The sequence below is a fragment of the Acomys minous genome, assembly GCF_964271855.1.
Source record: "Acomys minous genome assembly, chromosome: 2".
In the NCBI taxonomy this organism is placed as follows: Eukaryota; Metazoa; Chordata; class Mammalia; order Rodentia; family Muridae; genus Acomys; species Acomys minous.
Genome location: NC_140484.1, coordinates 137618959 through 137691047, shown reverse-complemented (window position 1 = coordinate 137691047; position 72089 = coordinate 137618959). Strand labels below are relative to the sequence as shown.

At 41.9% G+C, this 72089-nt stretch overlaps 2 protein-coding genes and 1 pseudogene across 5 annotated transcripts in view; all 3 read right to left on the bottom strand.

The window, feature by feature from the left end:
* Nucleotides 1–1785: 1785 nt before the first annotated feature.
* On the bottom strand, nt 1786–3343 carry RBMXL2 (RBMX like 2). The gene has a single exon (XM_084773661.1). It carries the CDS (start codon nt 3215–3217, stop codon nt 2039–2041), a length of 1179 nt encoding a protein of 392 aa, XP_084629787.1. The 5' UTR covers nt 3218–3343; the 3' UTR covers nt 1786–2038.
* A 10125-nt stretch (nt 3344–13468) lies between these two features.
* On the bottom strand, nt 13469–47199 carry NLRP14 (NLR family pyrin domain containing 14). Of its 3 annotated transcripts, none has more exons than XM_084773635.1 (11): nt 46899–47199; nt 34998–35072; nt 32985–34572; nt 29894–30067; nt 26480–26644; nt 23490–23660; nt 22425–22595; nt 20979–21149; nt 18723–18893; nt 14287–14457; nt 13469–13792 (listed from the first exon to the last, which is right to left on the bottom strand). In XM_084773635.1, the coding sequence occupies exons 2-11, from the start codon at nt 35056–35058 to the stop codon at nt 13660–13662; spliced, it is 2976 nt and encodes a 991-aa protein (XP_084629761.1). In that variant the 5' UTR covers nt 35059–35072; nt 46899–47199; the 3' UTR covers nt 13469–13659. The 3 variants fall into 3 exon arrangements, with proteins under 3 accessions (XP_084629761.1, XP_084629762.1, XP_084629760.1); XM_084773636.1 differs by having other exon boundaries at nt 47013–47199; XM_084773634.1 differs by lacking the exon at nt 46899–47199 and adding an exon at nt 36321–36495.
* A 24096-nt stretch (nt 47200–71295) lies between these two features.
* The window catches only part of LOC311592857 (olfactory receptor 2D3-like), an 872-nt pseudogene continuing 78 nt past the window's right edge, over nt 71296–72089 (bottom strand). The window contains exon 1 of the transcript in view: nt 71296–72089. This exon is cut by the window's right edge and continues 78 nt beyond it. The product of the transcript in view is annotated as an olfactory receptor 2D3-like (transcript).

The following is a 72089-nucleotide window of genomic DNA, read 5'->3' as shown; positions in this document are numbered from 1 at the left end:
GTGAGTTAGAGAATACAAATTTATCATTTGTAAATCAACAGTCATTTTAAAAATTTCTGTTCTTTCACCATTGACTTTGAAAGCTACTTCTATCATAGAACAATGCTTGTATCTGTAAATGAGCCTGTTCCTAGGCTCATGATTGTAGTCTATTGGTCTATCCGTGTCTGGTGGTAATATATACAGCTTACATTGCTAGAACTTTGTAATAAATCTTGTTATCAGTAACGATACTTGATATCTCCTAATACTTTCTCAGTAATGTTTTGGCTCTTCTTGTTTCTTTATTCCATCATGTAAATTTTAGCATTAGTTATATCTTCCATTATCTTAAAAAATTCCTTCATGATTTACTGTTTTGTTTTGGGTTTGGCTTACCAAATGTTAAACTGATTCACTGATCACAATAAGTGGTGCTATTAAGAAGGGAAGGGAGCTATGAGAAAAGATATGTTGTGACTTCACTTGAAGTTGTACTGCTTTTTTCAAATTAATTTGGCGAGATTGAGAAGGTATGGTAAGTTGTCTCAATCATGAGCAAACATAAGCTTCCATTTGTTTGGTTCTTCTTTTGTCCTTTAATAAATAGCTTTTCCCCCATAAGGATCTTAGGCCATTTTGCTAGAATGATTGCTGGATTTTAAAACTCTACTTGCTGTATTTCATCTTCTGGGCCACTATATGGCATATCCTTTAATTCATCTACTATACTGTCAGGAAAAAAACATGTCCTAGGATTGTGTGTGTTGCATTCAGAACTCAAGCCTTTTTTTTTTTTTCTCCTGTTCAGGTGTCCATCTGTTTCCTCCAGCAACATTACACTGAAAATAAGTTCTATACATTTTTCTCTCACATAAGCAGGGGAATTCCACAGGTATTTCTTGACCTAAGTTTGGGGTAGAAAGAGGAGACATGTCTCTCCTGAAGTGTCTTGACAGAAGCCTCTCTGATCTTTCTCTGCCCAAACCCCCCTTTTCAGTGGGGAACACTCACAAACCCTTTGCTTTTTTCCGGACAGCTGACCCTGCCCTTCACAGTAGTTTGAGATTCTCAGATGTTGAAATGCAATCTTTCAGAGATTCTCTGACCTTTGTTCCTGATAAGCTTCACCCCGAGGGGAGAAGCCCAGTTCTCTCCACCTGAACCAGGATCTATCTCAGAGCTAGGAGTGGAAGTCATTATGACCCCCAAATCCACCACTGGCACACTTCTTAATAACTTGTTAGTTAAAAAAAAATAATAATAAATGCTATCAATAGATAATTTTGGGTTGTTTTTCAGCTTTGTGGTTGGTTGGCCACATCTTAAATTTAGAATTCCATCGATGTTCCAATCATGTACATGCAATCTGGGGGAGAGGAGACAGGAGATTTTGCAGATCTCCAAAGAAAACACAAAATAGGCAAAGCAGTCAAAAAAAAGTTACCATAAAGGCCAGCATCCGTTTGTTTGACTCACTGAGGGAATGGCACCTTCAGGACACAGCGTCTTGTCTAAGTGGGTTTTTGTTGCTGTTTGATTGGCCTTTAGTACTGGAAACGGATGTATTTTGAAAGACACTTTGAAATGGAGTAGCAAACACCAACTCCCCCCAACTCCTTCTCCCCAAAGCCCAGTTTGGTCTGAAGGGGCAGCTCGATCCTTTCTCCACTTTAGGTGGGCAAGAAGATTTCTGTGAAATGACCTTAGAACCGTTTGCCTCGTTTATCAGGCAAAATTAGAAGGGAAGCCTCTACAAGAACTACTTTGACCGACAAGGAAGACTACCAACGCAGGTTCAAGTCATACTTTTAACAGGAGCTTGTTGAAACGTTTAACAATTCCAAAATGAAATTAAACGAGTTTTAACTTTTGTGGGTGTTTTTTGCATCTCAAAGGCATAAAAATGCAGAGGAAGTTTTTAACAGAGGGGTGAAAAAAGTCTTAAAACGGTAAAAATCAGGAAAAACAACTCTTCTTAGGACTAGTCCTCTGGGTGCATTTACCAGGAAACTGATTCTTTTCGCGACTTCAGACGCAAGTCCCTAGCCCAGCGGGCTCAGTACCTGCTCCGGCCTCCGCCTCGCTCCAGGCGGCTTCCTACTCGGCCTCCGCCCCGGGGGGGCGCCCGGCGGCCCGAGCGGCTGTAGGACTCGCGCGGGGTCGGGCAGCTTCGTTCCACGGACGGCGGTAGCCCGCGCTCCGGCCTGCCCACGCGCTCGCGGCCACTCGAGTAGCGCTCGCTGCGGTAGCTGTCGCGGCCGCCGTAGCCGTCGGGCGAGCAGCCGCGGTACTCATCGTAGCGCCCTCCGCCGTAAGATGGCGGCGGGCCTCGGGCTGGCCCGGCGCCCCGAGGGTCCCCGTAGCTGTCGAAGGGGTCTCGGTAGGAGCCGCCACCGCTGGGGTGCTCGGCGTAGTCGCGCTCGCGGCCCCCGTAGCCGTCGCGCTCGCAGTAGCCCCGGGAAGGGCACTCGTCGCGCGCGCTCGAGTGGCCGTAGTCGCGGTAGCTGTAGTCGCGGGGCGAGGGCGCGAAGTCGCGCGGGTCCCGGGCGCTCGGGTAGTCGCGGCTGGAGTAGCTCTCCCGGGGCGAGTAGCCCTCGTCGCGCGGGCCCAGGTACGGGTCGCGGCGCGGCGGCGGCGGCGGCAGCTCCCGACGCGGGGGGCCCCCGTAGCCGTCTCGCCCCCTCGAGCTCGGGGCCCGCCCGCGAATCCCCGCGCCGCTGCGCGCCGGGCCCGACGACGGCGCCGCTCTCTTGGGCGGAGGCCCCGCCCGGCGGGGCGGCGGCGGCGGCCCGCGCTTCAGCGGCATCGGGGCCCTCGATGGCCGCAGGTCGAAATCCCCCGCGTAGCCGCCTTCGTCGGCCGACCCGCCCCGGGAGGGAGGGCGCCTCGGGCCGCCGCCGCGGGTCCCGCGCAGGCCCCTCGGGCGGCCGCGGCTGCGGGGAGGAGGGGGCCCGCGCCGGCCGCTGTCGAACACCGGCTTGGTGGCCTGGGCCACCTTGATGGCCTTACCATCCAGGGACTTGCCGTTCATGTCTCGGGCGGCGGCCTTGGCGTCCGCGGGGTTCTCGAAGGTGACGAAGGCGAAGCCTCTGGACTTGGAGGTTTCCCGGTCCTTCATCAGGAGCACCTCGATGATGGGGCCATACTTGCCGAAGGCGGCCTCGAGGGCTTTCTCGTCGGTTTCGAGGTTGAGGCCTCCGATGAAGAGCTTCCCTGGACGGTCAGCTTCAACCATGGCGGCGTGTGGCGTGTGGCGGAGCGGCTCGAGGCGGCGGCGCGGCACCGGACTCCCCTGCTGGTCCAGGCCGCCTCCTACCGGTCGGGCGGCGCTGTGCGCAGGCGGGAGGGCGGAAGGCTCCGGCCTGTGATTGGTCGGCGGGGCTGCACCTCAAGCGCCTGTCTCGGGGGGGGGGGGGGGGGGATGCGATGCGGAAGCGGGTTTGTTGTGGCCTCGGTGTCCTCCTCAGTCTGGGTCAGCTGGCCCTGGCCGCTGTATGCCGCTCTGTCCCAGAAGCCGGCGGCTGACTTAAAAAGCCATTAGGGGAAGGGAAAAAAAAAAATAAAGTCCCATTGTTCTTAGTGAGAAGAATTCTAAGGCATTTTAAGCCTGGTTGCCAAAACGATTTTCAAACAAACAAACAAACACAAACAAACAAACAAACAAAAATACTCCGGAAAAGGCAATTAGTAGTCGTTCAAAATATTTGGAAAGAAGTTTGTAAAGTTTAATGATAAGGTTCGGCTTCTTCTTTTCTGTTTGTTTGGTTTTGGTTTTGCCTTGTGGGGAAAGAGAAGGTGTTGATAGGTGAAACGACAGTGAGAAGGAGTTATTATTCTATGGATTCACTCCTTTTCTTTTTGACACAGTCTGCTCTTTTGTTTACCTCAGTCTGTTTGGTCTCATATGTATACACTAAAATGGTGTTCACATTTCTTCCTGCCCGTTTGTAAGGTACTTTGTGGTAACCATGGTTATCTTGTCAAATTTTCCCTTCGTTTTTCTTGCTTCTTTTCTAGAATGACTTGTCTTTCTTATTTTTCCTCGGCTGTGGAGAAGTTGTGTTTTCTATTCTTGTTCTGTTTTCTCTTAATGCTCTCTAAGTTTATAAATTTCCTTACCAAGTATTGTTTGTTGCTTAATCGTGTGTGTGTGTGTGTGTGTGTGTGTGTGTGTGTGTGTGTGTGTGTAACTGTAACCATATAGCCGTGACCCACACACCAAAACCACTTACATTTTCCTCACTGGAGCTTGCACTGTTAACACGTTCACAGAAGCTGTCACATCTCTGGCAACAGACACACAGCAATCTTTGTTTAGGCTTCTTGGAACAGGACTCCTAGAACCCTTAGCATGTCTGGGAAAGAATGCCTTGTCTTATTTCTAAGGGATACGTGAGACCCATAGCTAATGTTTGAATGAGAATGGCTCTATAGTATCATACAGTTGAATGCTTACAGAAGAGTGGAACTGTTTGAGAAGGATTAGGAGGTGTGGCCTTTTGGAGGAGGAGTGGTCTTGTTGGAGCAGTGGCGTCACTGGGTGTGGGCTTTAAGGCTTCAAAAGCCCATGCCAACCAGACTCTGTCTATCTCTGTCTCTCCATTTCCTTCTGTCTGTCTGTCTCTCCTTTCTGGAAGATTAGAATGTAGCCATCACCTACTTCTCCAGTGTCATGCCTGCCTGCCACCACACTCCTCACCATGATAAATTACTAACCCTTAGAAGCTGTAATCAAGCCCCAGATAAATTATTTTTTCCAATAAGTTGTCGTGGTCATGGTATCTCTTCACGCAAAAGAACATTAACTAAGGCAGCTGAGGTTATGATAATTATATAAATGCTGGTTGGGCCCTAGATAACAGTGTAAGAGCTGATCACTTAACCAGCCAAGTGATAAGAATGTGCCAACTATTGTGTTCCTGAAGAGCAGGAAGGAACCAGGGATTGAGCTACCTTGAAATATAACTCATGCCAGAGACAGTAAGAGAACCCTGTGTGCCTGGAACCTTTGTTCTCCTTTGTTCTAAGGTTCCTCTTAGGTAGACTAGTTTGGGTGTCTCAGTAGTCCCAAAGAGGTCATTGCAACTTAGTAGGGTTTTTGTTTGTTTGTTTGTTTTGGTTTTGGTTTTCTTTGTTTTGTTTGTTTGTTGTTGTTGTTGTTTTTGGTTTTTCAAGACAAGGTTTCTCTGTGTAGCATTGGCTGTCCTGGACTCCCTTTGTAGATCAGGCTGGCCTAGAACTCACAGCAATCCACCTGCCTCTGCCTCCTGAGTGCTGGGATTACAGCTGTGATTACTAGAAGTATATCCTAGTGAAAAAGAAAGCCAGCAGATTCTATTAGGGGCACAGTGTCTAAGGCTGTAGCCTAGAAGGTTATGAAGGAAAGAGGTAGCTCTTCTTCACTAATGGCATCTTGCCACATAATCTTCTGGTGCAGACCGACTTTATTCCCCCTCAAGAGTGCACTCAGAATTGTTAAATCAAAACCTGCTCCTCTACTCTGAGAACACTGGTTCAGGAGTTGGAGCCAAATGACCAAGCAGCCTAGAGACAGAAGACTTATTGACTGGATCTGAGTCCCAGCACCATAAAGCTTTCAAGAAACATCAAAGAGCCAGGCATGGTGGCTCATGCCTGTAATCCCAGCACTAGGGAGGCAGAGGCTGGTGGACCTCTGTGAGTTCAAAGCTAGCCTGATCTACAAAGAGGCCAGGACAGCCAGGACTACAAGAGTAACCTTGTCTCAAAACACCAAAAAAGGAAACAAACAAACAAACAAAAACAAAACTAAAATATCAAGCTCTAATGCTTATTAAAGAGGGGAGCAAGGTTTAAGTTTAAACTATATAAATTGAACCCAACTCCAAGGAAACAGTGGTTGTATATTTTTAAAAGTAGAACAGAATTGTTAGGAACATAAATGAAACCATTTTGAGTAATTTTAAAAACCATTTTTGTGTGATTTAGAATATGCTTGCTGCCCCACAGCTCAGATAGGAGAGGAGCTCTCCCCTTCACCCCAGCCTTGCCCCAGGCAAGCTCTGATGTGTTAGTGGACCTACTACAAGGCTCCAAATAAGCCAAGCTCTAAATAGGCCTTAACATGCTAATGAACTAACTCCAAGGTGATGTTGATACACCTATTGGAATATAGCCAATTGAAATGATAGAAAAATTGGAACAGTAGCATGTTTCCTAGACATGGCTTTGAGAATGGCCTTTCTATGTGGCTCTGGCTTGGGTGACCCTTGAACTTCCAGCACCGTTGCTGAGCTCACACATGCTGACTTGTCAGTATCAACTATTGGCAGATACTCTAATGACCGCCTGGATCTTCACCAGCACAGTCAAGCCTGCCATAGCTGAAGGGCTTCACAGTGGACATGGCTTGAGCCTGCCAAGCTTCTGAAGCTTCCTCACAGGAGAAGATTCCCAGTGGATCCCTGCAGTAACATTCTCTGCTCTACTACACATTTCTTGCTTGGTGAGATGTTTGTTTCATGTTTTTATTAGCGTTGTATTATAAGGAGTGTTTGTGTGAATAAACCAAACATATTCAAAAGACAAGTCTTGTGTGGACTTCCTAATTGCCAAGCACCTCATACCCAAGTAGCCATGTTCTCTGCCAGAGTAGACAGAGGAGCTATGGGGAAAGGGAAAATACAGAAGGAAAATAAGTGGAACAGAAGATAGTTTTGGAAAACAATTGAAAACAGTTTGGTAATGGGTTGAAACATATTTTGTAGTTTGGGTAACACTGCTTTTTTTTTTTTTTTGAGCTGGAGGGCCTTGAGTCACCTATAAGGATAGGACTAGTGGAGATACAAGTCAAAGTTTTGTCAGGTCGTCTTAGCGCAGTATCCTGGCAAGTTCTTCATAGAAATATAAGATGGATAGACTGAGGCATATAGCAAACAATATCCACGAACCCCCAGCTGTGACTACTGGGATGACTGAGATACCAGAAGAACTAAAATTGGATTTCAGGGTAACTGGGGCAAAAGTTAAGTAAGAAATAGGCCTACAGGAGATAATCTGGCCAGCTGCAAAGAGCAGCCCCACTAGAGATGGTGATGCCTCGTGACTGAAAAGGTTCCCACTGGAGATAGGGTTGATATGAGACCCAGTTTTATGGCCACATTCCTTCTTGCCCACCAGAGATAGCGTTACCTAGTAACCAACCCATCCCATTGGGGAAAACAAAAGAAGTTAAGCCATAGGTGGTCTTAGCACCCTTTTCTGCTTAAAGGACAATGAAAGGATAAGAGGACCAGAGATCATGGCCACAGGCTGCTCCTGAGACCTAGCATTTGGGGGATTGGGTGCAACCCAGCTTGGAGCTGAATTAAAGATTCCCCTTGCATTTTACAGCGGGTTTTGTGTGTTTTCTGTTTTTTTTTTTTTTTTGGGGGGGGGGAGGGATCTGAGTGCAACAATGATGAATATATATTATACATATATATAATACATGTATTCATATATATAAAGGTCATATATAAAGGTATAATATATAATTATACACACACACATAGTTATTATGTTGCCGTAGGGATATGGAACAGAAAGAATATATACTTGCTTAGTAGGCTTACCAAGAAGTAGACTTTCCCTTAGAACTAATTTTGGAATAGTGTGAAATAATGCTAGTTTTGTGTTGTATGGCTAGTGTCTAATACACAGAACTCAATTGTCCAGTAAAGAGTTGTATAGTTATGTTTAGGACTTCCAAGGCTAGTGGTCAACATCTTGATTGGAAAGCCACCATATGTTTAAAGAAAGAAAAAAAGAGCTCTAGGTGGGTGTGTGGTGGTTTGAATGAAAATGGCCAGATTGGGAGGTGTGGCCTTGTTAGAGGAAGTGTGTTACTGGGGGTGAGCGTTGAGGTTTTGAAATTCCAACCGAACCCAGTGGCTTCCACTCTCTCTTCCTGCTGCCTGTCTGCCCAGATGTAAATTAACTCTTGGCTCCCTTTCCAGCATGTCTGCCTTCTGCCTGCCTGCCACCATGCCTCCCACCATGCTGACAATGGACTAAACTGTTAGCCAGCTCCAGTTAAATGCTTTCCTTTATAAGGGCTGCTGTGGTCACAGTGTTTCATTGCACCAATATAACTCTAAGATAGGGAGTCTTAATAAAATGCTGTTTTCCTAGTAGTCATGGAAGAATTTTAGCAATGGCAAAAGCTATTCGATGTGGGGGTGGGAGGGTAGGGGTGGGCGTTACTGATACCATGATGCTAGTTTGTTGGAATGAGTGATAGCTTTCAAATGCTGATTTCTGAGCCAGCAGAGAAGCTTTGGTATTGTCATTATTATGAAGCCTCTCTTTACTCAATAATTTGTAAACATTGTTTTCCATTACATTCTTTGGTCAATAGCTGGGCTATTGAGAGTTTAAGCAGGACTTCTGGTCCCAGAGAAGAAGAGTCCCAGGTGAGGACCAGAGAGATGTGCAGAAGTCGCCAGTCAGACACAGATGATGGAGCAGGTGCCAAAATGAGATTAGGAAGGACAGGTAACAGGCCACATGCCTGGGACATAGACTAGGCCAGTATTGCTGGGTTAAAATAACTCAGAATATGCCCAACTTAATATAGTGTCATAAGCTAATAATAAATTAAGCCTCCAAGTTATTATTCATGAGCTGGGCAGGGCATAGAATGTCCTTACTGATAACACTAGCCATATATAGTTAAGTAGAGGGACAATGAAAAGCCAGCCTTTAAGGGGACACTTTTATGAACATCACCATGGGAATTTTGGAGATATCTTAAAATAGAACATGTTGATGTTCTTAGTAGAAACTAACTTGGAAATGAAGTACAGCAGTTACAGACCTGTAGACTCCACTTGGGAGATGGGGGCTGGAAAATTGCTTGAACCTGGGAAGCTGAAATCACTCTAGGAAACCTTACCTCAAAGCGGGGAAAGGCAAAACTGCTTGTGGCATCAGAAGGTGGCTGGAATTATTTACCAGTGGATATAACTATATACTTGTTTGAAGTGACCATCTGATCTTTGAACTGACCCAAATGAAATGAGTTGGGGGATTATGTTACTATGTTACTAGGAGCCCACTAGAGATAACCACACAGACGGAGTTTATATCCAATTGAAAGTCTTTGTTCCAGTCAGCCAGGACTACATTCAGGTTATTTGGGACCCGAGGGTAGTCTTAAGCATTTAGAGCAAAGGGTTTTCAAAGGCAAAAACTACATCCTGGTATCTCACTCTGCTGTTGTAGGGGAGATTTGCACAAGCAAGCAGTTTAACAGAAGCTAAAGTAAGGTTTCTAGAATGTAGTTAGGTACTCTTCCCATGGGATTCTCCATCAAGGAGATAAAATCCTTGTTAATCCTGAAATGGCCTCAGCAAGAATACAAAGTGAAGGAACCTCTGCACTGTCTTGTCCTGTTGCAGTTACAGTCATGCAGAAATTAGAGAAATATCTTTTCATCTTGTGTTACTGCTAAAAACTATTCTTTCAGTGGAAGAGACAGAGATTGTCCATGGCTATATGCCGTGTTCCCTGAGAGGAATTGCAGAATATAGTTGGTAGGTAGCGAGGGCTGATTTGGGTCAGAAGTCTGTATGTCTGTCTCTCTTCTTTCTTTTCTTTCTTTCTTATTTTTATTTATTTTCCTGGTGTTTGAGATGGAATCCAGAGCCTCACACAGGCTCAGCAAGCTCTCTACCACTGAACTATACTTGTAGCCTCTGCCAACTCATCTTGGCAAAAAGAGTGAACAGGGCTTTACTTACCCCATAACAGACACAAATGCTGAGGGTGCCACTGAAGAACTAAAACAGAAGGCATTACAGCAATGAGAACCTCAACTTGCATTGCTCCAATCAAGGAACATGCTTGCATCCCACAGTTTAAACAAAAGACAGAGAGGTGGTTTGTCTGTTGATTTGTTTGTTTGTTTAGGAGTAATAGTTTAATAGAGATTAGAAACAGGCATTTCAAATATCAACCTAAAGCCTGACTCACAACTATATCCTCCTGCCTCTACCAAGCCCAAGGGAGGCCGATGGGGAGGCCGCACAGAGATCCCTCTGTTTTGTGGGTAGATATTTTGGAGAATGGACACAGATACTATGCTATTACCCCAGCTGTGTCTTCAACTTCATTTTTCCTAATTGAATGCCACAGGGATGCAAAATCACGTTTTGGAGGAAGGATGGTTACTACACAAGTTATTGTAAATGTATTTAATTTTTATGTCAGACTACCTTAAGGCCCAGTGCTCAAGTTGTATCTTCACCTTCTTGATAAAACTGGGACTAATAACAAATATAGCTGTATATCTTTTTTTTTTTTTTTTTTTTTTTTTTTTGGTTTTTCGAGACAGGGTTTCTCTGTGTAGCCTTGGCCATCCTGGACTCACTTTGTAGACCAGGCTGGCCTCGAACTCACAATGATCCACCAGCCTCTGCCTCCCGAGTGCTGGGATTAAAGGCATGCGCCACCACGCCCGGCTTAGCTGTATATCTTAAAGGAATTTAAAAACTAAATTTTATTACTGCTATGTGTGTGTGTGTTATGTGCATGGGGGTACAGTACTTACACAGGCCAAAGGAGTTGGCTGCCCCTGGAGCTAGCTGGAGTTATAGGTGGTGGCGAGCCACAGAAATGGGTGTTGCAAGCTAAACTTGGTTCCTCTAGAGAAGCAGTTTGTTCTCTTAACCACTGAGCCATCTCTCTAGCCCACAGCGATATTATTTGATGGGTAAAAATGGCCTGCCACTGCTTGCTGTGTGTACCCTTACTTTAACAGGGGTGGATTGAGGCAGGGTGTTTGTTAGTCTGATATTTCTCACTTAAATCTTGTTGGGCACAATGGGTGAAAAGGGTGTGAATAGTAAATGAGGGTAAAGGAAGAAATGAATGGGTTCTATTACACTTTTTATTGAGGGCTCAAGAGAGACTAAGAGGGATGACTGGACACTAAGAACTTTATTAGAAGTTATTTTAATTAATTTATCTGTTTATTGATTTTTTTTTTTTGAGACAGGGTTTCTCTGTGCAGCCTTGGATTCACAGAGACCTGCTTGCCTCTGCCTCTGCCTCTGCCTCTGAGTGCTGGGATTACATGCATGCACCACTGCACCTGGATTTATTAAAATTTATTAAAGCCATGGACATACAGCTAGAGCTGGGTGCTCTGATGAGAGTTCAGGCCCAGTGCCAGAAATGAACACCATGGCAGGGTCTCTGAATAGAATCAGACCACTGTGGCAGAGGAGGAAGCCTCTTCTTATTTATTTATACCTTTTAAGGATGGGGTAAGGTTGCTGGGAATTGAACTCATGATTGTTAGCCTTTCCCCTGTTTCCTCCCATTCTTCCCTCTCTCCCACTTCCCCCCTTCTCCCCTCCCCTATGTCTGTGATTGAGGGAGACCTCCTCCCCCTATATATGCTCTTAGAATATCTCACATTTTACTAAGCACTTTAAACTCCTTAAAGAAAGAAACCGAAGAAAAAAGGGGAGAAGGGGGGAAGTGGGAGGGAGGGAAGAATGGGAGGAAACAGGGGAAAGGCTAACAATCGAGATGTAATACGAATAAATTAATAAAAAAAAAGGAAGAAAAGGGCTGGAGAGATGGCTCAGAGGTTAAGAGCACTGACTGCTCTTCCAAAGGTCATGAGTTCAATTCCCAGCAACCACATGGTGGCTCACAACCATCTATAATGAGATCTGGTGCCCTATTCTGGTGTAAATGCAGGCAAAACACTGTATACTTAATAAATAAATAAATCTTTAAAAAAAAAAAAAAAAAGGAAGAAAGAAAGAAAAACCGCAAGCGCTGTCCATGGTCCTGCTCTCTCTGGTAAAGGAAACCCAGCTGAGGCCGCCTTTCCAAGCACTCCACTGTGAGTCTAAAGACTCAAGGCTGGGGCTGGAGAGATGGCTCGCAGCAGATAAGGGCACTGACTGCTCTTCCAGAGTTCAATTCCCAGCAACTACATGGTGGCTCACAACCATCTATAATGTAATCTGACGCCCTCTTCAGGTGTCAGAATTTATAAAAAAACAAAACCTCAAGGCTGCAGCCAAACCAGCAGCAACAGAAGCTGGCCATGCCCCTCCCTCGGAAGTCGAGTTCTGCTTTCCTCAAGCTGGTGCTGCTGTTGCCTCAGGCTCCGCCCCCAACATCTCGAGCTAGCCTCCTCCACAGGCCCCACCCCTCAGGTTGCAGCCTCTCTCGCCCCGCCTTAAGCCAACCCACTCCCCACTCCTGCCAGTAAGCTCCCAGGCCAGAGCTTAAATTGCTCCAACAGACAACAGCCTTGCAGGACTCTCATATCCGGTTTCCAGCCATCCTTCCAAGTGGCCTCTACAGCTTTCTCACTCAATACCACCAAGAAGCCACACGTGATACCATAGAGAGAAAGGCGTTTGCTGAGCCCTTCCTGAATTCTCATCTGCCATGTAGTGAGTTATTTATTAAGACAGGGCCTCATCATGCAACTCTTACTGACCTGGAACTCACTAGACCAGGCTCACCCTAAACCCAGGGAGCCACCTGTCTCTGCTTCCAAGTGCTGAGGGTTAAAGATGTGCACCACCACACCTGGCTCAAAATCACCACCTTTTCCCCTACCACAGTTCTGGGATGTTTTTTTCTACAGCTTTATTAAATAACAATCTTTCAGATAACGATTGTGCCATTTTATGAAGTGGGTCTTTTGTTTTAACCTCAACAGCTTTGTGTCCTCTTAAAGTATCCCTTTCTGTAACAGGAATCTACTCATTGTAGAATTGCATTCCTACATCTGAAACTAGTGATTCTCAACTGAGAAGTTACTAAAAATGCTTACTTCCGTGGAAACTCACCTGGACAGTCTTGTTCATTGAACCTAGTATAGAGTTTAGAAGTCTACTTTTAAAGTCACGAGCGGCTTCGACATTGGCAGCACTCAGGACACATGTGGATATCATTCCAATAGGACAACCTAGAGCACAGGCCTGAACTAAGCCTGTGGGAATGTGAAGGGAAACTGAGGCTCCTGAATCTTTAGTCCTAAACTAGATAGTTTTATGGCAAGTCCCCACCGTACACCCACATCTGAGAGTAGGAAATGTCAATTGAGAAAATGCTTCCAAAAGATCAGGCTGTAGGCAAGCATGTGGGCATTTTCTTAACTAGTGATAGAGGGGAGAAATCCCATCCCATTGTGAGTGGTACCATCCCTGGCTTGGTGGTCCTGGGTTCTATTAAAAAGCAAGCCGGTACAGAGTACTGCTCCACAGTTCCTACATCAGCTCCTGCCTCAGGTTCTTACCCTGTGTGAGTTCCTGCCCTTACTGCTTTTGATGATGAACTCTTTTATATGGAAATGAGAAAAATAAACCCCTTCCTCCACTTTTGGTTGTGGTGGTGTTTCATCGCAGAACAGTAACCCTATCTAAGACAAGTCCCATCAAGTCCCCAGGTTTTTAAGCTCTATAGCCAATAAAAACATTTGACACTTAAAGCATTTTGTGCATTTTTTCTTTATTTTCTCAGCCACTGTGTGAAATATACCAAATATTTTATAGAGATGTGTGTAACTAATCCCTACTGGAAATACAATTCAATGTTTCTGGATATAACTCATCATTTCTTACAAGTTAAAGGCCTTGCCACATGGAAGTTATGTTTTTAACTTTTAAAGGGCCATGAGGTTCTTCAGAAATACTGCCACCAGGACTCATTTTCTGTATTAGGATAGTGTGACCTAATGACCAATTTCGGATTGTTAATTCTGACATCGTCCAGAAACTTCCTGATTTTCTTCCTGAAAATTTCCTTTTTGTCCAACCTGAGAAAACAAACAAACATCTTTTCTACCTCCTTGAACTTCAGGAGAGGAAACAAACAACAAAACCTTCTTCACTAGAGAATTAACATTGATGGGGAGTAGATATGCTGAAGGGGAAGCAGAAAATAGAAGTGGAATACAGAAGAGGAAGATTGTAATAAACAAGGGTCCCCGGGAGCCTTCTCTGGGGAGGAAAACAGCCAACACATTCCTATTTATTATACTGGGCACTGTGTCAGCCCCAAGTCTAATAGATCCTTGTAACAGCCTTGTGGACATTAAAAAAAAAACAATTTATCCACTATACAGATGAGAATACAGAGATATTAGTGCATTCCCCAAGTTAAACAGGGTTGAGCCAAAATTCAGCTGAGGTTGTTCCAGATCAAACTACCAAAATGCAGCAGGTTGATTCTGAGAACCATCAATTAAAGAATGAATGCCTGTCCCTTATAGGAGGACATCTTCCCTCGGAGAAACAATTGAAGACTTACGCTAGAAATTCCATTTTGCATGCTGGAGACCTCAAGATTGTACATAAAGTCCTAATTGCTTCATGATCAAGGCTATTCTTCATTAAGTTCATGTGTACCAAACTTTGGTTCTTACAAAAAAGAGCTAAGAGTTCCGGGCAGCAGTCAGGGGTTAAACCACAGTTTTCCAATCTATACGAAAGAGAGATAAAAAGACAAATGACTTTATTCCATGGCATAGGACAAGCGGTTAAGAGATCTGTGACCTTTGGAAGCTAATCATAGAAACTGTATATAAAGACACATGGACATAGCTAGAGTAAATTCAGGGACTACAGGAACTCCCCTTCTGACATGAGTTACAATTCATAATTGCAAGTTCATGGAATTATGCAAGCATAATACTATAAAACAACTCTGTGTGTGTGTGTGTGTGTGTGTGTGTGTGTGTGTGTGTGTGTGCGCGTGTGCATGTGCGTGTAAGCACAAGTGCCATTCTCTTGCTCTGATGTCTTTTGAGGGGTTACAGGGATCAACCTTCTGGTTGCACAGTGAGGTAAGGCCCTTTACTTACTGAGCCATCTCACCACCCCAAGTAGTTCAAATCTTCATCTGAGGGTAAACTAAAACGTATCAACAGAAGTAGACTTTACAAACTTTGTACTGAGTGCTTAAATAACAAGAAATAACAAGACTTCAAACACAGTGTCATTTATGCAAATACATACCCAGGGGCTAGGGGAGACGGTTCAGAAAGTGTTTTAATTGGAGTCCCTATTGTTGTGATAGAACACCATGACCAAAAGCAATTTGGGAAGGAGCAGGATTTTTTTTTTTCATCTTAAGCTTCCACATCACATGGAAGGAAATCAGGGCAGGAACTCAAAGCAGGAAGCTGGGAACAGGAACTGAATAAGGCAGGAGCCATGGAAGAATGCTGCTTACCACTTTGCTCTTCATGGATGACTTGTTTTTCTGTACAAGCCAGGCATCACTCACAATAGGCTAGGCCCTCCCATACCAATCATTAATCAAGAGAGTAAGATTCAGTGGTTAAGAGCACTGCCTGCTTTTCTAGAGGAGCCAGGTTTCAATTCCCAGCACTCACACGGCAGCTCACAACTGTCTCTAACTCCAGTTCCAGGGGATCTGGCATCCTTGCACAGACATACGTGCACACAAAACATCAATGCACCAATGTCTATCTGATGGAGGCTGTTTTATCAATTGAGGTTCTTCTTTTCAGATAACTCTAGCTTGTGCCAAGTTGACAAAACATACAAATGGACACATCACCAACCAGGACAGTGGGTAATAATTCTCGATATGCCAGCATTAGGATTGCACTTTCAATCCCCAGAAGTTACACAAAAAGCCAGGCATGACTGTGCACATGTGTAACTCCAAGACTGCCCGAGACCAGAGACAGGAGGCTTTCTGGGTTGTTTGTGAGCTGCAGGCCTAGCTCCAGCTTCAGAGAAAGAGAGAAAAAAACTAGGAAAAAAGGTAGAATGATAAAGTATGACACCTGATGTCATCCTTTCGCCTCTAAGCACATATCACTCACACACACACACACACACACACGCACGCACGCACACACACGCACACACGCACACGCGCACACACACACATGCACACACACACACGCGCGCGCACACACACAGGACACACATGCACATAGGTTACACACACGTGCGCACGCGTGCGCATGCACACACACAGAGAGACAGAGAGAGAGAGACAGAGAGAGAGAGATCACATCTTTTGTAAGGATAGTCATAATTCTTTATCATACAGTTGAAACTTATTCACTTGCCTACAGGTAAGAATAAAGACATAATTAACCAACTGTCTGATCAAGAATCCTTGCTCAAGCCAATAATAATATTGAGCCAACAAAATAAGTTAAGCAATTTCTGCACATAGTTTCCTCCCAATCCACTAATTTCAATTTGATTTTCATGTCCTGTTGACCCTGTCATAGAATAATTTCATGTTCATAACTGTTTCAAAGTTGCTGCCCACATGAAAATCACACTAGCGTGATTACACTAAAAGCAAAATGCCACATGGAAAAGAAATAGTAACACTGATTATGACACAAGATACACAAAGAATCACAGCAACCACACCTCAAGACAGAAAGCATTATGAGGTAAAGAGCTACCAATAATTTACTGAGTAGCATCTCTTGAAGACCAGGCTTGGTGAAACCCTCCTGTAATCACAACACTAAGGAGGGGATGGCAAGTGGGTCACAATGACTGCAAGGCCAGCCAGGAGAACATAGTGAGATCCTGTTTCGACACAAGCAAAAACCCCACTGTGTACAACAATTGTGCAGGACAAAGCTAATGCAGTAGTTTCAGGGAAACCTGTAGCCTTACGTATCTGTAATAGGAATGAAAAGCAAACTGTATGATCAGCATCCATTGAAGGATTTTGAAATGGGAAAATACAAAATTGCCAGTATTAGGATTAAGAATAAAGATCAATATAGATATAGAATTTAAGCAGATAAAGTATTACAATTTTGCATAACTTAGATAAATAAATTAAATAGATAAAAAACTCACTATTGAATACCCAAATATAAGCTGGGCAGTGGTGGCACACGCCTTTAATCCCAGCACTCGGAGGCAGAGGCAGGCGGATCGCTGTGAGTTCAAGGCCAGCCTGGTCTACAAAGTTAGTCCAGGATAGCCAAGGCTACACAGAGAAACCTTGTCTCAAAAAACCAAAAAAAAAAAAAAAAAAAAAAAAAAAAAAAAAAAGAAAAGAAAACCCAAATATAAAGTTACTTTTACATTTAGATCTCATGTCAAAATAATCTAAAAATAAAATTAGTTTCACTAGAATATTTTATTAAATTCAAGGAATATTATAGTCTTATAATTTTTTCTCAAAAAACAAGAGGGATATTTTTTTAACTCATTTTATAAAATAATCTAAACATCAAATTTAATGAGGACTGCATAGGAAATTAGAACCTAATCTTTTATAAGCAGAGATGCATAAATATGTACTTTAACAAGATAAACTGTAGAAGGTATGTAAAAGAAATCTCAGCAGCCAGGCATGGTGGCACATGCCTATAATCCCAGAGCTCTGAGGGGCAGCGGCAGGTAGACCTTGTTTACCATCCCAGTTTACAAAGTGAGTCCAGGACAGCCAAGGCTACACAGAGAAACCCTGTCAAAACAGAAAGAGAGAGGGGGAGAGGGAGGAGGAAAGAGAGGGGGAGAGGGAGGGAGTAAGGAAAGGAGGGAGGGAGGGAGGGAGGGAGGGAGGGAGGGAGGAACGGTGGAAAAAATCTCAGACAAATTGGTTTTAGCCCCCAAAATATAAGCGGTTGGTTCTAATGTACCAAGAGAGTAGAAGAACCAAAAGTATTTTGAAGAGAAAGACGGGAAGACCAGGTACCAGAGTTCACTGTAAAGTTTGATTACCACAGTGCACTATCGAGGCAGAAGGCTACACTCAGGCTAATGGAGGAGAATAGAAAACCCAGCCATGGATCCATACACCCGAGAAAGCATTACTGATGGGCAAGATGTCCCTGACAAACAGGGATGAGAGAAACAAAACATTAACTCCTTCTTGAAGAAAGGATCTGCATTAAAAAAAAAAAATACTAGGTTGGATCCTACTGCCAACCATATTTTAAGCATATATTTGTTATGTATGCGTGCATGTGTGTCAGTGTGTGCATGCTATGGTGCTCAGACCATGTATGGCAGTCCAAGGAACACTTTTGAGGACTGCTTCTCTCCTACCATCTGTGTTCTGTAGGTTCTGAGGATTGAACTCGGGTCCACGGCAGCAGGTGCCAGCTCACTGACCCTCCAGTCATATTTGTAAAGGTCAATTAAAGACCAGGAAACTTCATAATTTGTGTTTGGGATGTAGGTATTTGATATTTGGGTTTCCCTGCACAGAAAGCATAATCTTTGACTTAGAGATCAAAGAGGTGAAGATGGAGCGGCAAAGCTCAGTTCAAAGGCAAAGAGGATATTGAACATCTAGGACTGAATGAACACCAGCATTTTGAAAGGAGCTGAGATTACACTCTCCTTGACAACTAGGCATGCTACAGAAACGAAATAACTGGTAAAATTCTCAATTTCTCATGAAAAATTAACCCAATCCTTTATGAAAAAATTAATTTAGGCACAATTGGAATATCTGAACAAAGGCGAGAGTGGCAGACCCAAATCGGATAATATTTAATATTTACCTGAGGTACTAAGAAAGGCAAAAAGAAAGGTGAAATGAAGATTCTGTAGCAAAGGGCATACAGAATACAGGCCCATATATTTGAAATTCAGATCCGTATTTCTCAGAGTAACTTACCTTCTAGCACCGTTTACGTTTTATTCCCCACATGCAAAGTTACCTTTATCTTCACCCACTACCAACCAGTCCTTATGTTTGAAATGGAAGACTGAACTCACCCTAGCCTCTGAATGTGGCATCTTGGATCTTTTAAAGCTTGACATAGAATTTGCAGGCCGCTATTCTTCAAGTTGTTGTTCCCGAGTTCTAGGTTCCAGAGGTTTGAGTTGTTCACAAGAGCGGAAACCAGACCCAGACAAGAATCACTCGTGAGAACGCAGCCCATCAACCTACAGGAAATACGTCAGAGGAGGAAAGAGCTCTTCAGTAGCAAGACGGAACCAAATTCTTCAGGAGATCTTCCCAGGCAGTTATCTCTTTATTATGTATTAATATGACCCAGAACACACCTAAGATGGCCTAATTACCAATAGAAACAGATGGCGTTCTTTTATTTTATTTTTAAATACATTTATTTATCTTTATTTTATACTTTGGTGTTCTGCCTGCATGTATGTCTGTGTCAGATTCCCCAGAACTGGAATTACAGACAGTTGTGAGCTCCCATGTGGTGTGCTGAGAATTAAACCCAGGTCCTTTGGAAGAACAGCCAGTGCTCTTAACCCCTGAGCCATCTCTCCAGACCCAGATGGAATTCTTAATGGGCAGAAGCAAGCACTGTGTGAACGGTTGTCTCCCATAAACAATGCTTTGACAATGTATTTAACACATGCAGTTACTAAAATTCTGTTGTACACAGGAACTTGCACCAGCTGTAGTTACCTGCCCAAGACCAAAATGGATGAGAGAGGGGCTCTCTGACCCCAACTCTATGTTGAGATGTTCTAGGAGGGAGGCTCTTTGCTTTGGGGGTGTGGCTACTGGTAATATTTACCTCATGGGGCACAGGCCTGTCATTTCTGGTACTTTGGAGACAAGGCTCACCTGGGCTACAGAGCAAGTGCAAGGCTAGTCTGGAGTGAGTGCAAAGCCAGCCTGAACAACTCAGTGAGACCCTATATCACATCTGTTGTCACTTATTCACTTGCTTTTCCTTTCTTCTCCTCACCAAAGGCCTTAGGTATACTGATCGGTTAGAAATTTTGCTCCTGTAGTCACAAACTGGCATTGGCTTAATAACCACATCCACTAAGTAAACCCTTATCAAGCTGAGTAGGAATTCAGAGTGGCTCACATGCACACCTTGTCCTGAAGGATGCGGATGGCTGTTTAGATGTCACACAAGCTCATTTGGGGATTGGTACCAAATACCTGAAAAAAGGCACTTCAAGTGTCCAAGGTAAGGTGGAGCGTTATGGTAGACGCTAAGAAGCCAGAGAGGGAAGGAAAGTACAGGGAGAAATGACAGCCCTCACAGGGACCTGCTTCCTTTAATCAGGCAGGTAAGTAATTTTTCCCCTATCACCTCTGGAGAACATCTCTGGATAATGACTAAGATTTCAACATCTAAACTTTTGTGTGTGTGAACCAATGAATTTTATTAATTTTGCTTATAGAACTACTAATAGGTGTAGAAATGACTCAAAGACAGCTGCCATCACCAAAGCCCAGCCCAGCACTGGTGACAGCTTTGCTTGTTTGAGAAGTCTCAACATCTAAATGTTTGCGGGGGGGTGGGGGGACATCCCAAGACCAAACTAACAGTTTTTCATGACTCAAACCAGTTAGGATAACATTACTGGGTAATGCCAAGAAGTTTAAGTTAAAAGCTTAAGAAATGCTGAAATAGCCATGTGTGGTGGTGCACGCCCTTAATCCTAGCACTCTGGGAGGGCAGAGCCAGGTGGATCTCTGAGAGTTCGAGGCCAGCCTAGTCTACAAAATAAGTCCAGGACAGTTAAGGCTACACAGAGAAACCCTGCCTTGAAAAATGAAGGAATGAATGAAGGAATAAAATAAATAAATGGAATGAAGGAAGGAAAGAAAGGCAGAGTTATAGGCTGGAAAGATGGCTCAGGGAGCATTCCTCTGTCTGCTCTTCAGAGGACCTCGGTTCAATTCCTGGTACCACATGGACTCTCACAGCTGTTCATAACTTCCAGGGCTCAAATATTCTCTCCTGTCTTCCGTGGATACCAGGTATATATATGTGGTGTACAGACATACATAAAAGCAAAACATTCATGCTTTCTAAGAATAGAAAGCAATGCTGGATTTATATCTCTAAGGACCCAATAATTAAAAAGATCTACTGGAGAAGTAGGCTGAGATTGCTTTCTCCTTTTCTTTTTCTTTTTTTTTTTTTTTGAGATTGCTCTTTCCCGTTTTTCTCAGTTCCTCCTTTCATCTCTCCCCTGCTCTCCAAGACAGCGCCTAGTTCACAGTACTCCACAGTAGAATCATGGAAAACCTACTCCAGCTCCTGAAGACTGCATGTTGGCTCCTGAAGGATGTGGCACAGGAGGTTTATCCCATCGTCCTTGAGTGAGTTAAATCCCAGGTCCAGATGTATCAAACTCTTATTGTTCAGCAGGGCGGTGGCGAGAAACTCGCTACCAAGCGAAGTGACAAAGCAATTCCTCAACCTACAGGGAAACAGAGCATGGAGGACAGGTGGGGTCAGTCTCTGATGCGCAGTGCATGCCTCAGCTCAGTGCAACACTCCATCTCTGATCAGACCTCTTATCGCCAGCCTGTCCCCTCGTGAGTCTCTTACTTCTACATCAAACTGTTAAAAATGGACTCCTCCTCCTCAGAGGCAATCCCAGTGCCTGTCTCTGTTCCCAGTTTTCTGAAACAGGTCTCATTCTGCAACATAGGTTGGCTTACTCACTGTGTAGCCTGGGATGAGTTTGAAACTCAATGATTCTCCTGCCTCAGCCTCCCTACTTCTAGCATTACAGGTATGAACTACCACACCTGGCTCAGCTTTTTATACTACAAATCAAATGGTAATCTATTTTCCTAAAGATGTCTATCTACAGTACTCTCGCAGAAGTAGCTATATAAATAGAGAAGCAAGCATGAGGAATATAACAGGAATAAGAAAAGAAAGTATTCTTTGTATGTAACAGTAGTATTTCTAATCAGTAATAAAAAAGACATATTGTAGCATTAACAATTTTGGTACAACATATTATATATGGGAAGAAATAAATATAACTCTTACAACAAACTTAATTTGGAAAAACTTAATATGTGAATGTTAAATTCAGGATAAAATTGGGATAGCTTAACATATAAACGTTCAAAAGTCATAAAAGTTATCAGATGCCAAAAAATTTCATTTTAAAAAGATATTTCTAGCTATGATGAAAAGTTTTAGGAGTCAGAACGACTTAAAAAAAATTAAACATCTGGGCTTGGTATGTAGTACATGCCTGTAATCCCAGCACTTAGAGGCTGAATCAAGAGAATTACCAATTCAGGGCTAGCCTAGGCAACATAGGAAGTTCAAAGCTAGACCAGGCTGCATAGCAACCTCAAAGCTCACCCAAACAACACAAGATCATATCTTAAAAACTATTTCAAAACCTCATAATATGGAAATTATCATAAAGGAAGTTAGATATAAAGCAACAAGCTAGGGAAATTATCTGTAGTATATAAAAGTAAATATGCATGCTAATAATCATCAGGTATGACATTTACAACAGAAAACATCCAGTAGAAATTTGAGCCTTGAAGAAGTAATTCCTAGCACATGAAAAGCACTAAATATCTGAAAACATGCTCAACAAAGTCCTTTAAAAGTTGTATTTTTAAAGATTGATCGTGTGTATGCATACACATGGATATGTTTATGTATATGCACTCATTATAAACTATGTTAGATTGGGAAGGTGACAGTAGACACTCACACAAGGCTCTGGAGAGTACACTGTGGATGCTTCAAGACGTCACTGAGAAGCTCTATCCCTTCATCTTCCAAGTTGTTGTCTGACAAACATAAATGCGTCAGCCTCTTGCTTTTGGTGAGAGCCTCAGAAAGAACACCACACACAGCTTTTGTGAAGCCACAGCTTGCTAAGCTGAAGGTGAAACAGATGGGAAAGGACCCATTCATCAGTTTCCAAATGTCCTGCCTTGCTTCACGGGGAACTTATCTGATACTTACAGATGGGTCACTTTTCCTGTGGACTCAACCTCAACAGACATTTAAATTGTGAATTCCATTGCATCTAGGTATAGGAGAGAAGGAAACAAAATGGAAGAATTCTAGAAGAGTAGGAAAACAAAGTAAAAAGGAAGAAAAGTATTTACAAAACCAAGTTAAACATGAAAAGATAGGGTTGGGAAAATAGCTCGGTTGTTAAGTCCTTGCTACACAAGAATCCCCACTTTGAGCACCAGCACCATGTAAAAAGCTGAGTAAATTAGCATACAGATCCATGAGACTTGTGCTGGCTGGCCAGCCTAGCCTATTTGATAAGCTCCAGGCCAATGAAAAACTGTCTCAAAAACATAAGGTGGGTGATTCCTGAGGAACAATACCCAAGGTTAAACACACACACGCAAGCGTGCACACACACACACACACACACAGAAAGAGAGAGAGACAGAGACAGAGACACAGAGAGACAGAGAGACAAAGACAGACAAGAGACAGAGTGACAGAGGCACGCGAGCGCGCACGCACACACACACACACACACACACACACACACACACACACACAGAGGAACAGAGACAAACTTGGAAGGGGACATCTGGCCATATAATTTAGTAATATTGCATGCTTACCATGTTCAAGGTTCTGGGTTTAATCCCAGGACCAAAGGAGGAGGGGAAGCAGAAAGGAGTAAGAACAGAAAGACCTCTGAAGATTCATAGAAAACACATCCCAGGATTGATAAACACGCCAGCTAATGTTAACCCGCATGTTATTTCTACCCAGTTCATGAGCTACAAGCAGTTTGACTCACACCAGTCTCTCTAGACGACAGTCTGGGTTTTCTAGGACCTTACACAACGACTTCACCCCATCATTTGTCAGGTTGTTGGTGGACAGATTCAGAAACACCAGGCTACTGTTTCTGTAGAGAGCCTCGAATAGAATGAGACAATGGAATGCGTTCAGGTCACAGGATTCCAACCTGGAAAGCAACACAAAAGGAGGCAAAGGACTCACTTCAGAGAGTTACAACCACGGTCCACTCAGCTAGAGGGTGGCAGTCTCCCACCCGTGGAGATCTTGGCTGAAAATTCAGCTTCCTTATGTAAAACATTTACTAGCTAAAGGATATGGCCCTGATAGGGGCTTAAGTGGGACTGGAGAGGAAACATCTTTCCCATCCCCCATTGCCTTTCAAAAATATGAACAAAAACAGTTTTCAATCCATTAAATGGGGTTTGTTTCATCAGGAAGACGACAGAAGGATGACTGCGATGTTGGTATCGTGCACTGATTTGTACAGCAAAGACGAACCACAATCGGGTGCCAAAGCTGTGTCTCCTGTGGCCTCTTATTCATGAGTCAATCCACATTTTCCAAAGGACCCAATTGTGCTTTAATATTGAAAATTTTATTGCAGAAGAACTTGTAAATAAAAAGAAACATCACCTAGGGAGGTTAGTCAGAGCCAATGTCTATACATTTCCACGAACCTCTACACAGTTAGAATAGGACTTAATTTTTAAGAATGAAAACAAGGGGGTAGTGCTCTGTTGGCAGAGTGTGTGCCTAGCATGTACAAAGCCATGGGTTCGATCCCCATCACATTATAAAAAAGAATGAGAATAAGAAGTAAATCAGAAAAAAAATTAGAGTGAAAGAGAAAGTACATGTGAGGTCCTTCTAAATAGCTGTCACAGTGACAAAATAACCAATAAGCTACTAAATGGAGTAAGATTTATCTTGTTTATGGTTTAAAAAGATTCAGTCCTTCTTGGCAGAGGGGGTGGGTGGGGATGGAGAAAGGAGTAAAGTTGGGGAGAAAGAAAAGAGAGAAGGAAAGAGGGGCTTATATCACCTTGGTTGGTCTAGAACTCTCTATATAGGCCAGGATGGCCTTGCCACTCAGATTCACCTGCCTTTCCTGGATTAAAGGTATGCCCCTCTATCTTAGGCTTTCCCTGCATATTTTAGGAGCTAACCTATTATGCAGTATACAACGTTGAAAACACCTACCAAGACAGGGAGAGTATGTCTTTCTCCTTGCGATAAGATTTACAAAATTATAGTGAAACATTCCCATGAAAGTTATTGATAATGTCTACCACGATTTGAAATGTCTTTCTATAATTTAAACTTTCCTAGAATATTTTATCCCTATTATTTGTGAAATTCTTACAGTAAGAGACCCTAGTTAGTAAAAGAGCCCGGAAAGCACTTTTTCAACACTTTCATGACTTATCTCATGTAAAATCAGGGAGTAAGATATCAAAACGCAATTCTAAAGAGTTTATCTTAGCACAATCCATCCACAAACCAGACGAATAGGGTCATTAATACGGTCAAGATCTAATGAGATATAAAGCAAATAGGAAGTTGGATTGAACCATATAAAGTATTTAGAGAAGGCCTACAAGACCAGTGATTATAACAGCCATGTGCCCACTCACACTTAGAGGGCAACCAGTCTTCCACAAGACCAGTGATTATAACAGCCATGTGCCCACTCACACTTAGAGGGCAACCAGTCTTCCACAAGACTAGTGATTATAACAGCCATGTCTCCACTCACCCTGGGAGGACAACCCATCTTCCATAATGTAGTGCTGTATGATTGCTGACTTATAGCTTCCAACAAAGCTGCCACTACTGAGTCAAGTTACACATGGAGTCTCCTGCTTGATAGCTTACTATCCAGATCTACACTCAGCATCATCAGTAGAAGGTGTTATTCAAATATTAACTGAAAAAGGGTCTTAATCAAGCCCTGCTACTTCCGATGTCAAAGCTTTTGTTTTAGACCAACAGCCAACACTGTGAGAGAATATCTTTCCTACCAAATAATAGAAGATTTCTTTTGCTATTGATATTTTCTTTTTAGACAGAAGAACCAGCGGCACATGTCCCACTTGGCTTCTGGATGAGACCGGTTTATTCCTAAGTCTCCTCGCCTGCTCATTCTTTCTATCTCAGCCTGACCCTCGCACAACTGTACTCAACAGTTACCCATGGACTCTTGAGATATGCTATTTTAAGTAAATTTCGTTTTTTAAAAGTCCCCAGTGGTCAAAGAATTCACTCGCATTTTCAAAAGGCTTTGCTACTTCTCCACTATCCGGATCACAAATCATATTTTTGGGAAGTAACTTACCTTGGCCATTTGTGCATTAAGATTCAGTCTTGACTCACAAAACTGTCCAGGGATTATAAAAACTTCTAAGATGAATCTATTTTTCCAGTTTTATATGTGAGAGAAAAATGCTTTAACTGAATTTCACTAGAAAATAAGAGTTTTCTTAAAAGCTGTTATCCAATGCACAAACCAAGTGTGATGGCTAAGGCTCTCCTTATTCCTAAAGAGCACTAACTGGAGAGCTACCAATAAGCGAGACAGTACACGGCAGTAAGTGTACACCTTGACAGTTGACAGTTGCCACACTGTTCTTTCTCAGCCTTCTAGGCTTGGCTTTGGGCCACAGTGGAAGATGGTGGGAATTCATTAGTTATCAATAATCAAGTACAACAGAGATTTCTCTAATACTGTTTCCTGTCATCATTAATCAAAGACACAATATATCTGAGAACTGAAATAAGAAAAATGTTAAATGTTCATCAGTTTTTGGTCTGTTTCCTCCCTTCATTTAGGAGACAAAAGACACAGTTATACAATGAAAAGTGGTTTGTGGGGAATGAGAGGAGTGAGGAGGAAAAATGAACTAGAAAAGTAGGCTTCCATTAACTACACAGCCCTGTGAACATCAAGTCCAAAAAGTCTAAGTTATAATAAAATCTCAAGCTTACCTCAGCACCCGTAATTTACATTGTTGGCATTTCAAGGCGTTGCATAAGCTTTCTATTCCATGTTTTTCTAAGTCAGTATCTTTCAGGTCAAGATGTGTCAGGGTATGGCTAGAAGCCAGAAAACTAAAATCATGACAGCTATTCAGGAAACAGACATCTCTGAGCCTTCAAAAGAAATACATGCAGAGTTATTGTATGATCATCGCCACTCATAGTTTCATCATCCCCTTCCAATTTCTTCCTTTCATCTTTTAAATTACTCTGGATTTTCTCATACTCCAGGTAAGGCTCCGAATAAGAGTTTCAGAGAACTGCTGAGAACATAAATAGGCTACAACATAGCTCTCAATTTGTAGCCTGACAGCTGATGTTCTCAACTATTTTGATACCACAGGAAATGGAGATGGTAACGTCGGGGACTGTAGAGAGAAGCCTCTGACTACAAAAACTATCACCTTCACTCCAAATACTGCAATGACAACATGAATTTATAACAATTAAATCCTACCCATACGCCTGGCATGGTGGCACTCAGGGAGGCAGAGGCAGGTGGATCTCTGTGAGTTCGAGGCCAGCCTGGTCTACAAAATGAGTCCAGGACAGCCAAGGTTACACAGAGAAACCCTGTTTCAAAAAACAAAGCAAAATCCTTTCTTTCTACAAACAAAAGTGAATACACAATTAAAATCAACCTTCAGATGTATATCATTACCAACATATACTATTGCAAATATACTGTCATTCTGTGGGCTTTTGTCTACAGAATCAGTACAGTAGCAAATACAAGCATCATCTTCCAACTTTTCTTTATTCCCTTCTAATTGCATTTGTGTTTTACATACTTGATTCTCCTGCTGCACCTCAACTGGCTCTGAATCCCATTTGTCCATGCTGCATCTTAACATCACCCCCCTGGAGATCACATCCTGCCTTTTCAGCTCATTCCCCAGCATTCCTCCTCCATTCTCTCTGCCCCCAACTAAGTACCCACAAGAAAATAATTTTGCCCATTTACACAGCTAACCATCCTCCTAAGTCACTATGTAAATATAAACTGTAAGCATTTTTTTTCTTTCAAGGGAAAAGGACTTACCACTAAGGAGCATGAGACTGAGAAGAGTCACCTTGGTGACTTTCTGCTTTAAAAGAAGCCATTAGCCAAAAGGTAACATTGGCTATTAATGTTTGTGCTAGTGACATTTGGGGAAAGACAATGTTAGGGAGATGCTTGGAGATGCGTTAAGAAGACTCATATGCCCAGTGGCCTCTCCTTATCTACAGGTTTAAGATATGCTTAAAATCTGAGGTCAGAGCTCAAACAATGAGATTCTAGGGAAAAACACTGGGTGGGAAGCTGGTCTCTGAAGGGACATTCGTTTCCATGGCACTAGGAACAAGAATGAGTCACTTATGGCACCAAGTACACACAGATCACTACCAAAGACACATTGAGCACATGACAGTCACTAAATACAGAGCAATGTATAAACAGTTCCAGTCCTCAGGAGAGCCAACAGCACGTGATGTGCAAACATGCCAATTTTAAATGAGAGTCTGGGTCAAATTAAGATTTAGGACGGACAGCAGTAAACATGTGCACAGGCAAGGAGCAGGTGGACCGTTTGTGTACAGTGGGCATAAATGCATTGCATAACTGCTTGGCATTTTCTTAACACATACATCTATGGACCAGCCAATTCACATCTTAACCGAAGACATAAACAACAACAACAACAACAACAACAACAACAACAAAACTCACAAACAGCTAAGAAATATTCATAGAAGCCTCATTCTCAATAACTAAAAACTGAAAAGTAAACCCCCCCAGGGGGGCTCTAGTAACATGAGGATGTACTAACAGTTGTAAGATAATCACACACACTGCAATGACAATGCCTATCAGGAATGAAAACACACTAAATGCACAACAAAGGCAAAACTTTATAGCATCTTGTTGAAAGTAGGCACAATACCTTACTGTGTTAGTGAAATGGTTTTCATAACGAAGCAAAGCTAGTTCAGATTATCAGATTAGAGAACGGCTGCCTCAGGACTGAGCGACATGGAAGACTTGAAGGGGAAGATGCAGATGGGACTTTTTTTTCTACTTTTATTATTTTTTTATTAATATATTCTTGTTACATCTAAATGGTTATCCCATCCCTTGTATCATCCCATTCTTCCCTCCCTCCCATTTTCCCCTTACTCCCCTCCCCTATGACTGTGTCTGGACATTTTAACCTCAGTGCTCATCTACCTTATTTTGAGTGTTGGCTACATAGATGTTTATAATTGTCTTTAAACTTGTCACATTTAGTGACTGACTTTATCAATATAAACCACTCATAAGAAAATTAATATAAAATAAGTTCGATGACATGAGAACTTTTGTGACCTGAATTTAAGGCCTTAGTTCTATGCCATGCTTCATCTAGAAAATTCCTAATAGAGCCCCAAAACCACATGCCAACGGCTACTCCAACGACTGCATCTTTCCCACAACAAATGAAGTCATACTCTCATGTCCTCAGCAATCTCTAGTTTTCATTTTCTTGGATTATTTTGCACAATGCTTGTAAGTACAGTTACACATCATTTAATGAAGGAAGAATTTTATTTTTATAGTAATTTGTGATTTTGGCCTTATGCAAACATGAAAGAATATCTTTACACATACTAACATGGATCTGGGTCACTAGGCAACAGAGTGTTATAGGACCACTGCCATCCCTCACTGACCAAAAAGCCTTCATGTGTCATATGACTGTTTCTATTTACTACTGATTTCCCCTAACCAGTAAGAGTGGAAGGTAGGACAAATAAAAACAATGCGATGATGTAGAAAGAATCTCTTGTGTATTATATGGATACAACACCTGTCAATTAAAAAACCTATGGCCTATGGCTGAGGCAGGAAATAGGTAGGACATCCAGAAGCCGGAAGGGATTCTGGAATAGAGCCAGGCACTCTATTCACAGGCAAGATGTAAGGAGAACAAACACATGGGGCATGAGCTCAGGTAACTAGCCATGAGGCAAAATCTAAATTAGCATAAATGGGTTATTTTGCTTTGAGCTAGTCAGAGAAGAACCTAACTATATGGCCCAGGTATTTGTAAAAATATTATTGAATCTCATGAGTCATTATTCCAGCAGCTTGGGGATAGGAGGAAAATCCTCCTCATACAACAGAAAAACTCACATTAAAATTTCTCATGTGCAAGGTGGTGGTGGCATACATCTTTAATGACAGCACTCAAGAGGCAGAGGCAGGCAGATCTCTGACTTTAAGGCCAGCCTGGTCTACACAGTGAGTTCCAGGACAAACAGGGACACACACACACACACACACACACACACACACACACACACACACACACACACACACACACATTTCAGTGTGAGACTTACAATAGTTTTTGTAGTTTACACCTTGGGTCACTTAATTCTTTATTTAAAATTTTCATCAACGATTCATCAAGTTTGCTTTCATACAGATCCATTTCTCTCAGGCATTCATTTGTATGAAGCACAGAAAACAGATCTTGCCAGTAGTGAGTGATTCGAACAGCAGCATCCTTGAGGCTGCATAATTGAAAAAAAAAGGAAAGAACAGCTATTTTTGCCTTATCAGATTTTATTGGATAAAAAAAATGCTATGAACCACAGTTTCTTTACCCATTCTTCTACTGAGGGACATTTAGGCTATTTCCATGTTCTGGCTATTATGAATAAGGTCTCTATGAACATGGTTGAGCATATGTCCCTGTCATATGCTGGAGCATCTTCTGGGTATATTCAAAGGAGTGGAATAGTTGGGTCTTGAGGAAGCCCTATTCCCAGTTGTCTGAGATAGTGCCAGACAGATTTCCAAAGTGGCTGTACTAGTCTGCATTCCCACCCAGCATTTCTCCACATCCTTGCCAGCATGTGGTATCGCTTGAATTTTTGATCTTAGCCATTCTGATGGGTGTAAGATGGAATCTCAGAGTCATTTTGATTTGCATTTCTCTGATGCCTAAAGACATTGAGCATTTCTTTAAGTATCCCTCAGTAGAAGAAACTGTGGTACATTTACACTATGGAATACTACTCAGCTATTAAAAACAAGGAATTTCCAAAATTTGTGGACAAACGGATTGAAGTAAAAATGATCATAATGAGTGAGCTAACCCAGAAGCAGAGAGACTCAAATGGTATATACTTACTTATAACTGGACACTAGACCAAGGGGCATGTCCCATGAAAGTCTTCACTTACCAGGAAAGTGGGATAGAGGTGAGGACATCCTATTGGGACTCTAGATGAGAGAAATGTAGGAGATGGGGAAGTAGAAGGATCCAGAGGGTCCTAGAAACTTACAAGAACACCACTATGCTGGGCGGATCTGGGCCCAGGGGTTGTGCTAGATCTATGGCACCAACCAAGGACAATATGTGCAGTCATCATCAAACCTCTACCCAGACCTAGCCAAGGGACAGGACATTCTCCACAGTTAAGTAGAGAGTGGGGACTGACTTTCACATGAACTCTGGGCCCCATATTTAGCCATGTCCCTTTGATGGGGAGGCCCGATGGCATTTGGAGGAAGGATAGCAGACTACCAAGAAGAGACTTGATTCCCCGGCATCATATTCAGGGGGAGGAGGTCCCCCTCACTCACAGTCATAGGGAAGGGGAATGCGGTGAAAGCAGGAGGGAGGGAGGAATGAGGATGCATGGGATGGGATAGCAACTGATATGTAATATGAATGATTTTATTTTTCAATAAAAAATGCTTTGAAAGATCATTAGGTGTATCTTTGCTATGGACAGTCTACCAGGAAATCTTTTTGGGCTACCCCAAGACTTTATTTCCCCATGTTCTTTCCCCTTATTTCTCATCCATTCCCTCCACACACATAAAATTAAAAACTACAAAGACTTCACTTAAGAGGGAGAAAAGTCAGGGGGAAGACGTCTGAACTATGTATCTGTGTGTATGTTGTTTTTGTTTTAAAATTGAGACAGGTTTTCACTGTATATCCATGGTTAGTCTAGAATTTGCTATGTAGACCAACCTGGTCTCTGCCTCTGCCTCTAGAGTGCTGAGAGATTAAAGGTGTGGTCAATCACTTCTTGTAGGTGAATGCGCAAGTGTATGCACTCATATGTGGACACCAGAAGACAACTTCAGGTATTGGTCCTCAGGTGTGGTACACTGTGTTGAGACAGGGTTTCCTCACTGGACTGGAAATTACTAAGTAGGCTAGCTAGTTGGCTAGTGAGTTCCAGAAATCTGCTTTACTCTACCTCCCCAAGCGTTGTAATTACACATGCACGCCACTCTGCAAAGTGTTTAGCTTGTTTAATGTGGGTTTAGGTATTGCAATGTCTTAAAGTTTCCAAGGCAAGTGCTACACTAACTGAACTGTCTCCCCAGCCCTCTGTACTGTAATGAAATTGAAATAATTGGGGCTGGGATGTTGCTTAATGGTAGGGATCTAGCAAGTTTTAAGATGCTGAGGGTTTGAGTCACAATCCTGGGGAAATGGAATGTTATGAATGATGCTGCAGAGTTGTGGGCTATATGACTTGAGGTCTTGTGAAAACCATTCAAGAGCTTTCTATTTACAAACATCTCAGACAAATGGTGAGCTAGCCAGAGATAATAATCATTAAACTTACCACATTTAATACAGTTACTATTATTAAATACAAACCACTCAAAAGAAAATATAAAAGAAGCTTCACAACATGTTTTTGGAAGTATTTTTGTGACCTGAATTTAAGGCCTAATATAATGAAATATGTTATATTCTCTTAACAGAGGGATGCTTTTGCAATGATGACAGTGGAAACATTTGAGAAAAGTTGGGAGTCAAAGACTTATAATCAATCCAATGGTGATCTCAGTCATATCTATGCCTTCATGTAACTCAGCTTTTTCATAAGTCATATTAAAAATGATAACATCTACCCCATAGGACCAGTGAGAGATCAAATATATCATACACCAAACAACTAGCAACCATGTGAGTGACACTCAGAGCAGATCAGCTATTGTTCAGTATATATTTGAATCAATACTGATCTACTCATTTCTTAGATAAAAACACCTCTATATCTCAGTTTTGGAATTGTATCGTCACACCTATGTAAGCATTCACAATTTTGTTGGCATCACAATTAAGTTGGGTAGTATGTTAAGCATCTTGTTCCCCATATAACTGTATGCCACAGAATAAGCTTTTAGTTAAATAAAGAGATTCCATAGTTGCTGTCTTCTCACAGGTTTAGATGCAGAAGATCAGAAAAGCCAACTTGATGGAAGGGATAAGGTAAAATCATATACAGAACAGCAGAGGTTAGGGGATACAGGACAGGTGATATCATGTATAATATATCAACCTCAGAAAGTGGTTTCTCGACGGATTATCCAAGAATAATTACCCACATTAGCTAAGCCAATGTTTTCATCTGTAAATATACTTCCTTCGATACCAGTAAGTTGAACACTTACCAAGTTTCATCTGTGGGGTCCACGTGCAACATATTCGTCAACTCTGCCACCGCAGTCAGTTTGACAGTCTGTAGGGAGTGGCAGTGCTTAAGACAAAATGAGTATACAAGCAATTGGGTTTCTTCGTTAACCTTCACGGCAACCTTGGGGAAATAGCTCAGTGCCTGAGTTATGAATTCTTCATCTTGAGTCTCATACAGACAGTGAAGCAAGTCTAGAAACCTCAGCTGTGACAGAGAAGAGTCGTCCTTTTTCAACGCTTCCAGACCCGAAAGTAGCTCACCTTTTATGTCCATATTTATCGTAAGGTTGAAAGTTTCCTCCAGTTGCCGTACTCGGTCTTTATTCAATAGGCCAAACAAAAAGCATTTCATCTGTTCCAAATGGGGGTCGTGCAAATGGTTGCTTTCAAGCAACAGATGCAGGTTTTCGAAAGGTTTGGAGGCACAGTCTTTTTTATCTGGATTATCTCTCAGCAAATAAAACAAAGCTGCAAAAAGCTCCTGAACGTGGAGGTAAGCGAACGTGTAGCAGTTTTCATACTCTGTGTCCCTCTGAAGGACCTTTGCATCCAGGAAAACTGAGATGTCATCTCTGGTTAGCTCATGCTTCCTGAGATTTTTCTGGTAGAGCACATGCTTTGTCGTCCAAACGCCTTCAGCGGCTGCCTGGCACAGGTTCCTCAGCAGGGTTTCATTGGGCAGAGCAGAGGAGCTCCCAGCTATGTGTGGAAATAAGCTGCAGACATAGCACGTGAACAGAGCTGTGGTGGTGTGGCAGATCACTGCAACGTCGCCACCTTTCTCCGCGTGCTCCTTCAGACAAGTGCAGATCATCTGGCACACGTGGCAGACGTGACACATGTTGAAAAGCCTCTCATTCTTTCTTATTGAACAGACCGCATTCATAGCCCATGCCTTATCTTTCAACAAATGGCTGATGTACTCCATCCTTACATTCTTAGGCAGTCCTGGCAGCTTTACGCTATGAGGGTTATGCAACAAAGGCAATATTCTCTTCCAAGCTGCGGATCTAGTTGTTACTAGTAAGAATGACTCGGGGAGCATCACTTTCCTCAGCAAACTACTAATGAGAAAGGACACTGGGTGCGCCTGGGTCCAATCTCTACACAGTGCAAACTCTGGCTCTTCAAAGGAGAAGTCCAGTTCATCAAAACTATCAATTATAAACAGAAGGTTACTGGGCTGGGTCAGGATCTGTTCAATGGGGCCTTCAGCCTTAGGCCAGTTTTTTGATATTAACTGGGCAAAGCTTCTCTCCTTCATTTGGCTAATTTCTCTCCCACTGAGATAAAAAACATAGGTAAATTCCTTATAGAGATTGCCATCTGCCCATGCTAACATTGCTTTTCTCAACAACGTTGTCTTCCCAATTCCAGCGGCTCCATGAAGGATTACTGTTTGTGGCAACTTGTAAGTTTGGATATTCACATCAAATATACTCTCCAACAGTTTTTGGTCTTTCTGAGTAATTGCATGATATAAAGTTGCGGATAATCCAAGCAAAGAATTCTTATCCCATACAATGCAAAAATTTTCCTTTATTACAGTTCTGTAGTCTATATCACCTAAGTCAGTTAGAATGGAAAAGAACCAAAGACACATAACATATAATCAAAACAAACTTTCTTTAATTTCAGGGTTAAGATTGTGACTGCCCACCATTTTCTTTCTCTCTGTCTACTCATCCCTCTTTCTCTCAACCACATAGGTATTACAAATTGAACACAAGTCTTCTGGAAGAGCAGCAAGTGCTGTTAATTACTTAGCTATCTCTTCCGCTCTCTAGGTTAACTTTGGACTAGGCATCTTAAAATACTGTTTTCTTGAGATCCCAAGTCAATATGGTTTTGAGCCTGACTCTGGCCATATGTCCAGTTTGCTTGAGTTTGAATGACTGAGAACAGTGGTACACGGAAAGCAAACTGGACAACTGAATAACAGCGCTTAGGAACTAACCCTGCATAAAGCTGTAAAACATAGAAAAACTGACCAGACATCATTTTCTCTTCAGAAACTCGGTCTTTCATCACCTTAGCATCCTCCGACTCCATGGTCTTTGTTGTCCCTGCAACAGGTTCCAAGAGGATCATGAGATTTACCAGAAATAGGGCTTTAGAAATGGTTAGAATGGAGGCCAGAAGTTTTCTGTGTTGTGAGTCTATGACCATCTGGGCAAAACTAGAGCCAGGAGCTCCAAGCTACACCAGCTTAGCTGAGGGAAGAATGGGACATCAACGCTAGGGTGGACCTCTTGCCCTCTCTCTGCTCTAACATCAGGTGCAAAGTCCCCTTGCCTGTTTCACTTCAGAGGGTGTAAGTGAAGTTCAAAGGAGACAATGGATATATACATATATACATATGCATACCCAGAGACAGACAGACAGACACACACAGATACAGACACGCACACACAGACACACACACATATGTATACACATATACATTCACACATACTTGCACACATATGTTATATCTACACACACATATATGTACATACATATGTACACATGTGCATATATGTGTGTATACATTATATATAATAAATATCCATTTTTTTATCTTATAGCTATAATGCCTTACATTTTTATCTTATAGCTATAATGCCTTACATATAAAACCTGGGTGTAGCCATGCATGGTGGCACATACCTGTGATCCCAGCACTCAGGAGGCAGAGGCAGGCAGATCTCTGTGAGTTTGTGGCCACCCTGGTCTACAAACAAATCCGGAACATCCAAGGCTACACAGAGAAACCCTGTGTCAAAAATATAAAAATCAAACAAACAAAAAAAAAACCAACACAACCCAAACCAAACTAAACCTGGGTGCTGCCTATGAATTTCATGTAAGAATCACCAACAGTACTTATCTGAGTTTGATTTTTTAGTGCATTGCTCTTTCCAAAAAATATGTTGATTGTATCTGAGATTCTTCAAAAGTTTTGAATTGATTTTTAGTATATGCACAAGTACATTCAACAGGAATTATCTTATCATTCAATTTCTTAAATCACATTAGTAGGCACATTTGTATTAATCATCCCCAAGTAAAGACCCAGACAGAGTAACAGTATTCAACTCCATACTGCTCCTTCTGGGTTCCTCAAATGAGCCAGTATCTCTAAGAAAACAATCTGTCCCTACTCACAGATAAGTCCTTAGGATCACACACAGTTGGCTTCTGTTTTGTTCTTTTTACTCATATAAAGGTTTTGAGGGCTACCTTCCAGGTCTACCCTTCTCAATAGTATCTGTTCAAGAAGTAAGCCAGTTCTTTGGCCTTCAGTGCAGCCCAGGCATGATATTGAGCAGTACCTGTGTTCCTCTTTAAGAGTAACTTGAATTTATTTAATTCCTCATTGCTCAGATCATCCAAATAAAACAGCAGCACAAATTTAGAAAAGGAAGAAGAGGGCATCTATGTGTCTCCCATTTTGTTCATGGGTCTGGATTCAGCTTTGTGGAAAAAAAACCTAAAGACAGAATTAATGGGACCTATATGAGTAGAAAATGAACTCTCCATTCACACACATTAAGTCAACATATATCTGTTGTGGTCCATTGTATGAGCTCAGAATTGAGCTCAAATATTCTATGGAACATTTTCTATCATAAAACATCTATTACCATCCTGACAGAGAAGCAGGTAGGCCAACTACAGATCTTTATCCCTCCCTCCTCTTCTACAAATCCAAATTCCTTAGGCTCATCCCCAGCTCTGTAGCATACAACCTGGTGCGGCTTGCCCTCTCTCTCTGCCTCCATCTCTAGTGGATCAAGAAGATCCTCCCCTCCTTACTCTATGCCTTCCTTTCCAGGGGACTAAGCACTAGATAGAACACCCTGATTTCCCCTTCCTGTAGAACCCCACAAGTCCATCCTAACTTCTAAGTGTCAGCTCCCAATACCTAGAAACAAGTTTTACCCAGTTCCCTTCTCTCCCCACAGTGGCCATACCTAGCAGAATCCCCTACTAGGCAACTGATGGTTATTATACCCTCTCCAAAGAAAAAGAGAGCTCCACAGAAGTTAAGGAACAAAACACCCACCCAACAAACACAAGACCAGATATCAGCACCTAGAATCACAACCACCCCAAACACAGATTCCTAGACTGCAGCATAAAAAACACAACCAATGGTAGCTAGGACAATATGTCTTCGCTAGAGCCCAGGACCCTACCATAGCATGTTACCGAATGGTCTGGTGCTTTGTATTAGTTGTTAATTATTTTGCTCCCTGAGGTCTGCTTGCTGTCTTCTATGAGAAGACTATCACATACCCCAAGTAATGATGTGTAATCTTGTCTCCAAAATTATCCCTGATTGGCTTAATAATAAAAGGCCTACACCCCTGGACAGGACAGAAGTGAAAGGTGGAGCTAAGGTTTGTGGGCTTGGAGGAGAAGGATCATGGGAAGGAGAAAGAGGTGAAGGAAACTGGATTGCCATGGGTTAGTGCCACATGGCTAGGAGGAACTAACTCTGAGGCAGTGTTGGAGAGAAGCAGCCTAGATGAAAAGAATAAGCAAGTGTTTATGGAATTCTGGATGGGGAGTAGCCCAGGTAGATATGATTAAAGCAAATGGTATGTGATGTGGGGCTGGGAGGTAACAAGGTAGCTTAGGGAGTTGACTATCCACGCAGACACAGGTGAAATAAGGCTTATTTAAAATTCTATCAGATACCTAGGTCTTTTATTGACAGCAAGTTAATAACTGTTATAACACTAAGCATTAGAAGCCTTTCTTATTTTCCACAACAATAGCAGGTCCTGGGAGTTGGAACACAGTTGGCATACAAGATAAAGGCCCTTAAGGAAGTCTTTACAAATATGACAGAGGTCCTTAAAAAGAAAATAAATAAATCCCTTAAAGAAATATATAAAAACAAAACAACAGTTCAAGACCTGAAAGTGGAAATAGAATTAATAAAGAAGAGTCAAACTGAAGGAACTCTGGAAGTGAAAAATTTAGGAACTCAAAACCGAAACATTAGCCAGGTGCCTGTAATCACAGCACTCAGGGAGGCAGAGGCAGGAGGATCTTTCTGAGTTCAAGGCCAACCTGGTCTACAAAGCAAGACCAGGACAGCCAAGGCTACACAGACAAACCCAGTGTAGTGGGGGAAGACCTCCAAAAACTACAGAAATATTATTAGAGAAAAGACTCACCAACAGAATAAAAAGGATGGAAGAGAGAATATCAGGCATTCAATATGGTAAAAAGAAATAGATACCTTGGTCAAAGAAAATCCTAAATCTAAAGAAATTCTTGCACACTATCCAGGAATTTGAGATACAATGAAAAGACCAAATCTAAGGATACTGGGACTAGAGGAAGGAAAAGAAATCCAGGTCAAAGACACAAAGTATTTAACAAAATCATAGAATAAAATTTTACTAACCCAAAGAAGGAGATGCCTATTAAAGTACAAGACACATACAGAACACTAAATAGATTGTACCAGAAAAGAAAGGCCTCTCAGCATATAATAAAGTGTTAAATGTACAGAACAAAAGTGAATATTAAAAGCTTCAAGGGAAAAAAGACCAAGTAACATAAAGGCAAACCTTTTAGAATTATACCTGACTTCTCAGTGGATATCCTAAAAGTTATAAGAGTCCGGAGACATGCTCCTCAGACTCTAAGAGAGCAAAGGTGCCAGCCTTGACTAAATTCCAATCAGAAGAAAATAAAACATTCCATGATATGGAATGAAATTTAAGTGATATTGCTTTATAAATCCAGCTCTACATAAGATACTAGAAGCAAAACTCCAACAAAAAGAGGTTAACCACACCCAAGGAAACATAGAAAATAGAAACATAGAAAATAAATAATTCCAGACCAACTAACGAGAGGACACACACACACACACACACACACACACACACACACACACACACACACACACACCACCCACCCCCGGTACAGACACCCATTCCCCCACCCACCACCCCAACCATCCCCCACCCACTGGACATCCCCCCACCTGACACACACACACACACACACACACACACTCCAACACATACACATACAACCTGATACACCCACCCCATGAAACACACACATCATGACACAAACAAGACACACAGACACCCCCCCACTGACAAATAGACATTCAGACACAAACACACACACACACACACACACACACACACACACACACACACACGATCAGAGTAGCAGAAATCAATGAACACTGCTTTCTCCACATCAATGTTCTCAATTTCCCAATAACTGGAATTTGCTGCTGGACTCCAGGTGAGAGTGGAATGGAAGAGTGGGGGATGGAAGGAACCAGAGGGTTCAGGAGACCATCAAGGCTGGCAGATCTGGACCTAGGAGGGCCTTCATAAACTGTTGCACTAATCAAGGACAATGCACGCAGTAAAACTAGACCCCCACCCACCTCATTCAGATTTAGCCAATGGACAGCTCATTCTCCACAGTTGTGGGGAGAGCAGGGACTGCCTCTGTCATGAACTCTGGTGCTCCCAATTTGATCACTTCCCCTTGGTGGGGAGGCTCAGAAGTACACAGAGGAAGCGGAAGCAGGCTATCCAGATGAGACCTGATAGGCTGTGGTCATATGGTCAAGGGAGGCGGTCCCCTTCTGTCTGAGGTCTAGGGGAGGGGGACAGAGGGTGGGAATGGGCAGACACAAGTGAGGGGGATAATAACTGGGATGTAATCTGAATAAATTATAATTAAAAAAAGACACAGACTAACAGATTGGATTCAAAAAACAAGATCCATCCTTCTGCTCCATCCAAGAAACACACCTTAACATAAAGGGCAGAGATCACCTCAAGGTAAAAGGATGGAAAATTACATTCCAAGCACCTGGTCCTATGAAGAAATCTGATGTAGTGAATTTAATATTTGACAAAATTGACTTTAATACTTATCAGAAGAGATGTAAGGGTACTACATATGCAAAGAAAAACTTCTCAACATTGCAATTGTTAACATCTATGCACCCTATCACAAGGACACATTACTACAGCTTAAATCACATATTGAAACTCACACACTGATAAAGAGACTTCTCCCACTCTTGCCAACAGAAAGGTCAAGTGCGCGCGTGTGCACGCGCGCGCGCACACACACACACACATACACACACACACACACACACACACACAGAGAGAGAGAGAGAGAGAGAGAGAGAGAGAGAGAGAGGGAGAGAAATGACAAAGCTAATACTATAAACCAAATAAACCTAACAGACACATCAGAACATTTCACCTAAACACAAAAGAATACACCTTCTTTTCAGCACCTCATGAAACTTTCACCAAAATTGGCCATATACTCAAGTCTCAACAAATACAAGAAAATTGAAATAACACCCAGCATCCTATCTGAGAAACACAGATTAAAGCTGAATATCAACAATAGAAACAGAAAGCTTACAGACTCATGGAAACCAAACTCACTACTGAATAAAAAAATGGGCCAAACCAGAAATCAAACAATTAGACTTTCTAGAATTGAATGAAAAACAAATATACAACACACCCACACTTATGTATGAGACACAATGAAGGTGGTTCTAAGAAGCAAGTTCATAGCACTAAGTCCCTACATAAAAAATTTGGAGAAATCTCATACTAGTAAATTCAACAGCACACCTGAAATCTCTGGACAAAAAAAAAAAAAAAAAAAAAAAAGAAATCACATCCAAAAGGAACAGATGACAAGAAGTTATAAAAATCAGAGCTGAAATCAATAACATAGTAACAAAAACAATACAATGATTCAATGAAACAAAGAGTTGGTTCTCTGAGAGAAATCAATAAGATTTGCAAATTAACCAAAAGGCAAAGAGAATATGCAAATTAACAGAATTAGAGGGAGAGAATTAGAGGGAGATAACAGTCACTGAAGAGAATCATAAGGTCATACTTTAAAAACCTGTACTCCACACAATTGGAAAATCTAAAAGAAGTGAATAATGTTTCTCAATACACAATACTTACCAAGGTAAATCAAGGTCAGACAAGCAATTAAAATAGGTCCACAATCCCTAGTAAACCAGAAGCAGTCATGAACATTCTACAAAAACAACAAACACAAACAAAAAACAAACCAAAAGAAAAAAAAAAAAAACCACCCAGGGCCAGATGGTTTAACTTAGAATTCTGCCAGACTTTCAAAGAAAATGCCAATACTCCTCAAATTATTCCACAAACTAGAAATAGAAGGAACATTTCCCAATTGGTTTTTTATGAGGCCATTGTAGCCTGATATCCAAACTACATAAAGACCTAACAAAGAAAGAATTAATGACCAAATTTTCTTATGAACATAGGTGCAAAAATTCTCAATAAAATACAAACAGGGCTCCTATGAAGCCTGGAATTTCTCAACATTTAGAAACTGGACCACAAATGTTATTCCTAGCTTGCTTAACCATGTCCCCCAATTTTATTTGGGCCCCTACAAAGGTACTATTAGCCCCAATTCAGCTGGAAGAAACCCTAAGAGAATGATGCCCATTTCCTCTAAGGGGGCGGATTGGTAGGTTTTTGTTTGCTCTCTTGGGCTACAGATGCTTATTTTCAGTGAGAGTTTCTTGTAAGTTATTATTGGTCTTATTCAGAGAGACAATTAGGCTGGACTCGGGGATGTTTCTCTTTTCCTTTATCTTTCCTTGGTAGGTATGGAGATAGGAGTTGAAGAAAAAAAGAAGGGGAATATAGAAATATATAGGGATGATAAGATAAAAAGTAGATTGTTGAATCTACTCTTCAACCTTCAGCCTTTTGTTCCTAACAAAAAAGGATATTTTTAATTCATTAGTATAGAATTTTGTATATTGATACAAAATAAGTTTAATTTTGATACATTGGTATAGAATTCAAATTTAAGATTATTCTTCACATACATTATATATTTCTGCTTTAATATGAGGTATTGAACCCATACCCATACAACTCAATTATAATACAAAGCTTACTTCTAATACCTTGAAAATGCTACTGCAGGCTGTTTAGGATGATTAAGTAATACAAGCTAATTGTTGGTTGATCAAATCATGGTCATGTCAACTACTAGTCTGTTTTATCACAGGAATATACATCCTAGGTTGGGCAAATGGATATGATCCTATAGATAGATAAGGTAACATAGTTAGATAAGGTCTTAAATGCCTCAGAGACCTACAGAATATGGCATTTAAGGATGTTTATAATATTTTAAAGATTCTTTGACAACAAGACAGATTAACTCCTGGCAACACCCAGCCTACCTCAAGATGATGATAAACATTAAAGAACCTCCTTGTGAAGATGGCTTCAAAAGTGGCAAATCAGCCACTAGGCAAAATGTCCTAGTTTCTGCCACAGAATTCTGCCTAAAAATGGGCAAGCTTAGATGCAGGCAGAATGAACGGCCAAACTCTGACAAGACAGGGTGAAGAAGTCCTAAGTGGTTCCTGCCCCACAAATATGTCTGTCGGATATATCGGGCCAGAAAGGTGAACATGATGCTTCAACGTTATAGAGAGTTTTGCGTGAGTGCTCAGGTAGCAAACTGTCTCTAATTTTTTTCTTTTTCCTTTCCTCATTTTGGAAGCTGCTAACCTGTACTTCCAGTTCACTCAAGTAATTAAGTTTCATTTCTTCTCAAGTCTCTGATGATGTTGAAGACCAGATAGTTTAGTCTTAGAACTAACCTTTGCTACTTAGGGGTTAAGATGTTTTTAGGCCCTAGAAAGAGGTTTTAATTCGACACAGATGAGATATGATGGACATTGCTTCTCACTCAGAGACTTGGAATCACCAATATAGGAAGGATGTTTTCTACAAGGTTGTCAAAAACAATTAGCCAAAACACCATGAACGTAACATTCTTATAGTCCCTGATTGTTTCAGGTTCTTCTTGCTGTATGTAATTTTTATTTATGTGTAATAATATAAATACATATGCCAAAAATTAAATCTTTTGAAAAAATACTTACAAACCAAATAGAAGAACACAAGAAAATATCATCCACCATGATCAAACGGGCTTCATCCAAGAAATGCAGGGATGATTCAACACATGAAAATCAATAAATGTAATTCACCATACAAGAAAACTGAAAGACCAAATCTACAAGATCATTTCATTACATGCCCAAAAGGTCTCTGACAAAATCCAACACTTCATGATAAAAGTCCTGGAGAGGTTAAGGATACAACAAACATACCTAAACACGATATAAAGGCAATTCAGAGCAAGCCCATAGGCAATGATGTTGGAGAGAAACTCAAAGCAATTCTACTAAAATTAGGAATAAGACAAAGTCTCCCACTCTCTCTGTACATTTTCAATATAGCACTTGAAGTCTTTGCTAGAGCAATTAGGCAACTGATGGAGATCAGGGGCACAAATTGGAAAGGATGAAGTCAAAGTATCTCTATTTGCTGGTGATACAATAGTATACATAAGTGATCTAAAAGTTCCACTGGAAACTCCTACCACTGACAAACACTTTTAGAAAAGTAGCTGGATACAAAATTAACTCACAAATCACTAGCCTTCCTATATAAAAATGACAAATGGACTGAGAAAGTAATCAGTGTGAAACATATTTGACAATAGCCCCAAATAATATAAAAATAACTTGGGGGGTTACTCTAACCAAGCAAGTTTAAGACTTGTATGATAAAGCTTCAGGTATTTGAAGAAAGAAATGGAAGATATCAGAAGATGGAAAGCTCTCTTATGCTCATGAATCAGTAAGATTAACATAGTAAAAGTAGCTATCCTACCAGCAATATTCTGACACAATTCTTCACAGATCTTGAAAGAACAATTTTCAGCTTCATATAGAACAGAAAAAAAAAAAAAACCAGGAAAGCTAGAACTGAAAAGGAAAATTTTTAATTAGCATTAAAGCAACCAGAACAGCAGAGCTCTCTAACTCATAAGTGCAGGTCGACAGGTATGCTAGCCCAAGGTCCCAGATGATAAGTCACAAAGAATGCGGAGATAGGAGACAAAGGCCTACTGAGTGTTCCAGGGACCGGCTGGCCATAAAAGATAGGGAGAATACACAAGGACAAATTCCTGAGAGAAACAGGTACCGGACATGGTCGAGTGAGTAATGAGCCAAGACCCCCTCATCCGATCTTATGGTGTCTGCTTAATCCCCTCCTTGAGGCCCACACACAATGTTCCAGGTTTGAGTTTAACCAGATGTGTCGTTAGCTCAGATAAACATCTACCCTCAGGTTCCAAGAAAGACAGGAACCAAGGACTGTACCCATGTGATTAAGTCTGAGCTTACCCCAGATCTGCCTATGCAATTTGCTGATGTTCAAATGTTTGAAACAACCAATTGAAACTTCCCACTCCCCCCGACCCTTGCCCATATAAACCCCTAACCCCTGGGCTTCTGGGTCGACCCCTCTGTCTCCTGCGTGAGATACGTGTCGACCCGGAGCTCCGCCAATAAACTGTCTCATGTGTTTACAGCAAGACAGTCGTTTGTGTGTCTTTGGGTGCGCGCCATCCCGAGGCTTGAGTGAGGGTCTCCCTTCGGGGGTCTTTCAGAACAATCATGAATAATAATATAAAAACCCTGCTGGAGTATCACCATTGCTGCTGTCAACTTGTACTACAGTGCTATAGTAATAAAAACAGCATGATGTTGTCACAAAAATAGACAGGCTGGCAAGTGGAATCAAACTGCAGACCCAGACATAAATCCACACACCCATGGACACCTGATTTTTGACAAAGATGCCATAGATACACCTGGGGGGGGGGGAACACAGCATCTTTAACAAATGGTCAAACTGTCTGCATGTAAAAGAATGCAAATAGAATCATACCCTGTACAAAACTCAACTCTAAATAAATCAAAGACCCCAACATAAAACCAGATATACTGAGCCTGATAGAAGAGAAAATGAGGACTAGCCTTGAACCCCACTGACAGAAGAGAAAACATTCTGAACTGAACATCATTATCACAAGTAGTAAGATCAACAGTTAATAAACATGACCTCATGAAACTAAGTTTTGGCAAAGAAAAGTACACTATCAATAGGACAAAGTGGCATTCAGTAGGTTGGGAAAGGATTTTTACAAACTGCTCTTGGATTAAAGGCGTGTGCCATCACTGTCCAGCTACTCTTTATGGGTTTTTTTTGTACACAAACCAGGTGTGTGTGTGTGTGTGTGTGTGTGTGTGTGTGTGTGTGTGTACATACATACATACACCAAGTATAAAAAAATCCAAAACCATATAAGCCCAAACCAGTGGGGGGAGGAAGGGCCTTTGTTTCAGCCAGTTCTCCAAATAAAAACAATGATTTATATAGTAAGATCTTGTGTAGGTATAGTCAATATTTGCCAAGCTGGGAACTGACCAAGGATACTGGGTCAGAGGTCAAATCAGACCCTGGGCTTATGGGGGAGGGCAAGGTTCCTCACATCTAAGGTAGCACCTAGGTGTGACAGGGTCCTGTCCCAGCAGGGAAAACTGTCACTAGGTTGCTGTCCCTCTGAGATCAAGTAGTGGCTGCCCAGGCCTGTTAGCCTGGGGATTGGCACAGGCTCTGCCTACCAGTGCAGGGTGCCTGTAGAGCGAAGGGGGAGGGGCCGCTGCCTAACCACAGTACCCTTTCAGCGCCGGGAGACCACAGCTGATCCTAGACTCAGTGACCATTTAGGCACCGGAGGTCATCCCCAGGCGGAACTCATAGAGGCGCCCCAGGCGCTGGAAGGGTGGGATCAGCTGGTGCTCATACAGGTCCTGCCCTGTAGTCCTCTGATAGACACCTGAGGCCCTGACCATGATCATATAGAGGCAGCCTACCATGCTGCCTTTGCCCATACCTCCAGGGCTGCCTTGTTCACTGGATTCAATCCTCTCACGTCATTGCTTACACTCCCGTTTATAGACCGCACAGCTCTCCTAGGTCTGCCAGTACCCTCTTTAGAACTTCCATGGGCCACTTAAAAAAAAAATTAAAATGGCACCATCAGATGGGAGGTGACAGCGCACGTCTTTAATCCCAGTACTTTGATCTCAAAAGGCAGAAAATCGCTGAGTTTCAGGACAGCCAGGACTGTTAGAGAAACTCTGTCTTGAAAAAAAAAAAACAAAACCAAAATCCAAACCAAGCTAACCAAGCAAGCAAACAAACAAACAAACCCAACCCCGCACAACCAAGCAGCAATATGGTAACAACAATAACAACAACAACAAAAGCAAGCAAACAAAAAACAATGTCCATTTGTCAGGTCCAAAAAAAAGGTAATGAAAGTGTGCCATAATAACTTGGAAGAGCAATACTGGTAACCTTTGAAGTGAGAGCAATTCTGGTCACTGTTGGATTGGTGGGAGAGTAAGTGAACCTTGAATTATGGCTTCCTATAATTTTGAGAGGCGGGGGGGGGGTGTACCATGTGGCACAAGGACCGCAAAGTTTTGAAAAGGCCTATTTTGCTAACAGTAAGGAAAATCAGGAGGCCTCAGACTAAAGGACGGACACCTGCACCTAGTTCAGGACCGGAGGAGGGTGGTCGGGCGCCCCAGACCTGCTGAGCAGGACTATAACCATTTTAATTCAGGGCCTCAGACTGGGAGTTACAACGATGCCAGTTAGGCCTCAATGCCAAGGTCACTAAGTAGGCGTGAACCTCGGTTTTAGTTTCCATTCTTGACCCCAGTTACCAGCAGCAGCTATATACAGGATCCTAAGCCATACTAATGCTATAGGGTCAGGCTCTCCAGGAGTCTTGGCAAGGCCCCGTTCTCCCACTCAGATGCAGACCGCATCCCTTTCCTAGTTTGCATGCACAACGTGGGCATCGGAAGGACTCCCACTGGGCCGTTAATAGTCTAAGACCTGGCAAAATATACACCCAAGAAGGTCATTCTCTACCTCTGGTCTGGGATGGTGTCTGTGATGAAAATTAAGTCCTTGCGTTGAGTTAAGCCGTGAACGGAACATCCGCCAGAGAAGCCTCAGCAGGTTCACCTAGAAAGAGGAGCTTACCTTTTAGCCCTTAAAACCTCTCTGCTGCTGCCGCCTTTGGGCGGGACGGACTCTCTGGCAGGGCTTGGTGGGCTGGCTCTCTTCTGATTGGCTGGCTGGGTAAGACTTCCGCTCTGGAATCTCTAGGCCTCCCTGAGGGGGATCATTTCTGTGTTCAGCATCTGTGTAGGAAGGACCACAAACGTGTATTGAGCTATGAATTTTGATTTATATTATTATAAAATATTCTCGTTTTTTGCTTTATCACCTAATAGACAATTTTACCTGTCGAGTATTGGTGTTCTCTTCCGGCCTTCCCAAATTGGCGTCAATGTGCCTTTCCTCAGTACATGAGATCCATCATTTTCGTGGCTCTTAAGTTAGCCTTCAGTTAGCTGAAATTTCTCATCTGTTTGCCAGTTATTGCTTTGTTACAGCAACTTCACAAGTGTTTCTTATAAACTGCAAAAGGGTGGATTTTGCTGCCTCACCCACTCTGCCTTGGCCACTATGTAGGAAGGCCCATCTTAGTTTGTTATATTCTTTACATGTTACATTAGCGTTTTTATTTTACCTTGTGTTTTCTGTTTCCTTTCCCGTTCTTTTTTTTGGGGGGTGGGGTGGGGTAGGGGGGACTGTGTGTTTGGGGTTTGTTGTTTGATCATGATTCTAATTTCCTGCAGATGTTCAAATCATTCTGTCACCACGACAGGTGTTTACGTTTGTCTGGTGGATTGCAACAGGTTTCTCTTGATTTTCTGTTCTCGTGAACAGAGTTGTTAGCTTTCCCCATAACAAACAGGAAATCAAATGCCCCTTTTTCCTTTTTTTTTTTTTTTTTTTTTTTTTTTTTTTTTTACTCTTTTAGCCTGGAAGCTTGACTTCCCTTTACCCTTAGAATGTAGAAATTATGACTCATATATCAGGTGTGCCTTTACTCATTAATCTCGACAAGAATCCAATAGGCTTCTTAGGTCTTTGGAAATTTAAAATTTAAATTGAAAAAAAAATTTCCAGCAAATGAAAGCTCTGTTATTTCTTTCATCACTCCCATCAGCTCGCTTTTCTTCTTTGGAATTTCTGTGGCTGCACACCAGACCTCTTAGAGCGATCCGGCTAGTATTTCTCCTTTTACTTCCACTCCCAGCTTTCTTTCTGTGCTTTGGGATGTGACTTACATTTTATTTTTCCATTTATTTATTATGTGTGTGTTTGTGCCACAGTGCACATGTGGAGGCCAGTACAGCGGTGGTTGTCTGTTTCTTATGTGTGGACTCTGGGGATCAAACTCGGGTCTTGAAGGTTCAGGAGCAAATGCTTTATCTGACAAGCCATCTGACCAGCCCTGGGATATGATGACTAATTTGTGCAGCTTCTCTTTGGGGTCAAAACTAATCATCTTCTCTTGAGCCAACTACTAAAACCACCAGGAAGCTATAGAGAATTAATTCATTTAGCTCCCAAAGCTGTGTTTACTCAATGCTTCCATATTTTCACTTTGTTAGCCTCAGATGCACATCTTGGTTGTTTCTCTAACAAATGGCTCTTCCTAGGTATTTATTTTTGCTAGCTAATTGAGGTCCGTGTCTGGTTAAGTGACTGTTTTAGGTGCCAGCACTTCTACACCTGAGGAACCAAACAGTCTCAAGCTTTTCAGCTATTGAATGGGAGAGTGGCGCCCACCACCAAGGACACTGGGGCAAGCAAGCCTCTTTGCTCCCTTCTCATAATTGCTCAGAGTGAGTCAGCCTAGACTTTTCCACTGCTTCTTCATCTTCTGGGGGGTCAAGGAAACCATAAAAGTTTCTACAGGTCTCCGAGGTATTAGGCGTTCCACAGACCTGAGGTCCAGGCTTTAAAAAAACTTAAAAAAAAAAAAAGAAAGAAAAAGAAAAGAAAAGAAAGAAAGAAAGAAAGGCAGTTCAGTTCTCATATCTGGGCTCTCCCCTGCTGTTCTCCACATTCCTACCCAGTCATGGGGGAGAGGACAGGACAACACCCACACCAGGTCTCTAACTTGGCTCTCAGAGCCCAGGGATGCTTTCTGTAACCTGTGGCTCCCGTCTTTAGAAGCTAACAGCTGTGATGAGGAGCTCATTAAAGCACTCCTTCCCTAGGCTTTCCTGCACACCGAGCACAGGTCTTTCGCATGGAGCCACAGGCCTTTTTGGTAACTAATCTTGTGAAGTAGGAGATCTGGTCACTTTTTTTTTTTTAAAGATGAAAAAGCTCTTTTGTTTCTCTCTCTGTTTTCACCAACTTTGGTGTGAGGAAGACAAGATCAGTCATAGAAATGGATGTCCTTAATTAACAATCAGTTTTTGAAACAAAACGAGTTTAAAATGTTCAAAATCTGTATTCCCTGATTTAAAGCATATATTCTTTTTTTTTTTGAGCCAAATTTTTTATTTATTCATTTCTTGCATTTGAAGCATTCCTTGATGACATCCTTGCCTGAGATTCTTTGCCCTAGTCCTTAACCACTGTACAACTGCAACCAGCCTCTTCCTGTGGCTTTCCTCTCGATCGATTTTTACCCATTCACCTAGTGTCTTGTTATCATTAACCTTAATCAGGTTGATTTGGGCCTCAGCACAAAGTGCCTTTACCAGCTTGACATACATGGACTCATTGCAGTTGGATGCCAGCATACCGAGATGGGAGATGGGGCCTGGCACTTGTCTAAGGCTTTGGCAGCTTCCTGTATGCCATGTGCCAGGGCTTAGTGAATAAGGGTGACCTTCAGCACCTCTTGTAGAGCAGTATTGACCTCCATTACACCTCCAGCACATTGCCTTCCTCAGGCATGGTAGTGAATTACAATTGAGGGCCAATCTCAAACTCACCTGAGCCTCTGCCTCTGCGCAACTCAGCAGCAGCAGGGGAAAATCAAACATATATTTGTAACAAGTGAGAATGTAGTCATATAATGACACTGACAGTATTTGATGTTTCTACATGCCAAGAATGCTGAAAATCAGTTACACACACTACGTACTTTTATTCTTACTTATTTATTTATTTTTGAGACAAGGCTTGTAGCCTTGGCTGTCCTAAACTTGCTTTGCAGACCAGGCTGGCCTTGAATTCACAGAGATTTGCCTGCCTCTGCCTCCCCAAGTGCTGGGATTACAAGTGTACCTTTCTTCTTAAACAAACAAACAAACAAATCATGATTAGTATTTCAGATTGGAAGCAGAGGGTAGATCAGCCAACTTAGTGTTTGTTACTGGCTTATGTAAATTATTACATCAGAGATGTAATGATTTATAGACAAGTCACTATCTTAGTGATGAGAAGAGTGAGATGAGAGGTTAAATTACATCACCAAGATTGTGATACGATTTCTGTCTTGTAACAGACGGTAAGATGCTATGTTTATGTTGTTTGTGAATGTGTAGATCAGGAAGAGGTCCTGGGTGTCTGAGGGATTCAAGGGTCCACAGTGTGCTGCGGTAGAGACCCTGGCTTACTCACCCTGCTATACTCTTGACAAGTTTAAGCATTTTAATTGTACAAACTAATCTTTACATATTATTATTAGTACTTTCCTTTACTTATTTAATCATTCTACAGACTGATCCCAGACTCCTCCCTTTTTTTCCTCCAGTCCCATCCCCATGCTCCCTCCCCCTCCCTCTTTTTTTCCTTCTACTCAGAGAAGGGGAGGCCCCCAAGGAATACCAACCCATCCTGGAATCTCGAGTCTCAGCAATGGAGGCCTGACAAGGCTGCCCAGGTAGGGGAAAGGGATCCAAAGGCAGCCAAGAGAGTCAGAGACAGCCCCTACTCCCATTGTTAGGGGACTTACAGGTTGACCAGGCTGCACCACAGGAGCTGTTTCATCTCCACGCACTTTACCTAAGCCACGGCTCTCCCTTTGTGGGAAGTTGCTGGGGTGGATGGCTTGGTCAGAGAAGAGATTGGGGTCCTACACTGCTAATCCCTCCACCTAACATTTCTTGTTAAGGAATTCCAGTATGTTAACCGATCTCATGCTCTCACCTTCTGTGATGTCCATATGATCCTTACAAACAATCTTCTCCCTGAGGAGCATAGGTGAGTCTGGGATCAGGCTAAGGCACGTGCAGATAAAATCCACCAAACTGATGCTGCCCACTCCACTGAGACTGAGACAGTCTCCAGCTGGGACTCTGCAAGAGACGATAATACCCCAAGGGACATCTGAGATAGGGATCAATTCATAACCTGTCTCCTAGGCAGACTTTGTAAGGACACCCCTAAAGCAGTAAATTATGAAAAAAGTCTGAGAGGTCATCCAGGACAAATACAAAAACCTGTCTCAATTCCTAGAGCACCTTACAAAGGCCCTCTTACAATGTACTAATCTGGATACTGAGATCAGATGGAAGACAACTCCTTATGACCTGCTTCTCCTCTCAGAGTTCCCCTGATGTTAGGGAAACTTAGACCTGATTCCACAGGCAGAGGTCTTAAGTGTGGCCTTTAAGGTATATCACGGGAGAGATGGAAAGGTCCCCAAACAAAAATACCTGGTGCTATCGAAGGCCTTTTGGCTGGCCTCATCAACTGCTCAGACTCCTGAGCCTTCCAAAGCCTGAGAATCTCCTGGCATCTGTTTTCAATATGATCAGGAAGGTCACTGAGCTGGGCCTGTCTGAGGTCTAATCAGCTATTCTGACCATATCCAAAGTGCCATAAAGAGGGACAGTGGGCTACTGACTGTCCTCACGTCCTTTAAGATATCAGACCCAGAAGCCCTTCCAGACGATCTCCTAGGTTTGGCCACAGACAACTGAAGGGGTTGGGCTCAGGCTTCCTTGGACCAATCACCACCATCTCTGATAGGGAGCCTTTGGTAGTCATCACTGTATCAGGGTGTTCAGTCTCCTTCCTTCTGGATGCCAGGGCCTTGTGCTAAGTCCTAACGGAGTTCTAGGGATCCACTTCTCCTTCCTGTTACCCTATTGACAGCCTTACCAGACTCACCAAACCCCATTACTTAGCTGTATATTTAGGGGTATCCCCTTACCCATTCCCGCTTAGTGGCACTGACCTGTCCTATCCCCTTATTGGGAAGGGATCTTGTAGCCAAAATGGCAGCCTCTATTTCTTTTGCTTCCCACATCTGCTTGACCTCATCCTTACCAGCCATTCCTCTCCAACTTTGCCTCCAAACCAAACAACCTGACACATCTTCCAGCTTCCCAGGTGGATTCCCACATATGGGACACGCAAAACCCCTATTGCCAAACACCACCCTCATCTCATTACTCAATTACAAAACCCCATCAAATACATCACCCAATCTCTCTCCCCAAAGCCTCAGAGGATTTAAGCCCCTTATCTTCCTTAAGAAAACAAATCTTCTATGCCCCACATCTGCGCCCTTTAACACCCTCATACTTGCAGTTAAAAAGCCCAATGGAAGCACATTGCTTGGCTCTTAATCTTTGATATATTAACTTGGCAGTGGTGCCGCTAGTTCCTGTGGTACCAAACACCTATACCCTTTTGTCTATCATCCCTTGAGATCAAAGCTGATTGGATAAAATTTGTGCTGTTGGCTCTCCTGAGACTGAGGGCCTTCCCAAAGAAACATCTCTCTATCTCCTCTTTTAGACTTGTGGATGGAGAGCCAAGGATAGTTATATAAATCTCAATCTTGGGGCACTTGGTGGGTTTTAAGACCATGGAGGCACTGAGGGCCAGGAGTAGGACCTTTGTCAAGAGCAGGCTGCAGTACTGGAGCAGTTCTGTATATCATGTAATTATTTTTCGGGGGGGGTAGTTCACCCCCCTTTTATTCCTTATGTCTATAGGGGAGTATCAACTCCAACTTTCCCAGTATAGTTTCAGAGTAAACAACACAGAGACACTGTTTATTTTATTATTAAGCTATAGGCATGCATAATGCTGGCAGGTTTTGAGCAATTCTAATCTTACTACTCTTAAAACACACATAAATGCCTGTCACTTGACAATCTGATCACTTTCTGGTGGCTTCTGTTCCATCAGTCTGTCCTCAGGTGAACTTCTCTTGACCATGTGCTCCTAGTCCATCCCATCCAGTCCCAGCCCTTTCTCCTCATCTGGTCCCCCTCTGACCCCAAGCCCAGGAACCTAAGCTCTATCTACTTTTCTTCTGCTCAGCCATAGGCTGTCAGCTACTTTATTTGACCAATCAGAGAATATTGGCTGGTAAAGTATACACAGTATCTATCAGTTGGTGTAGTGAGAGTGTGTCCGTCTCCATAGTAACCAGATCTTAGGCATCAGTATTTAGCATTAGAATACATAGCACTAGACCGACCCCCAGCAGTACTGGGTTGTGACCTTGAGTTAGGGCTCTGAACCTAAGGAAAAACTGTTTTTCCTCTGCCTGGAGACCCAGGAATGCAGATTATAAAGGAGAAAGCAGGAAGCCTGGGGTGGGGTGGGGGGATTGGAGGGGCTGGGGATTGAGGGTTGAGGGTTCCCTTGGGATGGGGAGGAGCAGAACTGGGGAAGCCAAAGGCCAATGCATTCGGACCAGGAAGGAGCACAAGAGAGATGCTTCAAATTCCCCCAGTTTTACTGTACATTTTGTGACCTAGGCTCTGCGCCCTTTCCTGCAGACCTGGTTACAAGTGAGGGTACTATTTACAAAAATCACATTGTTCACATGGTAAAAGCCTGGGAAAGCTTTGATGAGAATAAAGAACAATAAAACCAAAGGTGGATAAGATTCTCTCCCAACAGGAAGTTTCCCAAGGCTCCAGGGCACAGAATATCTCAGCCATCCTTGAGTATGCTCCCAGCTGCAAGGCATCAGCCCTGAAAATTAGTGTCCTGGAGATAGATAGGTCTAGAGGTCCAAGAGCAGGAGATTTTGTCTTTGCTCGCAATATTGATACCTTTATTTTTCTCTCTTCTGTAAAAAATCAGTACCTTTAAGTAGTGAAAAATCAAAACAAAACCAACAAGCTCCCACAATCTGTACTCTGTTTATTATCCATTATTTTTAGAAAAGGATCTTAGGTGGCTAAACATTTCTTTGAACTTCCAATCTTCCTGCCTTCACCCTCCCCAACAGCTGGAATTAGTGTTTTGAGCCATCATGCCTACCTCACCCTTTAAGAATGATAAATAAATCAATACATAAACAAACAAATGCAAAGAGCATCCAAACCTTCTAACCTCTCTGAAATTGATTTTAATGTTTTTAAGTGATATCAAATGTGTTTGTGTCATCCTATCTCTTGCATACACACTTAGCCGGTATTCCTGTCTTTCTCAGTCACTGTCTGGTGATTCTTCTCCGTCAACGTGTTCTTATTGTTGCTTTTCTCACAGTTTCTCTTGTCTATTGGATTATTTGCAGGTATGTCCTAAGAAACCAATAGTTGTGGCTATATATGGTGAGTGTACATAAGATAGAGCAACTATACCCATCCTTTCCAAAATCCTCGTATTTAGAGGACCTGAAATCTGAAAATTAGGTGTAAAAATACTATGGATCTGACAATACTCTGTTCATGGATTTTTGAAGAGAATTGACAGTTAAGCTTTAGCATAGTTTCTGCAGCATGTATGTATGTATATATGTATAAATATATTTTATAATAAATATCAGTATATTTCATTTCTTACAATACCAAAGTGGTAATTTGACATGCTGAATTCTTATAGCTGCCTTGGTCTAGTTGTAATTCAGTCCTAGAAATGTAATTTAATCCTTTGCAGCTTCACACTGTGTTTTGTGAAGTCCCTCTTACTATCCTACTTAAAAATGTTCACAGCTACTTCTTGTTCCTTCTACAAAACAAAGTGGGTACATACAAAATCGTGATTAATTTATTAAATCCAATATTTTCAGTTTGTTTTATTAGTTGTAATGATCAACCACATCAACGAATAATTTCCTTCTGTCCAGTTTTCATTTATTTTCTTTGTCTCGTTAAGCTCAAAGTACTGTGTGAGGTTAATGTGGCTCTTCTTTCTTGCCATTATTTATATGAATTCCAAACTCCTAAGGTAGCTTAAAAGATCTCGTGAGATAATGTTGGGTTTTCTTCTAGCTTATCTGTCTACAAAATAGAATTCCCATTTTTTTCCCGGTGAATATTACCATCAATGAGCTTATGCCTTATGCTTCTTTAACATGCCATTTCTTTTTAATATCCTTTTCTTTTTTTGTTTTTGTTTTTTGTTTTTGTTTTTTTGAGACAAGGTTTCTCTGTGTAGCCTTGACAATTCTGGACTCATTTTGTACACCAGGCTGGCCTTGAACTCACAGAAATCCACCTGCCTCTACCTTCCTTACTACTGGGATTAAAGGTGTGCGCCACCATTCCCAGCAACATGTTCCTCTGCTGTGTTGTCTGGCTTTTATCATCCCTCCTAACATCAGTCCCATCCTTCACTACAGTAACCTCCCACGCCTGCCACACATAACCTGCCGCCACTAGTTTACGTATCAGCGTACATTTCTTTGATGGTACAGTCAATTTAAAATGTTAAGTTAGTAAGTTCATGGGAAAATGCCTGGAAGATGTTGGTTGGCTGTGTATGTTCCACAAGAATTGAAATCTAAATGCATTTCCAAAAGATATTATTTGAAGGTACATTAAGTAAGTATGAGGATTCATGAGGGTAAAAAATTACTTAGACATGAAAAGCTAACTATTGAGAAATGATAAAACACAAAAACAGTACTTTCATATTTGGACTGCCCAAAAGAAAATCAGTTTATTAAAACATATCCATTACAATTAAATGTAGTAAACACTTTGATGAATGGGCTACATCCCAGTACTGTTTTATACCCAGAATGTCTCACTGGGATCCTCTATGCATGCACGTATGCCTATATGAGTTATTATACAAATTTCTTAAGTAGAATTTTATTAAAAATTGTGACAAAAAGATAAAAGAACAAGTGGTTCATGGTGACACATGCCTTCAATCTCAGCACTCTGTGAAGCAGAGGCAGGCGGATCTCTGTGAGTTCGAGGCCAGCCTGATTCCAGGAAAGCCAAGTCTACACAGAGAAACCCTGTCTCTTAAAAAAAAGGACAAAAGATGTTACTTTAAAAGAAAGGCCTAATAAGTGGTTATTATTAGGCTTATAGTTATTATGGCAGTGTTTTCTAGGCCACAATCAATCAATAAAAGACACAGATACCTATTGCATTTTAGAATAGCCTTGGATCACCTGGGGCAGGGCAGATATTAACTTCTAAGTTACCTTCCATATCTCCCAGCCCTCATCCCATGCCATCTACTTCTAATAATTTCTACTGAGCTACCTTCCATCCATAATCCCCAAATACTTCTTAATGCTCTCCATCTCCTCCATCCACACCAATTGGGCCCCTAACCTGTCTGTTTCTCCTTCCCAAGATCCTCTCTGTCCCGTGAGCCCATGAACTTTACTCTGCGTCTTCCTTTTGTCCTGCCCAGGTACTGGCTTTTTAATCAGCCAATCAGGGAGGCAAGGTTAAATAGCAAAGCTTGGGGTATATGACAATTTGCTCATAAACAGTAAGAATCTCAGGGGGGCAAGAAATTAACAAATACAAAGTACTAGACCATACTGCAACAAAATGAGGAGAATAATTTTTCATCTATTAACACTATAGGTAATGCTTCTCAGATTTTTTTTTCTTTTTTATTTGGAGTATGATATGAATGCTGACAACAAACCATTATGATTTCAGTATGAACTATGTTCATAGCAGCTTTATTCATAATTGCCAGAATCTAGAACCAACTTAGATGTCCCTCAACCAAAGAATGGATAAAGAAACTGTGGTACATTTACACAATAGAATACTACTCAGCTATTAAAAACCAGGAAATGTTGAAAATTGCAGGCAAATGGATATGGAACTAGAAATTATCATCCTGAGTGAGTTAACCCAGACCCAGAAAGGTATACATGGTATATACTCACTTATAAGTAGGTATTAGCCCAACATAGGTGTCCTCTGAGAGACTCCACCCAGTGGGGGATCAGGACAGATGCTGGGACTCACTGCTGGACTCCAAGTAGAGATCTGAGAGTGGTATAGAAGAATGGGGGATGGGATGGAAGGACCCCGAGGGCTCAGTAGCCACACAAGGAGACCATCAAGGCTGGTGGATCTGGACCAAGAGGGACCTGCACAAACTGTTGCACCAACCAAAGACAATGCATGTGGTAAACCTAGACCCCATGTTAATGAATAAATTCCTTGGCTTTCAGCACGAATCAATGCACTTCTTTCTTGAGTCTCTTAACTGTTTTTTTCAGCACCTTTGAACACACCCAAATGCACAAATTTCTTTTGTTCTTTTTTCAGAGTTTGTGAATAAGTTGTTTATACTAATTTTCTCTGCCTCTTTACCTCCTCCTCTTTCTAGAATCCAATGCAAACTGGCTTCTGTCTCCATGGGAAACAGGTGGCCAGCACTTCAACTTACTGCTTTGACAACTTGACGCATCTGTCCTTCAAATATGTTGCCCTCTGTGGCATATCTTCCTCTTTCTCTCTTATGTCTACTGTTTCCTGCATCCTTTGAGGGTTCTTCTACTCTATAGTAAGTAACATTGTTCAGGATTCTGCCCGGAGGGACATCTCACTTTTAAGTTTGAATATTGAATGGTAGTATCTATGGCTTCAATTTTATCTATATTCTCCAAAGGACCGATGCACAGAGAACACACAAGACTAAGGCAGAATATTTTCCAAAGTCTCTCACCATCTGAAACAGGTTCAGAGCCTTAGAGAACAGTAAGAATTGCATGTTGTTAGATGAAAACATGTTTAATAAAAAGTTCAAAGAATATATATACATATTAAAATATATTTTTTATTAAAATGACTTGGCGACACATTTCCATCAAAGACCAGGGTCATAACTTACCTGGAGTTGTGCAGTTGTGGGCAAGTTTCCATTTGCCCTTCCTCAGGGCTTCCTTTCTGGATGACAGAGGTTTTGCAGGCTTCATCTGAGGAAGAAGAAGAAAAAATTTCAGGGAGACAGGGTTTGTCCTAGAGAAATTTTTAATGAATGAAGTAGTATTTTAAATGTTATTTATCAGAATCATCTATAGAAGTTTATAAAATAATATTAGGCCTAGTGATCAGAATTCCCAATGCTGTTATAGTTTTAAAACTCTAAAAGTGAGTCCAATATTCTATCAAAGAATATTGCCCACTGGGTTACAGAAAATATGCCACAATGGTTATAATAGTTTCAAGAAAATATATTTGATTTAATCATAACTGAACCCTAACTAAGGCTTAACATTACAGGCTGCAATTCTACTTATAGCTAAAAATATTGCATCCAAGCAGCTACCTCCTCATATATTTCGGGGAGCGAGAATTCTACCAAAAGTTTAACTTGCTCCGTGACTACCACACTCAGGTTTAAGATCACCTTGAACGAAAGTGGGTCAGAGGAGAGGACATCCTATTGAGACTTTAGGCGAGAGTAGCATGGAAGAATGGGGAAACAGTAGGACCCACAGGGTCCTGGAAACCTACAAGAAGAACTTTATGACAGGCAGATCTGGATCCTGGGGTCCTCCTCAAACTAAGGCACCAGCCAAGGAGAAATAGGCAGTAAACTTCGAACCCCTACCCAGACCTAGCTAACGAACACAATATTCTCCACCATTGAGTGGAGAGTGAGATCTGACTCTCACACGAACTCTGGTGCCCCTTTTATGACCATGTCCCCTGGATGGGGAGGCCTGGCGGCACTCAGAGCAAGTTACCAAGAAGAGACTCTAAGAGCATATATAGGGGGAGGAGGTCTCCCTCAATCACAGACATAGGGGAAGGGAGAAGGGGGGAAGTGGGAAGGAGGGAGGAAACAGGGGAAGGGCTAACAATCTAGATGTAATATGAATAAATTAATAAAAAATTAAAAAAAAAACCAGAAAGAAAAAAAAACAAGTGAGAGGATTACAATTGAGATGTAATCTGAATCAATCAATCAAATTAAAAAAGAAAAGAGTCTGAAAAAAAAAAAAAGGTCGCCTTGAACTACCAACACTTTTAGAATATAAAAATCCAAAAAGGTAATCAAACGCTTTCTGATAAGATATATATTCTACCGTCCTCCAAGGTTCCCAAGTTATACGAGTGGTCCACAATGCCATGCTACCGATCAATACTGGTCTCTTACAAAATTATCCTTGACTCAGAGGTTCAAGGGGGAAAAGTGATATAGTAAGTGTGCTTTAACTTTGCATTTGTTTAAAGGATTATTTCAATGTTAAAAATGTCATTTTTATTGTATGGATTTTTGAAATGCTCTTCCTTGAAATCAGAGTTGTCAAATCTACAATCACCTCCACTTCCAATTTTTAAAACTTTTAATGACCTTGGTACTTGAAAATCATATATAGCCCTCTATTGTATGACTGGGCTCAAAGAAAACAGAAATTGCCTTGGATCTTACAATGCATCTGCATTTCTCAGCAGCATATTGTCTAAATGCTGCAGAATGGAATGTGCTCAGACTTTTGTCAGGGCTGTAACAAGTTGTGGGACCCCAAGCTGTTCAGTCTCATCCTCTATGCTAGTCAATAAAACGTCGGTCTTACTTTTGGAAATGCAATCATTGTCTTGGAAAAGCACCAACATTCTGAATCTGACACCCTCCTTATTGCTCTCCCTGAACAGCTTTCTCCCCTTAGTTCTTCTTCCTATGTTAACCTTTACAGTGGTGTTCTCTGATGCCTCTTGTTTGGTTCAGAGAAGCATCCATGTGCTGTCTCAAGTTCTTTATGACATATTCATTCTCCTTTCTTTCTGAAAATAGACCTTTGTCATAATCTAAGCTATCTCTTAGCATCCTTTAAGAGCTATTATTTTGGAAGCTTTGACATATTGGTACATCCTTATTCCCATTCTTGAATAATAATTCCTCACGTGAAATAATTTTTTATGTTATTTAGTTATTTAGTTATCCCACCCTTGCTGTTATAATGCATCAGGCTATTAAAAATTATATTTTTAATGCAAAGTTACTGACTGCCCCTCCCATATATGAGACATTCATATATTGCTGCCTCAGTGAGTCTAGCCTATTGTGAATGACATCAATAATTTCAATCAGTTAAAAACTTTATTGGCTCATATTTCTTTATATCTCAGCTCTTTATAGTATTATGGTATGGAATTTCAAAACTGTGAGGCAACTCCAATAACTCAGAGTGACAGACCTTTTATATAATTATTTCTAGTAACCATGATCAACCAATCTACTCGATTTTTTATATTATTGCTTAGAATTATACTGCCAGGAGAATAAAAATGAAATGAAACAAAACAAGACGTCTAAAGCCATATCCTCCTAGCCTTTGTATATTTGCTTCCTGCTCTTCCTGGTCTCTTTCCCCATTTTTTTTTTTTTTTTTTTTAATTTTTTATCAAGGCCCTATCTTTGCCGCCCTCTAGCGTCAGAAGAAGGTAGCGATTCTTCCTATTGGCAGAGTTTACTCCTATTTTTCTGGGCTCTCACCTGGGTCATGGAGCACTTTCTACGAGGGTCATCGCATCATTGCTGTTCTTGGGATGCTGTGAATGGACCCAAGTTCTAATTTTCACCGGGAGGCTTTCTAAGAGCTGTTCCAGCACCAGCAGCCAGAGGATCTGTTCCTTTGTATGAACCTCTGGTCTCAGTAACTCAAGGCAAAGATCCCAGAGATGGCTCAGGGCTTTGTGGGGATCAAACACATGTAAATACTGGAAGTGTCTGGTCTTCTGATGAGATGCCTCAGAGTCATGTCTGTCCACGACAGTCATGTAACTCCAAGAACTGTCAGCCCTCAGAACCTCGCTTTGCTCACATAGAGCCAGGTTTTGAGGCTTTGTGACAGCCATCGACTTGTGTAGAGACTGCGTCTTCCACTGTGTGTCAGACATGTCCTTCTGTAGCATTCTAGTACTTCTGACGCATGGATGCTTTTTTTTTTTAATCACATGTAGGATTATTTTGAACCAGGTCAAAAAATTCTAGGAGCTTCAGACATGGTAACAATAGGCAGCTTCTTCAGAGACTGAAAAAAATCACATACAAATAGAACCACACAGGCAATCTATCCACTAGCATAGTGTTAAAAATAAGATAGTATAAATAATCTTCTTTAAATCCTCTAATAAAACAATACCAGCTCCTTTTTAGCTTGCTTAGAATAGGAAAAATAGGGTTCCCGTCACCTCCGCTACCCCCTATAAAAGAGAAACATAGACAAAACAAGTGGGAAAGGAAGCCACTTCTTAACAATTAAAAACTCTTATAATTGAAATTAGGTACATTCTGAGCCAGGCTGTGAATTGCTTTTGCTTAAATACAAAGCAAAAACAAATCTTCAATCAGGATATTCAGGTTCAGGCTTCAGACAATATACACCCAAACACACTTCTGAGATTATTATTCAAGTACCAGTAATATTACAAAAAATGGGTTAAAATCTGAATAAAGCTTAGATCTTATTATTCTGTGACTTGCAACAAATGTGCAATATCAACATAACATGTTATTAATGGGAAAACTAGGTGCTGGATATGTGGAAACTCCTCCATCTCAATTTTCCCATAACTTTATTAATTTTGTCCCCAGCCCTTAGAAGTAGGAAGGCATGAGGCTACTACTGTCTGCTCAAAGCTTCCTCTCAAAATTTAAGCCCAAGTGCATAAAAAATAGAGACAAAATACAAACAAACTCCCAATACTGAAAATACAATGGTCATCCAAAAATAACAGGAAAGAACAGGTAACGGGATGGTGTAAGTGAACCAAGATACAGAATATATTCAAAGCATAAGTATGTTAATTTAGACAGAGGAAATTAGGTGATGCAAAGGGTAACTCCCAGTGAAATAGAGCTGCCATCAAACATGTCAGATGGCACATCTGAAACAGATATATGTCACTCCAAGCCAGAGATGAAATCAGCAATGATACAGCAGAGATGGGAGGCTAAGCAACTTTTGAAACCTTAACAGAGAAATTAATCACACAGAGGATGATATGCTCCATTTAACAGCTCTCTAAGATCAGACAGATTGTAGGTAACTATTCTAACACCCATGAAAATGTTTATGGGACATCCAAAAGAAAACCTTCCACATATAGAAAGCAAGCCAAAGTAGTAGAGATTGTAGTAGGAATCTCCATTACTCTGATACAAACTCACAAACTAACACCAGCATTAAAAAAAATTACTTCAAAATTTAAAACTTTGCTCCCCCCAAATAAAAACTTCATGAAAAAATGATTAAGGAAACAGTAGTAAAATATCTGAAAATCAAAGACAGTAGCATTGTACATCAAATTCTTAACTTTATTAGGCAATGACTAAGTTTTGCATACATTTAAGGAAAACTGAGATGATTAAACATTAAATCCAGGGTGTCAAAAGCATTTATGTGTTAACAGCTAGAAGGATCCAGAAGTTTAAAGAACAAACCAATGAACCACCCCATGCAAATTATTATAGAGACAGCAGGCCAAGGAATTCAGGATGGTATGCTTGCATTTTATATGTTGGCATTTAAGCTTTATGAGAACGGTTCTAAGGTTAGAAGGCTCAAGCCAAGGTCCTGACTGTAGAGTAAATGATAAATCTAATGAATATTGGAATAGCAAAAGCAACAGATTAAACTAAATATTTAATAAAGCCCTCTGGACTGGGTGGGGGTGGAGTTGTAGCTCAATTGTTAGAGTGCTTGCTTAGTATGTCCAAAGCCCTGGGTCAGTCCCTCAGTACTACATAAACAGGGTGTGGCAGTGCTAGCCATTAACCCCAGCTCTGGGAGGGCAGAGGCAGAGATCAGATGCTGGGGAGATGGCTCAGAACACTGGCTATTTTCCCAGAGGACTCAGGTTCAATTCCTAATAGCCATATGATAATCTCACAAGCATCTGTAACGCCAGTTCCAAGGGATCAGAAACCCTCTTCTGACTTCTCTGGGTACCAGGTGAGCATGTGATGCAGATGCCGATATGCAGGCCAAGTACCCCCTTTCATATAAAAGAAAAACAAACAAATATCTAAGACAAAGAGATTCAAGGTTTACATGAGAACTCTGTCTCAACAAACAGAACCAAAAATACGCTGAATAAAGAGGTGATGGTGAGACCTGAGATAGAGTTGAGCGAAGCCAGTGCGCCTGCCTGAGAGGAACCAGGACAATGCAGGTGACAGGAATTTGGTTAGATAAATGCGACCAGCTGACAGAAATTGGGTAGGTTTCATGACCTAGAGAAACTTGGGCCCTTGTTAAATGTGAAGAGTAATATCTTTGAAAAAGGATGAGGATGTAGGGGCTGGAGAGATGGCTCAGCGGTTAAGAGCACTGACTGTTCTTCCAGAGGACCTGAGTTCAATTCCCAGCAACCACATGGTGGCTCACAACCATCTAGAATGAGATCTGGCGCCCTCTTCTGGCCTGCAGGTGCACACTGTATGCATAATAAATAAATCTTAAAAAAAAAAAGGATGAGGATGTAATCGAATTAGTCTACTGAAAACCAGAAAATTTGCAAATCAGAGTATCTGAGAAAAATAAAATACCTGGAAGTTTTGATATTTTTTCCGAGAATGGCTAGAACATGTCTGGGGAAGCAAAGCGTGGCAAGTAGTCTTTGTCAGGAAGAACACACAGGCTAATTACCCGATACCAAATGATTACCATGGAAAACATATACACATACACAGACCGAGAAGGTTGTAGCTATGTATTTAGGGAAAATATGTATGTAACAAAAATTGAAGGAAAAGAAGCTGCCCGTTTGAAAGTTAGTGTTGGGGGTGGGGAATTCACGGGAGGGTTTGCAGGGAGAAAAGGGAAGGGGGAAAACGATGTAATTATATTGTAATCTCAAAAACTAAGAGAAACAACAAAAACATGTTCAATTTCCTTTCCCTAGCCACTAGCCATCCCTAAACCATCAGCTCAGAACTGTTGCTGCCAGGACGGGCACCTGCAGACTGGTGACTGCAGAAGCACAGAGGGGACAGCAGGGAAATTCAACTCTGAGCACCACAAGAAGGATCTAGAGCCAGCTGCTCTGGAGCTCACTACCCCTCCTCACTCTGTGCTCTAACAGGCAGCTATGTCCTAGCCCCAGTCTCAGCCCAGGACAGAACCAGAAGCCGGGACCTGCACATAGGCTGGCTGGGCCTGCACACGCTACCTGGACCCATTTAGTGTGATCTCAAACTCACAGCACCTGAGTCGCCACCACAGCCCTTAGGTTAGGTCTGAGGCTACCTTCGTTCTCTCAAGCGGGGTCCCAGAAATACGTCAACGAAACTTTCCTGCTTGGCTCCACAGGTAGTTTGCCTTGCTAGACTAACACAGCAATTAGAGATCTCTACTCTTATTTTGACCTTAAACCGCAGGCTCTCCAGCCACTCACCGCTGTGCTGGACATGGACGGAGGCGCAAGAAGTAAGCAGAAAACAACCCCCTCACCCTACTCCCACATAGACAGGCCAGAGTCTGTCTTTCAGCCTTCTGCCTTTTAAGGCCCTTCTCAGTCAGCTGCCCGCCATTCATCTGGGTCTTAGGGCAGGGCGCATGCGTGTGCGCAGGTGTGTTTGTTGTTGTTGTTGTTGTTGTTGTTGTTGTGGAACTATATCAACTATCCTGGCATTCATTTCCCCATCTACAAAAACCGACTCGACTCCAAATTTGCCCTGGTTTCTGCTGCTCCTATTTACCTTGAGCTGAAAAAACAAATGTGCTTTGCACCAATAGAATTTTAAACATCACATGATCATTATTGATTTATCAATTCACCAAATCAATTTTTGCATGAGGGTGAAAGATCTTTGAGTTCAGTGTTGGCTTGCTGCATGAGAGAAGACTTGTGACATGAATAAGCCTTGCCACTAGCCTTGCGGATTTTGTGGTTTGGAGTTTAGGTAGCTCCAGGGCTGGATGTGAAATGTGTGCCAATTCTCGGTAGATGGTGAGTAATTCTATGAGAGGGGTAGGGAAGAGGGCAAGAGGGAGGAGGAGGAGGAGGATTGGCTGTAGGACAAAATACAGATAACTTGATAGGGAAAATCATCCTCAAGTCCTAAGAGATAAGAGGATGTATGGTAGGTGTGGGGACACGCAGACAGGAAAGTTTGATCAGGGAGGGACTGTTCAGTGGTACTAATTGTCTGATGATGACTGGTCCATGAACAGATGGATGTACATAGTGCTGTGAGAGGAGAGAGAAAGAAGTCAAATATGTAAATTAGAAAAATGCCTAGATCTAGGCCAAGAGTCAACTAAGGTAAAATAGATGGGAATTAAATTGTGTGTGTGTGTGTGTGTGTGTGTGTGTGTGTGTGTCTATACCAACATGCTCTTCATGCATCACATTCTTAATAATTGTAATAAAACACCACAATACTTAATATAAAAAATATCATCCCCAAATTTATTAAGAGAAAAAAGTGGTAAAGCTAGACTTCAAGTTCATGCCTTCATGCTGTCAACCCCATGCTCGGTGTTCAAGATTTAGATCATCATTAGAAAGACACACAGGAATTGTGGAATGGTATTTTATAAAGTTGGGGGTATGATATGTGGCTTCAGTTGTTCTTGAGGAATGATATTTACAATCATATTTAACAGGCTGGACAAAATTTAAAATTACAGCTTGTAAGTGTTGTAAGTAAACATTCTTGGGTGGTGAAATTAAAAGGCACCAAAGGGAAAAGGCACTAGCCTCAGTCGGGTGTGAAGTTTCCCACTCAGCTGTTTCCTGATATCCTGGCAGTGTTCCCTGAGGCTTATGTCCAGGTTGCAGTCACCTCACGGTCCAGCCTGTTATACGGACACAACTTGGTAAGGTTTCTCACAATAGACAACTGTCACTATAAAGGTAAATCATCCTGAAGTCCATGGGACTTTTTAAAGACGCTTAGAATTCTTTGATATAAACTGTATTCCTTTCTATCTTCATGAAACCCATCTCTTCTGGACTGGAACCCACCCTATAGTTATTTAGATAAAGAACTAGAGAAAACAATTCAAGCCAACAGTTTTTCTCGGAGCCCCTACTTATTCACATTTTATTGAGACCCTAGTTTGTGGCAGAAACCATGCTAGATACTGGAAATTCAATAGTGAACCTAACAATGTCAGTTCTTCTTCACTATGTATTTGTAGAATGCCATTTTCCCAGCTTAGGAGCCACTGCAAGCTTCAGCAGAGCAGCTGTGACTACTTGTAAGCAGCCCTCAAGTTCAGACCTGTAGCCATTCCCTGATAGAAGTAGGTGGAGAGGGTCAATAGGTTAAATTAGAGACTCCAGGCACTCTTGCGTAAACTGATGGTGAAGGGCCAGACAAACTCCATTTTGAAAAAGAAACTCCATTTTGTGTTATGCCTGGCCAAGGGCTGAACCCAGATTCCAGGAAAACCACAAACTAGTCTAAACAGAAACATATTGCCTAGCAACACAATCAGCTCACCTTGGGAAAGTCCAAATATACTCTGGCACATAGCATCAACCAGTTAGGAGAAGCCAGGCCAAAGTTCCTAATGCCCTCATGACTGCTTCAATCAATCTTTTCTATAGGTCAACTTGCCCTACACCTATTACCTAACCATGAAACACCAAGGCTTGTAACTCCCTGCTTGCACCTTTTCTGCCCAAGTGTCATCCAATCATATACTGTAAAACCCATTTCTTTGTCTAAGACATATAAAAACCATTCTCAATTGAGACTTGGGGCCACTATCCTGCATCTGCTGTGTCAGTGCACTGGAGTTGTAGCCTGGGTTCGAATCCACTATTAAGACTTCCTTGAGATTGCATTTGGACTCGGCTCTTGGGTGGTCTGTTCGGGGAGTCTCTCAAAATGTGGGCAAAACAATAGTAGATATAAGTGACCCCAAAAATTCTATCAGTGAACTTCTACAGCTGACAAACACCTTCTGCAAAGTGACTGGATACAAAATTAGCTAAAAAAACAAAAACAAACAAACAAAAACCCCAGCAACCTTCCTATATACAAACAGTAAGTGGGATGAGAAAGAAATAATGGAAAGAACACCTTTCACAATAGCCATAAATAATATAAAATATCTTAGTGTAACTTTAACCAGGCAAGTGAAAGACCTGTATGACAAGAACTTCAAGTATTTGAGGAATGAAATTGGAGGAAATATCAGAAAATGGAAAGATCTGTCATGCTCATGTATCAGTGGGAATAACATAGTAAAAATGGACATCTTCCCAAAAGGAATCTGCAGATTCAGTGCAATTCCCATAAAAATTCCAAGAATACTTTTTACAGACCTTGAAAGAATACTACTCAATTTTATACAGAAAAAAAAAAAAACCCAGGATATCTAAAACAATTCTGTACAATAAAAGAACTTGTGGAAGCATCACCATCCCGTATTTCAAGCTATACTAAGAATAATAGTAACAACAGCATGGTATTGGCATAAAACACACAGGTAGATCAGTGGAGTCAAATCAAAGACCCAGAAATAAACCATACACCTGTGGACACTTGATTTTTGACAAAGAAGCCAAAACCATACAATGGAAAAAAGGAAGCATCTTCAACAAATGGTGTTTGTCTAACAGGATATCTGCATGTCGAAGAATGGAAACAGATCTTTATCTATTACCTTGCACAAAACTCAAGTCCAAGTGTATCAAAGACCTCAACATAAAACTAGATACACCAAATATGTCAGAAGAGAAAGTGGGGGAATATCTTTGAACCCGTTGGTACAGGAGACAACTTCCTGAACAGAATACAAACACTTCAGGCACTGAGATCAGCAATTAATGAATGGGACCCCATGAAGCCGAAAAGCTTCTATAAAACAAAGTGCACTGTTAATAGGATAATATGGCAGCCTGCAGAATGGGAAATGAACTTCACTAACCCTACATCTGACAGAGGGCTGATATCCAAAATATATAAAGAACTCAAGAAATTAGAGACCAACAAACAAAATAACTCAATTAAAAAGTGGGGGTACAGAGCTAAACAGAAAATTCTCAACAGAGGAATCTTTAATGGGCTATAACCAATTAAAGAACTGTTTAACATCCTTAGTCATCAGGTACATAAAAATAAAAATGTCTCTGAGATTCCATCTTACACCCATCAGAATGGCTAAGGTCAAAAGGTCAAGTACAGGCTGGTGAGGATGTGGAGAAAAGGAAGCACTCATCCATTGCTGGTGGGAGTGCAAACTTGTACAACCACTGTGGAAATCAACCTACCTCAAGACCTAGCTATACCACTCCTGGGCATATACCCAAAAGATGCTCCACCTTACCACAAGGATACTTGTTCAACTACTTTTTTTCTCATAGCTTTATTCATAATAACCAGAAACTGGACACAACCTAGATGTCTCTCAACTGAAACATGGATAAAGAAAATGTGGTGTATTTACACAATGGAATACTAATCAGCTATTAAAAACAAAGACATCATGTAATATACAGACAAGTGGCTGCATCTAGAAAAGAGCATCCTGAGTGAGGTTCCCCAGATCCAGAAAGACACAAGGTACTCACTTATAATGAATATCAGCCATAACATACAGGATATCTATTGTACAATCCAAAGACACCAAGAAGCCAAGGAGGGCTTAAGGGAGAATGCTTGAATGTCACTCAGAAGAGGAAATAAAATGGTCATCTGAAGTAGATGGAAGAAACTGGGTGGGAAAGGGAGTAGGGACAGAATTCGTGGACAGGGATGGACATCAGGCACAGGGAGAACAGGGTATGTATATGGAGGGCCATGAGAGAGAACATTGGTGGTGGTGGGGCATCTCTGGGACAAGGACGATCCCAGGAGTCTATGGGAGTGAGCCTACCTGAGACTCCTAGTGGAGGGGATTAAGGAGCCTGAAACATCTATTTCCTGTAGCCAGGTGGGACTTCCAGTGGAGGGAGGAGGACATCAACTCACCCATTAAACCTTCAAACAAAAATTGTCTTGCCTACAAGAAGAGTAGGGGTTAAGATGGATCAGAGATCGAGGGAATGGCAAATCAGTGACTAGCCCAACTTGAGGCTCACCTCAGTGGGAGAGAGCCAACCCCTGACTCTCACTATAAATGACATTCTTCTATGCTTGCAGAGAGGGTTCTAGCTTAACTATCTTTTGAGAGGCTTCATCCAGCAGCTGATGGAAATAGATGCAGAGACTCACAGCCAAACAATAGGCCAAGCTCTGGGAGTTTTGTTGAAGAGTAGGAGGAAGGATAGAGGAAGCCTGAGGGGTCAAGGACACCACAAGAAGACCTATAGAGTAAGCTAACCTGGGCCCATGGATACTCACAGAGACTGAACCACCAACCAAAGAGCAAACATAGACTGGACCTAGTCCCCCTACACATATGTAGCAGATGTGCAGCAGGTCGACAATGGCTCCCTTAAGAATGGGAGTAGGGGCTGTCTCTGACTCTGTTTCCTGCCTCTGTATCTCTTTGCTCTAGCTAGGCTTTCTCATCAGGCCTCAGTGGGAGAGGATGCATTTAGTCTTCCTGTGACTTGAGGTGCCAGGTGGGTTCATTCTCCTTAGGGGCCTCCTCTTCTCTGATCAGGAGAGTTGGGAGAGGTGTATGGGGGTGGGACTTGAAGGAGAGGAAGGAGGGGGCTGGGATCAGGCTGTAAAAAAAAAAAAGAATTCAGGAAACTAGACACCAACAAACCAACCAAATAACCCTATTAAAAATGAGGTTCAGATCTAAACAGAATTCATGGCAAATGATTCACTAATGGCTGAGAAGCACTTAAAGAAATCTTCAACATCTTTTGTTAGCAAGGAAATGCAAATCAAAATGACTCTGAGATTCCATCTTACACCTGTCAGCATGGCTAAGATTAAAAAGTCCCATGATAGCACAGGCTGATGAGGATGTGGAGCAAGGAGAATACTCCTCCATTACTGAAGGGAGTGCAAACTTTACAACCACTGTGGAAACCAATCTGGTTCTTTTTCAGAAAACTGGGAATAGCTCTACCTCAAGACCCAGCTATACCACTCCTGGATATATCCCAAAAGATACTCCACCATACCACAAGGACATTTGCTCAACTGTTTTCATAGCAGCTTTATTCATATTATCCACAAACTAAAAACAACCCAGATGTCGCTCAGCTAAAGAATGTATAAAGAAAATGTGGTACATTTACACAATGGAATACTACTCAGTGATTTTAAAAACAAAGAAATAATGAAATTTGCTGGCAAATGGATGGAAGTAGAAAACAGCATCCTGAGTGAGGTAACCCAGAGCCAGAAAGACACACATGGTATGTACTCACTAATAAGCAGATTTTAGCCATAAAGTACAGGCTAACCATGCTACAAGCCATATTGAAGAAGCTAAGAAACAAAGAGGGCCTCAGGGTGGATATTTGAACCTCATTGAGATGGGAAAATAGAAAAGACATTGAGGTAGATGGAGAGAGGAAACTTGCTGAGGGAGAGAGTTGAGTGGAGTAGCAGGGAGCAAGTAGGGGGAGGACTGAGGGAGAAAGTACTGGGAGAAAGAACTGGATCATTTGTGTGGTAGGGCATCTCTGCAATAAGCTCTAGACAATGGAAACTCCCAGAAAGCTATGAGAATGATCTTAGCTAAGATTTCTAGTAATGGGGGGGGGGGTATGGAGTCTGAAATGTCCATCTCCTGTAACCAGAAAAGACTTCCAGTGGAGGGACTGGGACACCGACCCAGTCACAAAACATTTGACCTACAACAGAAATTGAGGGAATGGCCAACCAATGACTGGTCCAGTTTGAGATTTGATATACTTGTAGACAAATGCCTAGCATAATGTTTGCTCTACACACACACACACACACACACACACACCACCACCACCACCACCACCACCACCACCACCACCACCAGCAGCAGCAGCAGCAGCAGCAGGAGATGTATCTGACTCTGCTGCCTGTCTTTGGATCACTTTTCCCTAACTGGGCTGCCTTGTCTAGCTATAATAGGGAAAGATGTGCCTAGTCCTACTGCAACTTGATATGCCAAGATGGGTTGATATCCATGGGAGGCCTCCCTTTTTTTGAGGAGAAAGTGGGAACTGAAGGATGGGAGTTGGGGAGGTGAGATAGAGTGACTGGGAGGAAAAGAGGGAGGGGAAGCTGCAACTGGGATGCAAAGTAAATAAATCAATTAAAAAATAATTGTCTCGCAAAATTTTATTCAATTTTCAAAGATGTTACCATGGCAATAAACGCAAGATGAACAGGTCACAGCTTCTGAAAGAAGAACATTCTTGCAGCTAGTCTCCTGAAAGCACTTTTGACATCTTTGTTTCTCAGACTATAAATTATGGGGTTTAGCATTGGAGTCACCACTGTATAGAACACAGATATTATCTTATCCTGTTTCTTCGTGGTTTTGGTGTTTGGCTGCATATAGTTAAATATTGCACACCCGTAGAAGAGGACAACAACAATGAGGTGGGAACCACAGGTCGAAAAAACCCTAAGTTTCCCATCTCCAGACTGTATCTGGACCACAGTGGAGAGGATGTTCCAGTAGGAGATGAGGATGAGGGAGACAGGTGCTAGGAGGATTACCACACCCATGGCAAAGATGGCCATTTCTGTGCTGTAAGTGTCTGCTGAAGCCACCTTCAAGAGTGCAGGAAGTTCACAAAAGTAATGGCTGACCGTGTTCTGCCCTCGATAGGGAAGATGGAAAGCAACACTAATATCTACCAGGGAAACTAGGAGCCCACTGGCCCAGGACCCTAGGGCCAACTGAAGACACAGTTGTTGGGTCATGATGGTGGAGTAGTGCAGGGGCTTGCACACAGCCACGTACCGGTCATAGGACATCACCGCCAGCAGCGCACACTCTGTACACCCAATCTGAAGGGAGACGATTACCTGTGTCACACAGCCCCAAAAAGAAATAGTTTTCCTTTTTGCCAGGAAGTGGGACAACACTTGAGGAACGATGCTAGTTGAGAAACAGAGATCTGCAAAAGACAGGTTTCTAAGAAAAAAATACATGGGGGTGTGAAGGCGAGCATCCATGAGGATGAGGACAATGATGAGCAGGTTTCCAGTTACAGTCAGTACATAAATGATGAAGAAAAGAACAAACAG

Excerpts from the sequence above, each read along its gene's own strand:
- NLRP14 (XM_084773634.1), bottom strand. The coding sequence starts at position 36,423 with ATGCCCTCTTCTTCCTTTTCTAAATTTGTGCTGCTGTTTTATTTGGAT. Across the intron at positions 23,661-26,479 it reads TGTAAATTACGGGTGCTGAG|GTTGGAATCCTGTGACCTGA; the intron begins GTAAGCTTGAGA and ends GTTGCTTTCCAG. Across the intron at positions 22,596-23,489 it reads TGTCGTCTAGAGAGACTGGT|CTTAGCAAGCTGTGGCTTCA; the intron begins GTGAGTCAAACT and ends TTTCACCTTCAG.
- RBMXL2 (XM_084773661.1), bottom strand. The coding sequence starts at position 3,217 with ATGGTTGAAGCTGACCGTCCAGGGAAGCTCTTCATCGGAGGCCTCAAC.